Raw genomic sequence first — 72089 nt, forward strand, 5'->3', positions numbered from 1 at the left:
CTTGTTTCAAATGTGATTTTATTAATATAAAGTGCAAGTTGTTTTATTGTAAGATTAAATTATTTTATATGGATTGAAATTGGATGCGGACTTATAGATGTCCTATGTGCAAATCGAAGCAATGATAAAAAAAAATTGGTATGGTAATGTAAAGTGTTTATAAACCTAGATTATTTTTAGTGATTAAGTGATTTGTTGTCGTTTGATTTATTTTTATATGTTCTTAATATTTTTACTTTTTGACAAATTGTAAATTGAAATACGCCTATAATCTAAAAAGTAATTTCAGCAAGTAATATTTGATAAGAATATTCTTGTTAATTATCATTTAGGCTAATGGATAATCCCATAAGACTGTGTTGTTCTTGTTAATGGAATGCTTAGTTTTATTTGTAACTCACTAATAGTCGTTAGAAATTAATTTAAGACTAAAGGTTTATTCACTAAGAAATTATGGATAAATATTTTAGGGAATCAGGTAATCATTATAAGTAATAATTAATTATAATAGGTCAATTTAGGATGAACTAAAGATCAAACTCTCATATCTGACATTTTATCATCTATTTATTTTCTACTGTATTAAGTTTATTCCTATTTTACTCTTTTGCAACAATCAACCAAAACCCCACCAATACCCTTTTTTCGACTGAATTGAATTCAAATCCTATAATAATACGTAGTCTTTGAGATTGACATTTAGAACTTCTTGATATCACTATATTAAACAATTTATTATACTTGCTAAATTACTATTCAAAGATAATGGAAAATGCAAAGTGATGGAAGAGTGGAGAAATTTTGGTTTTCAGGATTGTGGGATAAGGTTTGAGTGATGGAGATAGATGTGGAGTCCACCACTCAAAGAGAGGTAAAAATTGAAGTTTGTGGTCGTTAAATGCATTACAACCATAATGACCATTATTGCTAGGCCTTAATGCACATTGAAATGTTTTTTTAGGGGAATAAACTGGGCACATTACATCAGTAAATTCATCAATTTTTACTCTTTATATGTTATACTAGATGCTAGTTAGCATTTTCTATTCTATTTGTGTTTCCATCTTATTGTAATTAAAATTTGTGAGTTAAGTTTTGTATTTGAAGACCTATGATAAGGGTTATTGATTCTATTGGAGTGAGCATGAAGGAGACACCGGAAAATTTTCAAACGCGTCCAAAGTGGTGGAAGACTTATATGAGTTAGGCACAACGCCATTAAAGATATAAACTTTTCTTTTATAGCCTATTTGATTTCGGCTTGTATATCTTTTTGTTGTAATATTATTTACTTAGTTGCATTGTATTTTTTTTCTTGGATTGTATAATTCCAACTTGAGATAGAATGTTAGAGTTAGTTGTTATTTTTAGTTATATATAGTTATTAGTTTAGTTGTTATTTTTAGTTATATATAGTTATTAGTTGGTTAATTTTGTTACAAGTTAGATAATATTTGTTAGTTGGTCATGAATATTATATAAAGGGTGTCATATATTCATTATAATGTACATCTCATCATTGAATCAATTCTAAGGAATTCAATAATCTCTTAATTTATTTCTCTCTTTCTTAGACTCAACTATGCTTCTCAATATTAGCCTTTATTTTTACAAGGACCCAAATCACAACGAAAAACATTGAAAATAGTACACACCCATAACCTTCCAAGCCCCCAATTTTATTAATGCAACAATGCATAAAAATTAATTTTCTGTTATACTAGTTCCAATAGCTTGAAATAAAACTCCTGAAAGTCCTTAAAAGACCACGAAAATCTAACAAACCAACAAAATACTCCAACCAATGTTTTTAAAAGACCATGATAATCATAATGAGTGACTATTTCTAATACATCAATTTGGAGCCTAACCCTAGCCACTTGGTGTAACTATAGGTGTAGAAATTTGGTGTAAGCATAACATTCCTCTTATTAATAAAAATGTTTGAGTTGATTTATCTTGTTTCAAATGTGATTTTATTAATATAAAGTGCAAGTTGTTTTATTGTAAGATTAAATTATTTTATATGGATTGAAATTGGATGCGGACTTATAGATGTCCTATGTGCAAATCGAAGCAATGATAAAAAAAAATTGGTATGGTAATGTAAAGTGTTTATAAACCTAGATTATTTTTAGTGATTAAGTGATTTGTTGTCGTTTGATTTATTTTTATATGTTCTTAATATTTTTACTTTTTGACAAATTGTAAATTGAAATACGCCTATAATCTAAAAAGTAATTTCAGCAAGTAATATTTGATAAGAATATTCTTGTTAATTATCATTTAGGCTAATGGATAATCCCATAAGACTGTGTTGTTCTTGTTAATGGAATGCTTAGTTTTATTTGTAACTCACTAATAGTCGTTAGAAATTAATTTAAGACTAAAGGTTTATTCACTAAGAAATTATGGATAAATATTTTAGGGAATCAGGTAATCATTATAAGTAATAATTAATTATAATAGGTCAATTTAGGATGAACTAAAGATCAAACTCTCATATCTGACATTTTATCATCTATTTATTTTCTACTGTATTAAGTTTATTCCTATTTTACTCTTTTGCAACAATCAACCAAAACCCCACCAATACCCTTTTTTCGACTGAATTGAATTCAAATCCTATAATAATACGTAGTCTTTGAGATTGACATTTAGAACTTCTTGATATCACTATATTAAACAATTTATTATACTTGCTAAATTACTATTCAAAGATAATGGAAAATGCAAAGTGATGGAAGAGTGGAGAAATTTTGGTTTTCAGGATTGTGGGATAAGGTTTGAGTGATGGAGATAGATGTGGAGTCCACCACTCAAAGAGAGGTAAAAATTGAAGTTTGTGGTCGTTAAATGCATTACAACCATAATGACCATTATTGCTAGGCCTTAATGCACATTGAAATGTTTTTTTAGGGGAATAAACTGGGCACATTACATCAGTAAATTCATCAATTTTTACTCTTTATATGTTATACTAGATGCTAGTTAGCATTTTCTATTCTATTTGTGTTTCCATCTTATTGTAATTAAAATTTGTGAGTTAAGTTTTGTATTTGAAGACCTATGATAAGGGTTATTGATTCTATTGGAGTGAGCATGAAGGAGACACCGGAAAATTTTCAAACGCGTCCAAAGTGGTGGAAGACTTATATGAGTTAGGCACAACGCCATTAAAGATATAAACTTTTCTTTTATAGCCTATTTGATTTCGGCTTGTATATCTTTTTGTTGTAATATTATTTACTTAGTTGCATTGTATTTTTTTTCTTGGATTGTATAATTCCAACTTGAGATAGAATGTTAGAGTTAGTTGTTATTTTTAGTTATATATAGTTATTAGTTTAGTTGTTATTTTTAGTTATATATAGTTATTAGTTGGTTAATTTTGTTACAAGTTAGATAATATTTGTTAGTTGGTCATGAATATTATATAAAGGGTGTCATATATTCATTATAATGTACATCTCATCATTGAATCAATTCTAAGGAATTCAATAATCTCTTAATTTATTTCTCTCTTTCTTAGACTCAACTATGCTTCTCAATATTAGCCTTTATTTTTACAAGGACCCAAATCACAACGAAAAACATTGAAAATAGTACACACCCATAACCTTCCAAGCCCCCAATTTTATTAATGCAACAATGCATAAAAATTAATTTTCTGTTATACTAGTTCCAATAGCTTGAAATAAAACTCCTGAAAGTCCTTAAAAGACCACGAAAATCTAACAAACCAACAAAATACTCCAACCAATGTTTTTAAAAGACCATGATAATCATAATGAGTGACTATTTCTAATACATCAATTTGGAGCCTAACCCTAGCCACTTGGTGTAACTATAGGTGTAGAAATTTGGTGTAAGCATAACATTCCTCTTATTAATAAAAATGTTTGAGTTGATTTATCTTGTTTCAAATGTGATTTTATTAATATAAAGTGCAAGTTGTTTTATTGTAAGATTAAATTATTTTATATGGATTGAAATTGGATGCGGACTTATAGATGTCCTATGTGCAAATCGAAGCAATGATAAAAAAAAATTGGTATGGTAATGTAAAGTGTTTATAAACCTAGATTATTTTTAGTGATTAAGTGATTTGTTGTCGTTTGATTTATTTTTATATGTTCTTAATATTTTTACTTTTTGACAAATTGTAAATTGAAATACGCCTATAATCTAAAAAGTAATTTCAGCAAGTAATATTTGATAAGAATATTCTTGTTAATTATCATTTAGGCTAATGGATAATCCCATAAGACTGTGTTGTTCTTGTTAATGGAATGCTTAGTTTTATTTGTAACTCACTAATAGTCGTTAGAAATTAATTTAAGACTAAAGGTTTATTCACTAAGAAATTATGGATAAATATTTTAGGGAATCAGGTAATCATTATAAGTAATAATTAATTATAATAGGTCAATTTAGGATGAACTAAAGATCAAACTCTCATATCTGACATTTTATCATCTATTTATTTTCTACTGTATTAAGTTTATTCCTATTTTACTCTTTTGCAACAATCAACCAAAACCCCACCAATACCCTTTTTTCGACTGAATTGAATTCAAATCCTATAATAATACGTAGTCTTTGAGATTGACATTTAGAACTTCTTGATATCACTATATTAAACAATTTATTATACTTGCTAAATTACTATTCAAAGATAATGGAAAATGCAAAGTGATGGAAGAGTGGAGAAATTTTGGTTTTCAGGATTGTGGGATAAGGTTTGAGTGATGGAGATAGATGTGGAGTCCACCACTCAAAGAGAGGTAAAAATTGAAGTTTGTGGTCGTTAAATGCATTACAACCATAATGACCATTATTGCTAGGCCTTAATGCACATTGAAATGTTTTTTTAGGGGAATAAACTGGGCACATTACATCAGTAAATTCATCAATTTTTACTCTTTATATGTTATACTAGATGCTAGTTAGCATTTTCTATTCTATTTGTGTTTCCATCTTATTGTAATTAAAATTTGTGAGTTAAGTTTTGTATTTGAAGACCTATGATAAGGGTTATTGATTCTATTGGAGTGAGCATGAAGGAGACACCGGAAAATTTTCAAACGCGTCCAAAGTGGTGGAAGACTTATATGAGTTAGGCACAACGCCATTAAAGATATAAACTTTTCTTTTATAGCCTATTTGATTTCGGCTTGTATATCTTTTTGTTGTAATATTATTTACTTAGTTGCATTGTATTTTTTTTCTTGGATTGTATAATTCCAACTTGAGATAGAATGTTAGAGTTAGTTGTTATTTTTAGTTATATATAGTTATTAGTTTAGTTGTTATTTTTAGTTATATATAGTTATTAGTTGGTTAATTTTGTTACAAGTTAGATAATATTTGTTAGTTGGTCATGAATATTATATAAAGGGTGTCATATATTCATTATAATGTACATCTCATCATTGAATCAATTCTAAGGAATTCAATAATCTCTTAATTTATTTCTCTCTTTCTTAGACTCAACTATGCTTCTCAATATTAGCCTTTATTTTTACAAGGACCCAAATCACAACGAAAAACATTGAAAATAGTACACACCCATAACCTTCCAAGCCCCCAATTTTATTAATGCAACAATGCATAAAAATTAATTTTCTGTTATACTAGTTCCAATAGCTTGAAATAAAACTCCTGAAAGTCCTTAAAAGACCACGAAAATCTAACAAACCAACAAAATACTCCAACCAATGTTTTTAAAAGACCATGATAATCATAATGAGTGACTATTTCTAATACATCAATTTGGAGCCTAACCCTAGCCACTTGGTGTAACTATAGGTGTAGAAATTTGGTGTAAGCATAACATTCCTCTTATTAATAAAAATGTTTGAGTTGATTTATCTTGTTTCAAATGTGATTTTATTAATATAAAGTGCAAGTTGTTTTATTGTAAGATTAAATTATTTTATATGGATTGAAATTGGATGCGGACTTATAGATGTCCTATGTGCAAATCGAAGCAATGATAAAAAAAAATTGGTATGGTAATGTAAAGTGTTTATAAACCTAGATTATTTTTAGTGATTAAGTGATTTGTTGTCGTTTGATTTATTTTTATATGTTCTTAATATTTTTACTTTTTGACAAATTGTAAATTGAAATACGCCTATAATCTAAAAAGTAATTTCAGCAAGTAATATTTGATAAGAATATTCTTGTTAATTATCATTTAGGCTAATGGATAATCCCATAAGACTGTGTTGTTCTTGTTAATGGAATGCTTAGTTTTATTTGTAACTCACTAATAGTCGTTAGAAATTAATTTAAGACTAAAGGTTTATTCACTAAGAAATTATGGATAAATATTTTAGGGAATCAGGTAATCATTATAAGTAATAATTAATTATAATAGGTCAATTTAGGATGAACTAAAGATCAAACTCTCATATCTGACATTTTATCATCTATTTATTTTCTACTGTATTAAGTTTATTCCTATTTTACTCTTTTGCAACAATCAACCAAAACCCCACCAATACCCTTTTTTCGACTGAATTGAATTCAAATCCTATAATAATACGTAGTCTTTGAGATTGACATTTAGAACTTCTTGATATCACTATATTAAACAATTTATTATACTTGCTAAATTACTATTCAAAGATAATGGAAAATGCAAAGTGATGGAAGAGTGGAGAAATTTTGGTTTTCAGGATTGTGGGATAAGGTTTGAGTGATGGAGATAGATGTGGAGTCCACCACTCAAAGAGAGGTAAAAATTGAAGTTTGTGGTCGTTAAATGCATTACAACCATAATGACCATTATTGCTAGGCCTTAATGCACATTGAAATGTTTTTTTAGGGGAATAAACTGGGCACATTACATCAGTAAATTCATCAATTTTTACTCTTTATATGTTATACTAGATGCTAGTTAGCATTTTCTATTCTATTTGTGTTTCCATCTTATTGTAATTAAAATTTGTGAGTTAAGTTTTGTATTTGAAGACCTATGATAAGGGTTATTGATTCTATTGGAGTGAGCATGAAGGAGACACCGGAAAATTTTCAAACGCGTCCAAAGTGGTGGAAGACTTATATGAGTTAGGCACAACGCCATTAAAGATATAAACTTTTCTTTTATAGCCTATTTGATTTCGGCTTGTATATCTTTTTGTTGTAATATTATTTACTTAGTTGCATTGTATTTTTTTTCTTGGATTGTATATTCCAACTTGAGATAGAATGTTAGAGTTAGTTGTTATTTTTAGTTATATATAGTTATTAGTTTAGTTGTTATTTTTAGTTATATATAGTTATTAGTTGGTTAATTTTGTTACAAGTTAGATAATATTTGTTAGTTGGTCATGAATATTATATAAAGGGTGTCATATATTCATTATAATGTACATCTCATCATTGAATCAATTCTAAGGAATTCAATAATCTCTTAATTTATTTCTCTCTTTCTTAGACTCAACTATGCTTCTCAATATTAGCCTTTATTTTTACAAGGACCCAAATCACAACGAAAAACATTGAAAATAGTACACACCCATAACCTTCCAAGCCCCCAATTTTATTAATGCAACAATGCATAAAAATTAATTTTCTGTTATACTAGTTCCAATAGCTTGAAATAAAACTCCTGAAAGTCCTTAAAAGACCACGAAAATCTAACAAACCAACAAAATACTCCAACCAATGTTTTTAAAAGACCATGATAATCATAATGAGTGACTATTTCTAATACATCAATTTGGAGCCTAACCCTAGCCACTTGGTGTAACTATAGGTGTAGAAATTTGGTGTAAGCATAACATTCCTCTTATTAATAAAAATGTTTGAGTTGATTTATCTTGTTTCAAATGTGATTTTATTAATATAAAGTGCAAGTTGTTTTATTGTAAGATTAAATTATTTTATATGGATTGAAATTGGATGCGGACTTATAGATGTCCTATGTGCAAATCGAAGCAATGATAAAAAAAAATTGGTATGGTAATGTAAAGTGTTTATAAACCTAGATTATTTTTAGTGATTAAGTGATTTGTTGTCGTTTGATTTATTTTTATATGTTCTTAATATTTTTACTTTTTGACAAATTGTAAATTGAAATACGCCTATAATCTAAAAAGTAATTTCAGCAAGTAATATTTGATAAGAATATTCTTGTTAATTATCATTTAGGCTAATGGATAATCCCATAAGACTGTGTTGTTCTTGTTAATGGAATGCTTAGTTTTATTTGTAACTCACTAATAGTCGTTAGAAATTAATTTAAGACTAAAGGTTTATTCACTAAGAAATTATGGATAAATATTTTAGGGAATCAGGTAATCATTATAAGTAATAATTAATTATAATAGGTCAATTTAGGATGAACTAAAGATCAAACTCTCATATCTGACATTTTATCATCTATTTATTTTCTACTGTATTAAGTTTATTCCTATTTTACTCTTTTGCAACAATCAACCAAAACCCCACCAATACCCTTTTTTCGACTGAATTGAATTCAAATCCTATAATAATACGTAGTCTTTGAGATTGACATTTAGAACTTCTTGATATCACTATATTAAACAATTTATTATACTTGCTAAATTACTATTCAAAGATAATGGAAAATGCAAAGTGATGGAAGAGTGGAGAAATTTTGGTTTTCAGGATTGTGGGATAAGGTTTGAGTGATGGAGATAGATGTGGAGTCCACCACTCAAAGAGAGGTAAAAATTGAAGTTTGTGGTCGTTAAATGCATTACAACCATAATGACCATTATTGCTAGGCCTTAATGCACATTGAAATGTTTTTTTAGGGGAATAAACTGGGCACATTACATCAGTAAATTCATCAATTTTTACTCTTTATATGTTATACTAGATGCTAGTTAGCATTTTCTATTCTATTTGTGTTTCCATCTTATTGTAATTAAAATTTGTGAGTTAAGTTTTGTATTTGAAGACCTATGATAAGGGTTATTGATTCTATTGGAGTGAGCATGAAGGAGACACCGGAAAATTTTCAAACGCGTCCAAAGTGGTGGAAGACTTATATGAGTTAGGCACAACGCCATTAAAGATATAAACTTTTCTTTTATAGCCTATTTGATTTCGGCTTGTATATCTTTTTGTTGTAATATTATTTACTTAGTTGCATTGTATTTTTTTTCTTGGATTGTATATTCCAACTTGAGATAGAATGTTAGAGTTAGTTGTTATTTTTAGTTATATATAGTTATTAGTTTAGTTGTTATTTTTAGTTATATATAGTTATTAGTTGGTTAATTTTGTTACAAGTTAGATAATATTTGTTAGTTGGTCATGAATATTATATAAAGGGTGTCATATATTCATTATAATGTACATCTCATCATTGAATCAATTCTAAGGAATTCAATAATCTCTTAATTTATTTCTCTCTTTCTTAGACTCAACTATGCTTCTCAATATTAGCCTTTATTTTTACAAGGACCCAAATCACAACGAAAAACATTGAAAATAGTACACACCCATAACCTTCCAAGCCCCCAATTTTATTAATGCAACAATGCATAAAAATTAATTTTCTGTTATACTAGTTCCAATAGCTTGAAATAAAACTCCTGAAAGTCCTTAAAAGACCACGAAAATCTAACAAACCAACAAAATACTCCAACCAATGTTTTTAAAAGACCATGATAATCATAATGAGTGACTATTTCTAATACATCAATTTGGAGCCTAACCCTAGCCACTTGGTGTAACTATAGGTGTAGAAATTTGGTGTAAGCATAACATTCCTCTTATTAATAAAAATGTTTGAGTTGATTTATCTTGTTTCAAATGTGATTTTATTAATATAAAGTGCAAGTTGTTTTATTGTAAGATTAAATTATTTTATATGGATTGAAATTGGATGCGGACTTATAGATGTCCTATGTGCAAATCGAAGCAATGATAAAAAAAAATTGGTATGGTAATGTAAAGTGTTTATAAACCTAGATTATTTTTAGTGATTAAGTGATTTGTTGTCGTTTGATTTATTTTTATATGTTCTTAATATTTTTACTTTTTGACAAATTGTAAATTGAAATACGCCTATAATCTAAAAAGTAATTTCAGCAAGTAATATTTGATAAGAATATTCTTGTTAATTATCATTTAGGCTAATGGATAATCCCATAAGACTGTGTTGTTCTTGTTAATGGAATGCTTAGTTTTATTTGTAACTCACTAATAGTCGTTAGAAATTAATTTAAGACTAAAGGTTTATTCACTAAGAAATTATGGATAAATATTTTAGGGAATCAGGTAATCATTATAAGTAATAATTAATTATAATAGGTCAATTTAGGATGAACTAAAGATCAAACTCTCATATCTGACATTTTATCATCTATTTATTTTCTACTGTATTAAGTTTATTCCTATTTTACTCTTTTGCAACAATCAACCAAAACCCCACCAATACCCTTTTTTCGACTGAATTGAATTCAAATCCTATAATAATACGTAGTCTTTGAGATTGACATTTAGAACTTCTTGATATCACTATATTAAACAATTTATTATACTTGCTAAATTACTATTCAAAGATAATGGAAAATGCAAAGTGATGGAAGAGTGGAGAAATTTTGGTTTTCAGGATTGTGGGATAAGGTTTGAGTGATGGAGATAGATGTGGAGTCCACCACTCAAAGAGAGGTAAAAATTGAAGTTTGTGGTCGTTAAATGCATTACAACCATAATGACCATTATTGCTAGGCCTTAATGCACATTGAAATGTTTTTTTAGGGGAATAAACTGGGCACATTACATCAGTAAATTCATCAATTTTTACTCTTTATATGTTATACTAGATGCTAGTTAGCATTTTCTATTCTATTTGTGTTTCCATCTTATTGTAATTAAAATTTGTGAGTTAAGTTTTGTATTTGAAGACCTATGATAAGGGTTATTGATTCTATTGGAGTGAGCATGAAGGAGACACCGGAAAATTTTCAAACGCGTCCAAAGTGGTGGAAGACTTATATGAGTTAGGCACAACGCCATTAAAGATATAAACTTTTCTTTTATAGCCTATTTGATTTCGGCTTGTATATCTTTTTGTTGTAATATTATTTACTTAGTTGCATTGTATTTTTTTTCTTGGATTGTATAATTCCAACTTGAGATAGAATGTTAGAGTTAGTTGTTATTTTTAGTTATATATAGTTATTAGTTTAGTTGTTATTTTTAGTTATATATAGTTATTAGTTGGTTAATTTTGTTACAAGTTAGATAATATTTGTTAGTTGGTCATGAATATTATATAAAGGGTGTCATATATTCATTATAATGTACATCTCATCATTGAATCAATTCTAAGGAATTCAATAATCTCTTAATTTATTTCTCTCTTTCTTAGACTCAACTATGCTTCTCAATATTAGCCTTTATTTTTACAAGGACCCAAATCACAACGAAAAACATTGAAAATAGTACACACCCATAACCTTCCAAGCCCCCAATTTTATTAATGCAACAATGCATAAAAATTAATTTTCTGTTATACTAGTTCCAATAGCTTGAAATAAAACTCCTGAAAGTCCTTAAAAGACCACGAAAATCTAACAAACCAACAAAATACTCCAACCAATGTTTTTAAAAGACCATGATAATCATAATGAGTGACTATTTCTAATACATCAATTTGGAGCCTAACCCTAGCCACTTGGTGTAACTATAGGTGTAGAAATTTGGTGTAAGCATAACATTCCTCTTATTAATAAAAATGTTTGAGTTGATTTATCTTGTTTCAAATGTGATTTTATTAATATAAAGTGCAAGTTGTTTTATTGTAAGATTAAATTATTTTATATGGATTGAAATTGGATGCGGACTTATAGATGTCCTATGTGCAAATCGAAGCAATGATAAAAAAAAATTGGTATGGTAATGTAAAGTGTTTATAAACCTAGATTATTTTTAGTGATTAAGTGATTTGTTGTCGTTTGATTTATTTTTATATGTTCTTAATATTTTTACTTTTTGACAAATTGTAAATTGAAATACACCTATAATCTAAAAAGTAATTTCAGCAAGTAATATTTGATAAGAATATTCTTGTTAATTATCATTTAGGCTAATGGATAATCCCATAAGACTGTGTTGTTCTTGTTAATGGAATGCTTAGTTTTATTTGTAACTCACTAATAGTCGTTAGAAATTAATTTAAGACTAAAGGTTTATTCACTAAGAAATTATGGATAAATATTTTAGGGAATCAGGTAATCATTATAAGTAATAATTAATTATAATAGGTCAATTTAGGATGAACTAAAGATCAAACTCTCATATCTGACATTTTATCATCTATTTATTTTCTACTGTATTAAGTTTATTCCTATTTTACTCTTTTGCAACAATCAACCAAAACCCCACCAATACCCTTTTTTCGACTGAATTGAATTCAAATCCTATAATAATACGTAGTCTTTGAGATTGACATTTAGAACTTCTTGATATCACTATATTAAACAATTTATTATACTTGCTAAATTACTATTCAAAGATAATGGAAAATGCAAAGTGATGGAAGAGTGGAGAAATTTTGGTTTTCAGGATTGTGGGATAAGGTTTGAGTGATGGAGATAGATGTGGAGTCCACCACTCAAAGAGAGGTAAAAATTGAAGTTTGTGGTCGTTAAATGCATTACAACCATAATGACCATTATTGCTAGGCCTTAATGCACATTGAAATGTTTTTTTAGGGGAATAAACTGGGCACATTACATCAGTAAATTCATCAATTTTTACTCTTTATATGTTATACTAGATGCTAGTTAGCATTTTCTATTCTATTTGTGTTTCCATCTTATTGTAATTAAAATTTGTGAGTTAAGTTTTGTATTTGAAGACCTATGATAAGGGTTATTGATTCTATTGGAGTGAGCATGAAGGAGACACCGGAAAATTTTCAAACGCGTCCAAAGTGGTGGAAGACTTATATGAGTTAGGCACAACGCCATTAAAGATATAAACTTTTCTTTTATAGCCTATTTGATTTCGGCTTGTATATCTTTTTGTTGTAATATTATTTACTTAGTTGCATTGTATTTTTTTTCTTGGATTGTATATTCCAACTTGAGATAGAATGTTAGAGTTAGTTGTTATTTTTAGTTATATATAGTTATTAGTTTAGTTGTTATTTTTAGTTATATATAGTTATTAGTTGGTTAATTTTGTTACAAGTTAGATAATATTTGTTAGTTGGTCATGAATATTATATAAAGGGTGTCATATATTCATTATAATGTACATCTCATCATTGAATCAATTCTAAGGAATTCAATAATCTCTTAATTTATTTCTCTCTTTCTTAGACTCAACTATGCTTCTCAATATTAGCCTTTATTTTTACAAGGACCCAAATCACAACGAAAAACATTGAAAATAGTACACACCCATAACCTTCCAAGCCCCCAATTTTATTAATGCAACAATGCATAAAAATTAATTTTCTGTTATACTAGTTCCAATAGCTTGAAATAAAACTCCTGAAAGTCCTTAAAAGACCACGAAAATCTAACAAACCAACAAAATACTCCAACCAATGTTTTTAAAAGACCATGATAATCATAATGAGTGACTATTTCTAATACATCAATTTGGAGCCTAACCCTAGCCACTTGGTGTAACTATAGGTGTAGAAATTTGGTGTAAGCATAACATTCCTCTTATTAATAAAAATGTTTGAGTTGATTTATCTTGTTTCAAATGTGATTTTATTAATATAAAGTGCAAGTTGTTTTATTGTAAGATTAAATTATTTTATATGGATTGAAATTGGATGCGGACTTATAGATGTCCTATGTGCAAATCGAAGCAATGATAAAAAAAAAAATTGGTATGGTAATGTAAAGTGTTTATAAACCTAGATTATTTTTAGTGATTAAGTGATTTGTTGTCGTTTGATTTATTTTTATATGTTCTTAATATTTTTACTTTTTGACAAATTGTAAATTGAAATACGCCTATAATCTAAAAAGTAATTTCAGCAAGTAATATTTGATAAGAATATTCTTGTTAATTATCATTTAGGCTAATGGATAATCCCATAAGACTGTGTTGTTCTTGTTAATGGAATGCTTAGTTTTATTTGTAACTCACTAATAGTCGTTAGAAATTAATTTAAGACTAAAGGTTTATTCACTAAGAAATTATGGATAAATATTTTAGGGAATCAGGTAATCATTATAAGTAATAATTAATTATAATAGGTCAATTTAGGATGAAATAAAGATCAAACTCTCATCTCTGACATTTTATCATCTATTTATTTTCTACTGTATTAAGTTTATTCCTATTTTACTCTTTTGCAACAACCAACCAAAACCCCACTAATACCCTTTTTTCGACTGAATTGAATTCAAATCCTATAATAATACGTAGTCTTTGAGATTGACATTTAGAACTTCTTGATATCACTATATTAAACGATGTATTACACTTGCTAAATTACTATTCAAAGATAATGGAAAGTGCAAAGTGATGGAAGAGTGGAGAAATTTTGGTTTTCAGGATTGTGGGATAAGGTTTGAGTGATGGAGATGGATGTGGAGTCCACCACTCAAAGAGAGGTAAAAATTGAAGTTTGAGGTCGTTAAATGCATTACAACCATAATGACCATTATTGCTAGGCCTTAATGCACATTGAAATGTTATTTTAGGGGAATGAACTAGGCACATTACATCAGTAATTTCATCAATTTTTACTCTTTATATGTTATACTAGATGCTAGTTAGCATTTTCTATTCTATTTGTGTTTCCATCTTATTGTAATTAAAATTTGTTAGTCAAGTTTTGTATTTTAAGACCTATGATAAGGGTTATTGATTTCTATTGGAGTGAGCATGAAGGAGACACCGAAAAAATTTCAAACGCGTCCAAAGTGGTGGAAGACTTATATGAGTTAGGCACAACGCCATTAACGATATAAACTTTTCTTTTATAGCCTATTTGATTTTGGCTCGTAAAAATCTTTTTGTTGTAATTTTATTTACTTAGTTGCATTGTATTTTTTTTTCTTGGATTGTATATTCCAACTTGAGGTAGAATGTTAGAGTTAGTTGTTATTTTTAGTTATATATAGTTATTAGTTGGTTAATTTTGTTACAAGTTAGATAAGATTTGTTAGTTGGTCATGAATATTATATAAAGGGTATCATATATTCATTATAATGTACATCTCATCATTGAATCAATTCTAAACAATTCAATAATCTCTTAATTTATTTCTCTCTTTCTTAGACTCAACTATGCTTCTCAATATTAGCCTTTATTTTTACAAGGACCCAAATCACAACGAAAAACATTGAAAATAGTACACACCCATAACCTTCCAAGCCCCCAATTTTATTAATGCAACAATGCATAAAAATTAATTTTCTACTATACTAGTTCCAATAGCTTGAAATAAAACTCCTGAAAGTCCTTAAAAGACCACGAAAATCTAACAAACCAACAAAATACTCCAACCAATGTTTTTAAAAGACCATGATAATCATAATGAGTGATTATTTCTAATACATCAATTTGGAGCCTAGCCCTAGCCACTTACAGTTACAATTGCGAAGGCATCATTAAAAAAGACAAAAACCTAATAGAAAAAATAAAAAATTAGAAAAGAAAAAAAAGCATACATTTGCAAATTGCAAATCTTTATGTGCTGATAGTTAAAACGGTGAATTTTTTTTTCTTTATGCGCTCTGGTGTGACAACCGGATCGAAATCAATGAAAATCAATGAAGTCGCCATCGATTGTTTATTTATCCCAAGAGATGGGAAAGGAAAACATCGACTAATCGACTAAAACCTAATGGAAAAAAACAAACAAACAAAGGTTTTACGACCCAGAGAAAGGGTAAGGGTGTCGATTACGCAAGGAGAAGGGGTTAGCACTCCTCACGTCCGTCGTACTCGATGGGGTCCGCTCTTATTAGTCTAAATCTAAGGGTGTTATCTAAAAGTCTAAAGTCTAAAGCTAAAGGGAAACGCACGAAAAAAGAAAGAGAAAAGAAACACGGGAAAAAGAAAGAAAATATATACAAGATTGTGCTCGTTCAGGTCATGCGACCTAATTCCAACATATCCCGATTAAGGAATCAGAGCAGCCGTAGTTCGGCTCAAAAGATTTTGTGTGTGTGTGTGATATTAAACGTCGCATTCCACTGCTGCTCGACCTTTGGAGACTTACACAATTGTCGTGGAATCGAATTAACATGTGCTTAAAGGAAAAAGAAAAGAAAATCGAACAAAGCATTTTGAAAGGAAAAGAAAATATAAAAGATTGAATATATACAAACATAAATAGCTAAAAAGGAAAATAAACAAGTTAACCATTTAATCAATTAATTAAAAATTGATTAAATTAATTAATCAAAATTAAGAAAAATCAATTAGTAAACTAATCGATTTTACGTAATAAGGAATAACTAATTAAATTAATATTTAACTAATTGATTAAAAGATTAAAGTGTGTAAAATAAAATCAAATAGGAGAATAGAAACTAATTAAAATGTTTTTTTAAGTTTTTCTTAATAAGAGAAGAATAAAATCTAAATTAAAATAAAGCATGTTTTTGGTATTTTTAATATGTAATAGAGAATAAAAAGCAATTAGTAAAAAACATAGAAACAAGCAAAATGGAGGTGTAATTAAAAGTTGGGCTCAAAGAGATGGCCCAAAAGCTGTTCAAAAGGGGGGTCCGCATGGAAAAGGGGTGTTAATATGGATAACGGGATCGGGCTGTAACAAGATGGGCCGAAATACTACAAGCCTAGTCTGAAACTAAAGTTTCCAACAAAAACCATTCTCCTCTTTGCTCATGCTGAGAATCGTGAATTGGCTTGTGTGGGCCCTCTTGCAATTTCCTTCCACCTTTTATTTGACTTTAATAAAAAAGATAAAAACAATAATGCTAATAATAATAAAAAAAGAAAAAGAATTGTTTAGTAAAAATAAACTAAAATATGAAAGAACAAGAAAGGATAATTTTGTATTAAAAACTAATTTAATTCTAAACATAATTCAAATTAAAATGATTATTTCAAATTTGAATTAAAATCAAGATTAAACTAATGATTAATACAAAATCAAGATATATTTCAGACTTTTTTTAATAAGAACTAAACATATGAAATTAGAATGAGGATAAAGAAACTTTAAAGCTCAAAATGGAATGGACGCGAAATATCAACTTTTATATTGACTGCTTCACATCATCTCGCGAATCACGCTTTTCTCGATTCAGTCTCTGTCTAACAATAACAAAAGAAAAAGACATATTTTTTGCAATTTTGATCAATGATTAGCAAACATAAAGAATAATTGAATAAAATGAGATGATGCGAATGAGATGGAATCGTAGGGTAAAAATCAGGGTGCAACATTTAGTTCTTAGGGGAATGGGGTCCTAGTATTCCAGAGTTCGTGCTCGAGAAGTTATGATTTTGGCCAAGTATTGTTCCTACCAAGAATCAAACTCGATATTCCCCGAACCTTCGTCTTTAGCAGGAGCTCGTTTACCACTCGAGCCCAATTGTCTGGTTCAAAACGGTGAATTTAGAATCACAAAAATTGGCAAGTCTTTAAATCAATGTGATGACAACAAGAATGAAGAAAATTAACAAATCTGCATGCAAAGAGAGAGGATTCTAATGTTGGACAACTTATATGAATTAGAATCGGGAAGAAAATTAACTTCGCCTCCGCTACGAGAATCATTGGAGAGAGAGAGAGAGAGAGAGAGAGAGAGAGAGAGAGAGAATATTAATGAAAATAACATGGTTACTATACATTGAGTGATTCACTCAAGAAAACATTAATGAAAATTTAAATCAACACATTTCCATTCATTTGATTCAATGGTTACAACTGAAATAACATGTAACCACATATATGGTTACTATACATGTAATACCTCTTTATTTAAAAAGAAAAAAGAAAAATATAGAAACAACATTTTTGCCATACAAACACCTCTTTATTAAAAAAAAGGAACCATCGGTCATTTGTTAGAAGTATGAAGGGGCCACTCTAATTTGATTTTCGATCCACCTAACTTTTCTTCCACGACTTTAGATAGTTTTTCTTCCATCAAAGAGGAAAAATAATTTCTCCAATCTCCTACTTGAGCCTTTCGAAAGAAGAATTTATTGTCAATGTTTTGCATAAGAGTTTCAGATTTATTTACCTCTAATTCCTTCATCTTTTGAAAGTCACATAAATCAATTATATTTTCGATCACTTTATTATTTTTCTCTTCTCGAGTGAAAGGAAAGCCCAAAAAATCTGCGATTTTGTTGACATATAAAATGGGTTCTTCTCTTAGGTTTTCATATTTTAAGAATAGAACTTTTTCTGATCTGATGATGCTTTCATTCAAATAACCCAAATTATGATCCCAAAATGAACCAAATGGAGTTATACCCTTGCAGTAATTTTCAAAAGCCTCTTCTAAGCTTAAATTTTGTAAAGATTGATGATTTGACCTTGCTTTATTAGCAAAAAACCAAGCAGACACAAAATTATCAAATGGATTTCTACTTATATAAATTATCTTACAATTGGACTTCTTAATTGACTTGGCAAGTGAATGGAATGGAATGTGAGTTCCAAAAATCCTTGGTTCAATCATTTTTGACGAGTCAACTTGAGGAAATCGATCACAGATATCTCCAGTACCATAAACATTAAATTCAAAGTAAGGTACTAAATCATGAGAGATTGACTTAAGTAATGGATGATCATCGAAGGATGGAAAATTATTGCGATTAACAATTGCGAATGTAAGTGCTTTCATCCAAGTGGTGCCAGCTTTTGGTAAGCTCGAAACAATAACATCATTGTCTTTAGCTTGAAAGTATTTTTGGAAAGAGTTTACCGATTGGATAAGATCTGATGGACACCAAAAACCTTGAAAGTAATAATAATATTCGAATGGCATCCACCCATTTTCTTTAGGAAGTGAGAGGATTAATTGTTGATCGTCTTTTTGTCTTGCTTGATCTTGTTCATCTCTTGATTGGTCTCCAATTAATTTTGTGGAAGCCATTACAAGAGAACACAAATGCTAACCTTCAATAATAGTCACTAATTAGATGAATATTTTCCTCTCTTTCAAGGTATTATTTATAGCAACAATACATAAGTGGTTTGCAAAAGAAAGAAATTTAAAATTTGACAAAAAGAAATTTGATATAAATTTATTTATTTATTGTTTAAAACCTAGGTAATTTCCATTATCCACCGTTTTTTTAAATTATAGAGGACTTTTGATTTGGGTATTGACAAATTTTCTTATAATAAGTATTTTAATAACTAGAAAGTCAAATGTCGAGAACTCATCCGCATTGTGATAATTAAATATTTCTATTGTTAACCTAGTTTATCGAGAAAATTTATAATAATTTTTATTAGAGGTATTATTTTTGTTTCGTAATTAGTTGAGTATAGTAATTTAATATTAAATATTAATTAAATTCATATGATAATTTATTTTATTGATTTGTTTCTTACTTTTAAAATGAAGTATAGTTAAACTTTAAAATTCAAAAAGAAAAATCCACCATCAAACTTTAAACTTTTTTTAGTGTATCATGTTGAATAATAGTTGGAATTTTTTTGTGTGTTATATTTTTTTCATTTCAAGTTTTATTTGTCAATAAAATAATTTAAAATTATGAAAAATAAAATAGTGGGGATTTAATACACATGCATTATCAAATACAAAAAAAAAAAAGTAAATCTCAAACTTAATAGTGTGAACTTTCATTTAAATTTAAAAGTTCATTGGACTTTATATTTGAACATAGAAATTGGAAGATAAAAAATATAAATCAATAAAGGACTAAAAATTTAAACCTTCATATACAATTTTTTATCCTTATGACCTTTTTATGTTTATTAATCCTTATTTTAAAAAATAAGAACAATTAATCTTAATTTTTAAATTTGTGTTCATTGATATTAATGGAATAAGTTGATTTTTTTTCTATAGCTATATTTATTTGTAATTTATATAATTTTCAACAAAATTAATTCATATTATATTTTAAAAACAAAATATTTAATTTGTTGTATTTTGAAAATAATGAAATCGGTTCAAAATATTTTTATAGATGATATTAACTTTAATAATTAGTCTATAAGTAATAATTATCATCATACGATCCAGAATTTAAAAATAATAATTTATTAATCCAAAAATATTTATTTATATTAATAAATATATAAGTTTGTTGTATTTTAAAAATGACAATTAATATAATAATGTATTATTAAATATATTGATATAATTATATATTAATCCACATAGTATTGATATTACTATATATTTATATATTTATATAATCGCTAATATAACTATATGTTAACTATTAAATAAAAATATTATTATACAAAATTTTCTTTTGATTATCACTATTTTCAAAAGGCAGAAACTAATATGATTATATATATATTAATATTCATGATAAATATATAATTATATGAATTCTTTTTATTACAAAAGCTAAATATTTTTAAACGATTATCATTGTGTTTGAAAGACAACAAATCTATTATTTTGTTTCTTACAATATGTCATAAATATAGTATTTTTTGTATAAAAATTAATTATATAATTACATGATAATTAAAACCCGTATATATTTAACTTTTGTATCAAAATTATTACTATAGTTATTATATATCAATCATTAAATTTAATATTTAATTTTATTAATTGTTTCATTTTGAAAATAATAATAACAGAAAGAAAAACATTTTATAAATATTGATTTTTATTTAGAAGTTAAAATATAACAATATTAATATCCATGATTAATATATTATAATATTAATAATAATTGGATTAATATATGATGGCATTAATATTTTTGTTCATACATAATAATATTAATTGTTGCAAACAAAAAAAAAAGCAAACAAAAAAAAATTAATTGTTATTTTAAAAATATAATTAAAGTATGCATTTATAATTATATTAATAGTGTATAATTTTTAGATTAATACATAATTAATTTTAATTTCTGGATAATATAAAATACATGTCTACATATTAATTATTAAATAAAATGTATTATCTATCATATTATTTCAACTAATTATCATAATTTTAAAATGTCAAAAAATTAAATATTCCGTTTCTTGAAATATATGTAAATTAATTTTGTTAAGTATTATAAAGGGAAATGTAGTGTCTCTGGGGCGTTGGTTCAGAAATTAAAAAGATAAGTTGAGTATTATTTAATAGATTAAAAGGATAATTTTTTAATTAAAATATGTGTATTCGATGAATAGAAAATATGAATAATTATTATTTTTAAAGAATATTGTATGCATTTAATGCATTGAATTTATAATATTTTCTTTATTTAAAATGTTTAACTTCTACCCTGAGGCACTTGTTAGCATGACCCTTATATAAATTATCAATAAATATGACTACGGAAATAGAAATCAATCTAGTCTATTCATTTTAATGAATTAAAATTTAGTGATTAAAATTAATTATTCTCATTTCTCATAATAACCAAGTGTTGTCACTCTCACCTAGTCAAAAGCTTTACAGTTGGATCCTTATTCCCAACGGAAACGTGGGTCAATAACGACTATGACTTTTTGTTTGTCCAAGACACGTCGTATCCCACATTTCTTTTTTTCAGAGGCAAGAAAAACATAGAGGCGTGGCGATACCTTCTTTCACGCGGCCTTGCATCGTCGCCCTTTCCTATAACGCTCCCAAGTCATCGCTCTAACAAAGTTCAAAAGTATTATTGTAGCCTTGGTTCTAAATTTCTTGTCTGATAAAATTGAATATCATGTATACACAACTGCAAAGATTATACATATTCAAGGATGAATTCGAATTCAAAAGAGAAAAAAATATCATTTCATAGTAATTTTCTCTAATCTTTGCTCTTAAAATTAGTACTTTGTGAATGTCAAACTAAAAATTGTATTTAGTTTAGGAGTTCATTTAGGTTATGGTGCGTATTTAATTTTATATTTATTACTTTGTAAATGTCAAACTAAAATTTGTATTTAGTTTTGGAGTTCCTTTAGATTATGGTGCGGATTTAATTTTATATTTAAATAAATATTTAATATAGATTTATCTAGAAAAAATCAATTAATATGAATAGTTAAATAAAGTTAACTTGGAGATCCCTTTATTTAATTATTTGTAGTATAAGAATTTTTAAGAGGTATAGATGATTTTTTTTTTCTTTATTAGGATTGTGGTCTCTTTGCAAAGTGTTTATTTCATTAGGTGGGGTGTCTAAGATTAGAGATGGGTTACCTATTGTTTGACATTCAGTTCCATGAACAATTTGGAAATTTTAGAATAATGTTGTTTTTATAAGTATATATGTCTACAAACGTGACACGTAGAATAAATAGTATCAATTATCACATAGAGAGGGGCTAACACAATAAAGGTCCATCTCCCTACATATATATACTTCTTTTATAAACGTTCTGACTTTAAATATAAATCTTGCTATTATTATTTTATAATATATTGATTTACTCTATTCTAATAATAACATCTTATTTTTAATATATATATATATATATATATATATATATATATATATATATATATATATATATATATATATATATATATATATATATATATATATATATATATATATATATATATATATATATATATATATATATATATATATATATATATATACTAGAAAATTTACATTGTGGAGGCTAAATAAATTCTCATTCAAAAGTAATTTTGTGTATTATTCTAAAGTAAATATTTTATGTTTTGAATTTATATAAAATTGAATAAATTAATATTAAAGAAGATTAACTTACTCATATTTCTAATTTTTTTCTTTCATTCATAACTTTTTTAAATAATTTGTAAAAATAAAAAAATATGCTCACTGAATTATAACAAATGAGCATTAAGAGATAAAATATTAAACATATAAAGATAAAATAATAAGAGAGATATATGCAGTATATTTATAGTTTTTTTTATCAAATTAAAATATATGCATAGTTTAAAAGATTTTGAAATTTAAGTGGCGGTCTTTGACTACACACCAATTGGTGTAGTGTAGGTCCGTGTCTCTCTCTCTCTCTCTCTCTCTATATATATATATATATATATATATATATATATATATATATATATATATATATATATATATATATATATATATATATATATATATATATATATATATATATATATATATATCCTACAAACATGTCATTTAGATATCAACTCTAGACAGTGGAGTGGCGGATTTATTTGAGGACTGTTAGGTGCAACAGCATCCCTCAATTTTCAAGATATATTTTTTAAATATATATGGTTCTAAAGAAACTATTTAAAAAATGTAATAAAAAAAACATAGTAAAGAAATAAAAACTCGGTATGTTCTTTAACTTTTAAATTCTCAATTTAATAATAATTTCTAATAAAATTTAATGAGAAATAATAATTAATAATTTATTAATAAAATGATGTGGATAATAATAAAAATTAAGTTTTATGCCACATCATGAAAAAATTCCATGTATTAATAATTTTTTTCACATGTCAATATTTTTTGGACTAAAATTGTGTATGATGGACCAAAACTTTTTAAAAAATAAATAGGGAGACTGATTTCGTGAACAGAGCATAATAAGAGGACCAAAACTATAATTTAGCTTAAATTTTAATATATTGAAAAAAGGTACTTACCTTATAATTTCTTAAGAATTTTTTTAGAAAAATATGCACTTTTATATTTTTAAATCTATATAAATTTCATATTAATTTGATGAAATCCACCTAAAATTTTAAGGATAAATTTTTTTGTAAAGGTGTATGTTCTTAGCACTCCTTCTATTTAATATTTATTAATGAATCTTATATCAATTAGATAATATACTTTATTTCTTTATAAATATGTATATTTCTATTGAAAAAAATATTGAGGACTTACTTTGGTTCAGCAGCAAAATTTTTGATTTTGCAAGTAAATATGAGGTTGGAATCCTAGCTACATAGCAATGTTATTTTATTATAAAAAGATCAACTATTATAGTTTAAAATTGCACTTTGTGTCGGTTCTTTCTATTTACCCTGAACAATCATAATGATAAAATGGTGAAAAACAAACTGTTAATTTAATAGTTAGTGTGTTGTGTATTTAATTATTCAACAAGAATTAGTGCAATATGGTGCAATTGTCTAAAATTGAGGGGTGAAGATTGAAAAGACATATAATTAGTATACATTTAAAAAGTTGAGGGGGTCCAACCTTACTGCACACCCTGATGACCATGTGGCTCCGCCCTTGATCTTATTACTCTAGTTCTCATCTACAATATAAGAAAATAAGTTGGTCTGGAAAGTTCCTAATTGCCCCTGCTGCTATTTTGTGCTGCCACATGGGATATTCTGCTACTAGCTTCAGCTCTAAACAACTCTTCCAACTTTTGCTATATCCTGAAAAATATTATTAAACTTTTCACTCTATGTTCTCTCTCATATCTTTCTCTGCTTCAAAACTCAACCCTAATCTATCTTCAACCCTAAACCATCTTCCATCTTCAAAGCTTAACCATCTTCATCGCCTTCCTCTGAGCTTTCTACATGTCCAGATCGATTCAAAAACAGTTTGGTATATCACTGAAACAATAATGGTGTGCAAAACGGTTTACGGTGTTCGAATAAATTGGATTGTGATTTTAGGGTTCATCTTTTTTTCTTCTGATTTTTCCTGATTTAGTGTTTGTTGTTTCAGGTTTGGTATTGTTGTTTCATCTACCATTGCTTCATCATTAAAGATGTTAAATACAACAGTATAGCATATTCCTCTTCCTCTTAATGCTCTTTCTTCTTCCTCTTAATGACAGTATAAGTTTTTACGGATACTCATTAAAATTTGGGGAAAATCGGCAGCGACGGTGGTGCAAAAAGGGGAGCGGAGGACAAAAGGCTACTCCGGCGGTGGTGACGAATTCGTGAGGAACGAGTGGAGGTCGGGATTCGCAAATTTCCGGTAATAAGTGATGAAATTTTTTATGCTTTTATTTCTATAGTATTGTTAGTTTACTTGGAAACAAACTTGTTAAAAGTAGCAATAGGTAAAGTCTTAGTTAAAAAATCAACAAGTTGTTCATGTGTGGAAATAGGAAGTAGCTGAAGTAATCCTTGTTGAAGCTTTTCGTGGACCAAGTGACAATCTATCTCCAAGAGCTTGGTGCGCTTATGAAAAACAGGATTTGCGGAAATATGTAAGGCGCTTTGACTGTCACAATACAAGACTGGTAGTTTGGAACACGAAACTTGAAGCTCCTTCAATAAGAAAGTTCACCAAAGCAGTTCACAAGTGGCAAATGAGAGTGCTCTATATTCAGCTTCAGAGGAGGATCGTGATATTGTTTGTTGCTTCTTTGCTCGCCATGAGATAAAAACCTAAAAAGAAACAATAACCATAAATGAATTTTCGTGAATCAAGTCAACTTACCCAATTAACATCTTAAAAGCCAATGATCTACAGTTTAGAGTTTCTAGAAAATAAGAGTCATCTCCCAAGACTACCTTTTAAGTAATGCAAAACACGACATACAGCTTGATAACGGACCAAGGTTGGATTATGTAGGAACTCAGTGAGTTGTTGAATTGCATAAGTAATGTCATATCTTGTAGTATTCAAGTAAAGGAAACGACCAATCAACCTTCGGTAGGCACCAATCCCATCAAAAGACTTACCACCATCAGCATGTAACTCGATTGAAGAATCAAGAGGTGTAACTGCATGCTTAGAACCAAGGAAACCTGATTCCTGTAGAAGATCAAGACAATAGTTCCTTTCAAACAAAGAAATTGTTAGAACATGAAATGTTCTGATCAATATTTCTAGTTTTGATGATAACATTATATATGAATTTTGTATAAGACAATGTGGTACTCTAATTATTCACGTTTTCCATTTCAGGAAAAGTCTAAAAGAGTATGCACAAAATCAACATTCAGAAGCTCTGACCCAGAAGATCTGGATGGCTTTATTAGAACATGGTCTGGAAGACATCAGAAGATGGTCTTGAGAAAATCAGAACATGATCTGGAAGGCATCACAAGCAAGGCTCTGAAGATCTGATGGTATCACACTACAAAGCACTTCCAAAGTCTGATGACTAAAGTTGCATCTGCACCAACGCTGAAGACTCTGATATTCAAACATTATTCTAATAGTCTGAGTCCAGAAGCAAGTACAAGATGAAAAGGCTACAACGTCAAATCTGTCTGACTGACAAAAGGAACGCTAGAAGCTACAAAAGGAAAAGTCAGTAAAAGCAGTTGAAGCATGGCTCGAGGTAGTTGACAAAAGAGTGAAACATTAAATGTAGCAGTGTACTATTCATGCAAAGCATTAAATGTTACTCAACGGTCACATTTTCTCACTGCCTATATAAAGAAGTTCTGATGCTGAAGCAAAAAAACAACGCTCACTCCAAGTAACCTTACGCTGCCAAATTAAATCCAAACATTGTCACACAAAAACAGCAAGAAACTCCATCTTCAACCTCACAAACATTGTAATATCTTAGTGAGTGTTAGAAATTAATCTTAAGAGAAAAATCACTTGGTGATTATAGCTTATTAAGAAGCACATTAAACTCTTGTAATATTATTTACATCTTTTGTAAAAGGAATTTCCTAGAGTGATCAAGTTGTGATCTATATACTCTAGAAGACTTAGAAGTTGTCTAAGTGGAGAACCATTGTAATCGAGGTTGATTAGTGGATTAAATCCTCAGTTGAGGTAAATCACTCTGTCAGGGGTGGACTGGAGTAGTTTGATTAACAACGAACCAGGATAAAAATAACTGTGTGACTATTTTTTATCTACCATTTTTAGAAACAACCCTTATTCAATCCCCCCTTTCTAACTGTTTTTCACTCCTTCAGAAATTCCTTCCTTTAAATGAGCAACCTCTAATCCTAGGAAATATTTTAGTAATCCCAAATCCTTAATGCTAAAATTACTATCCAGACAGGCTTTGATTTTGGTAAACTCTTCCATAGAATTACCAGCTAGAATCATGTCATCAACATAAACTAAAATAGCTGTAAAACAATTGGAAGTTTTGAGAGTGAACAGATAATAATCAGAGGTTGATTGTTTGTAACCTTGTTGGATAAGTAAAGTAGTCAGTTTCTCATACCACTTGCGATTGGCCTACTTCAAAACATACAAGCTTTTCATCAATTCACAAACTTGATTAGGCTTGTCACAAGGAACACCTTCTGGTATGGTCATGGACACATCTTCTTGCAAATCATCATGCAAGAATACGTTGTTCACATCAAGTTGATGCAAGGACCAAACATGAATAACAGCATCATCAAGAAGAGTTCTCACTGTACGTAGTCAGTTTAGCTACAGGAGAGAAGGTGTCAAAAAATCCAATCCCTCAATTTGATTGTAACCTTTAGCCACCATCTTGGCTTTATATCTTCCTATTGTTTCACATGCCTTGTGTTTAACCTTAAACACCCATCTGATTCCAATTGGCTTAACATGAGGTGGTAGATGAACTACGTTCCAAGTCCTATTCTTTTTTAATGCCTCTAATTCAAATTCCATGGCCTTAATCCAATGTTCAGATAAGCAAGTTATTTTATAATTCTTTGGCTCAATGTTAAGTGAAATAGAAGTGGTGAAAACACGATGAGACTCGGACAAATGAGACAAAGAATCAAAAGAAAAAATGGGATAAAGTATGTTTGTGTCACCTGAAGATGTTTTGTTAGCAGAATTGAGGGAAGAATTATAAACAAAATCAGAAAGATAAGCAGGTGTGTATTTGGTTCTAACAGGTCTGGTATGTATGAGAGGTCCACTAACAGACTCACCTACAGGTTTTATATTGTTAATAATGTCTAAATCTCATTCAGTTTGTTTTGTTTCAGTGGGATATGTGTGAATAGGATTGGTCATGAGTTGACTGTGTGCTAATTCTTGAGGTAAAATATCATAACCATGAAAAATGTCTTGTGGTGAAGGGTCATGTACAATATCATTTTGGTTTAAGCCATTTAAGTTAGAATTGTTATGTGAAAATGTAGAATCAATATGAGTATTAGGTTTAGGATTGTTAGGTGGAAATGTGAATATGATACTCCTAAGAAGGATGATGTTCTCCTAGGTAAGGGAATCTATTTTCATAATGTGTGACATTTCTAGAAATGAAAACTTCATGATTGTTCACATCTAATAAAACAACACCCTTCATACCATTTTTGTATCCAAGAAAGACACATTTTCTACTTCGGGGTTCAAGTTTAGTTATGTGAATTTGAAGTGTAGATGCATAAGCTAATGAACCAAAAAATTTAAGAGAATCTAAATCAGAAATTTCATGATGCAAAACAAAGCGAGGAGAATGATTATCAAGAATAGGAGTACGTATTTTATTTATGATGAAAGTAGTATGTAAAATGGCATATAACCAAAATTTCTTTGGAGGTTTAGACTGAAAAAGCAAAGCTCTGCCAACCATTAGAAGATGTTGGTGTTTCCTCTCCACTTTGCATGTTCTAATAGTCTTTACTTTAGCTCCATATTATTTTTCATTAAGTTTAACAATATTCATGACACGTCGTCTTGCTTCAGATTTAGCTTTCATGAGAGTTATCCTAGTATATCTACTGTAGTCATCTATAACAATGAAAAAATAGGAATGAACATGCAAAGATTTCACAGCTAGATGTCTCCAAATATCAAAATGGATCATATCACAATGGTGTAAAGCTCTATTTGTGCTAACAATATAAGAAAAGTTTCTCTGTCTAGCATAATGGCACACATCACAAACATCTTTATTATTAGCAGCAATGAAGGGATACGAAATGTAAAGATGTCAATTTTAAAAATTGATTTTCAACATGACTAAAAAAAATTAATTTCTAACTAAAAACATGAATAGGAAATTTTCATCTAAAAACAATAAAAAATATTATTTTCTTTTCTTTTCACTTTTTATTCACCTTTCTTAATATTCTTTTTATTAGTTTTCTTCAAGATGTATCTATGAGACGGAAGAAGTTAAAGTAAAAAAAAAAAATTATATTAACTTTTTTTAAATAAAATAGAAAATAAATTAATTTTAACTAAAAATAACTTTAATCAATTAAAACTACAACAAAATTTAGAAAATAAACTCTTTCTCATAATACCCCATCTCCGGCGAGAAAACCCCATCACCGGCGATCGTACCGTCTCCGTTGCTTCCGTTGCCGTTCTTCTGACCAACCACCACCGCTCATCGCCGTAAGTCTCTGTAACCCTGTCTCTATTATGTGTTATTTTTCCTCTCCGTGGTTGTCACTAAACCCTAAATCTATTTTCTCTCAAATCCCTAATTTGTGATTATTGGTTTTGAATTGACGGAGAATGATAACCACTGTAAACTATAATTTCCAAATCATGTAATTTTTTCATTAGAGTACTGAAGTTTTCATTTTTATTGAATTTGGATTGAAAAAACTTGATTTTGATGTGCCTTTTGTTATTGCAGAAAATGTTCAAGAACACGTTCCAGTCTGGATTTCTTTCTATATTATACAGTCTTGGGTATGTTTTGTTTTGGCTTGTTTGTTTCATATTTCAGTTTCGCGTGTTTGTTGTGATTAAGGTACTGAATTTTGGCACTGTGGTTTCAATTTTTTTTTTGTAGGAGCAAACCTTTGCAGATATGGGACAAAGAAGGTAAATGTTTTTTTTTTTGCAGTGGCATTAGGTGTAATTTTTAGTTTGCTAGAAATTTGATACGTTGAATTGAGTTGATCGGAAATCATTAGCTTTAATTGATTATTTATTCTCATTGTTGAAGTTTTGTTTTGTCGTACTTGTTGTGAAACAGTAAGGTTGTTGCCTTATGCGATGCACAGCACTGTCCTTTTGGTCATGGTGTGTAAGTCTTGTGAGGGATGAAATTTGGTATTTTGACCCTCATTTGTATTGTGAAAGGGAATTGGTGCATTATGATATTTAACAATATATTAAGTTACCCTTTATCTATTGATTTAGTTACACTTTCTCTCAGTTAAGAAATGTTGTGTTTTGTAAAACAAGTATATTGCTTCAATGTGTAATTAAAAATATCTTTTGAATGACTCTTCATGATCATGCTCTTGTTGTAGTTCATGCTGAGTGGAAATTTAGGTAGATGAATGGAAAAGAAAAACTTACATTAGGAATGTATTCATTTAGGAGAAAGTTGGAATAGATGAGATATGAGAGGAGATGGCAGAAACTTGCTCTAGCTTATTTAGCCGTGACTCTAGTGAGAAAAAAATGGATTAATGGAACCTAATTTGGTTTAAATGGGTAGAGAAAGACTGAAGAAAACTTATGTAAAACCGCTAATATGAATACGTTGAAAATCTAGTTATTGATGGAGCCTTATTGCATCAATTGATCCATGTAATTGACTTTCTAGTAGGATAAGGCTAGGTGGTGGTTTTATAAAGGAGCTTGATAAAAAGTAAAAAGATGGATAAAAGTAAAGGAGCTTGATCGAAATGGAGAATTACTGATAGTGAAACAATCCCTAGCCCGACCAGAGCTGTGCTCCTATAGGAAGCTTGTTTCCTACTCATAACTAATTTCACAATTCACCAAAGTACTGCTCTCGACCCACACTCCTACTTCTTGTAACACGGAAATAGTTTCCGGTCTCTCTTTTTACCCCAACGTCACTAACAAACTAAATTTACCCATATATTCCCTTTTTGCTCCCCCAAGAGTAAACCTTCCAATCTCTGGGTCCACTTGGCTCAATATGGACTAATTGTTCTCTTGTATCATTAGGGGGCTCAATATGGAATAATTGTTCTCTTGGATCATTCTCTATGACTCCGTTCCTAACACTATGATATTTTTTCTATTTCACATTCAGCATTGTTTGTGTGATATGCTTTGTACTTGGCCTTGAAGTGTTCAGAGAAATGAGAGTTAGATAATTTTTCTTATAATCTGTTTTGATTCCGTTCACTGGTCAATCCTTTTGTGTTGTTTCTTGGTGATATTTAGTACTTTAGCAATGAAATTTTCTCTATTAGTTTACTGTTTATCTTAACATATCTGTGGTTTGCTTGATGATAGTAACAACTTTCTTATACTTATGATTTTGTCTTGTGGTATTTTTTTGTAGTTGTGAATGGCCATATTAAGCGACCACAAGATGAAGACATACAATCCAATGTGCTCGAAATAATTGGGTCGAATATTCAGTCCACATTCATTACGTGCCCGGCAGATCCTGCTGCCACACTTGGTATAAAACTTCCATTCCTGGTTATGATTGTCAAGAATCTAAAGAAGTACTTCACATTTGAGATTCAAGTTTTGGATGATAAGAATGTTAGACGAAGATTTCGAGCTTCTAATTTCCAAGTGTGTAAGTCCGCCCATGATTGCGCGTGTCTTGTAGGATTGCCAACATCTTGCCGTTGTTTAACTTCTCCCAATTAGATTTTCTTACTAGTAACATGTTTTCATGATTTCTTTTGCTGAAATAATAAACTCTTGATATTAGTATCACAAATACAGTTATGCTGTTTCTACCCAAATTGCAATCAATGTGCATTACAAGTGATTTTTTTCATTTGATAGGGTGTCACTCGAGTAAAGCCCTACATTTGCACTATGCCACTGAGAATGGATGAGGGTTGGAATCAAATCCAGTTTAACCTAGCTGATTTTACCAAGAGGGCATATGGTACTAATTATGTGGAGACACTACGAGTTCAGGTCCATGCAAACTGTCGCTTGAGAAGAATATACTTCTCTGATCGTCTCTACTCTGAAGAGGAACTCCCACCTGAGTTCAAATTGTACCTTCCAATGCAGGTAAGAGATGTCTGTAATGAACATCTAATCTTTTGGTTTATCTTTTCATCTCAATTGCATGCCGATTTTCACCTTGTATTGTTCATAATGCAGAAATCATGAGAGTATTATGGGAGGATGGAATTGAAGCCACAAGATGTTTGGATGTTATGTGTAGTTCTGCATTGGCTTCCTTGCACTAAAAATTGTATTCTCTGTACTGGTAGAACAAGAACTTGTTACAACTGCTCTACTTCCTTTCAGTGTCAGATTAAGTTGTGATGTTTTTCTGTAATATTGAACTCAACTTTATTGATAAACCTGTTCTTTTATTGTGTTACCAAAGAAAAAGGGTAGATATATTTTGAATGCAAGAGAAGATGTGTGCCTGATTCTTGGAAGGGGTGTGTGTGGGTTGGTTAAATTGCAATGTGCCATTTACTATAAATGTAATGAAATCCTTCACTACAAACAGAAATTTTCATATTGGTGTCACCATTTGTTGCAACTTTCTGATAAGAAATAGTTCTAGTTTTTATAGAAGGAATGATAATATCAAATTTGCATTTAACCACAAATTAGAGTGTAGATGCAATTTTTATGCCAATCTAATAAAGTTTTTATTACTTAGGAAATTATAGGTGAACTGATACCCTGAATGTTTATATGTTTGATATAAAAATTCAAATTCAACGTCTCATTTTAAAGCATAAATCATATAATTATGTCTGCCAAATGATATTGTTTTTTTTATGACAAATATGATATTAATGAAAGACCATAATACCAATTCTAGCTCCCAACATTGGATTACTAACATGTGCTAACTGATTGTGATCTCTTGCTTTTGACAATGTTAATCCAAACATAAATTTACCCTATCAAATGTACATACGTTTGCTTGCTCCCTGATCATTATCAAGCATTGATTTGCAATTGTGAAATAGGATTTGATATGGCTTTGTATATGTATTAAATGATAGATCAATGGAATGTTCACTACAAATCTATAAATAGGATATCCATTTATTGTAATAATTAGTTGAATTCATTCAATCAAAAGTAGAAACTCAGTTCGAAGTTTCCTTTCCTTTGCATTTATGAATTACTTAAAATTACATTCGTAGAAATTCTAATATAGTATCATAAGTTCGAACTGATCTTATGGCCTCTTTGAACGGAGCTCCGTTGAATGCAACAAAGGATCCGCTCTTGCTGCTTAGCCTTATGTTGTCTCCTTGGCAATCTCAAATTTAATTATATCGTTGACGCCAGCCCAAATTGTATCTCCGGTGTGTGTGATACTTGGGAACAACATGACCAAATTCTTTTAGTGTGACTTTAGCTACTGTGGCGTGTGACATGCTCACTCATGGATGCTTCGGGATAAAGTTCTTGCATATATCCAGTAGCCGGCTCATGCCATGCCAATTTCTCGTTCAAACATGCGCAATACACATCTTAACAGTTGCAAGAAATATGTCTGAGTTCCTTCTAAAGATTCAATCGCTTATTGGCTCCATTAATGCTATTAGAGAAACAGTTTCTATCAGTGGAAAATTTGGTTCAATCACCATTGAAGTAGATATTTTGCTTCTTTTCCATGACGTATGCCTAGATCGTTGTAGGAAAACCAATGTTGGCCACAACAATGAATGCTGTTGCATTTACACGTGCAATTGTAACCTCGAGCTCATTCGTTGTACCTCAAGCTAATCTCAGTCAAACACATGAGCAAAATCTTGAGCTTAATGAGCAACCTTATGATGGTTATTGAGCGCATGGTTGTGGTGGCCGTGGTCGTGGGAATTGTGGCTCTATTCCGTGTCAAGTATGTCACAAATATGGACATGATGCCTCCATTTTCTATCACTGGTTCAAGAGAGATTTTATTCCTCAACTACCAACACCTCTTCCATCTCACAGCCTTACTCTCCATGATTCGATCCTTACACTGCACCTCACAGTCCTACACCTTGGCCTTTCACTCCCTACATCTTCCATAACACCAGTACTTCAACATGTTCCTCACCCTACATCACTAGACCAACCTATATTGTCCCTGTCATTGCAACTATTAATGACCTAATGGCCATACCATGCAAATCAGATCCAAAGATGGATTATTTTGTCTTATAGTTAATCTCACACTCTTACTTGCTCATGTTGAATCTAAAACCTCAAAGCAAGCCTTGTCCAACCCTAATTTGATAGATGATATGAACACTGAATATAATTCTCCCATTAGCAATGGCATTTGGTTTCTTGTTCCTTTCCCACATGGTGGAGTCCCTATTGGTTACAAGTGAGTGTTGAGAGAAGGTCTACTTCATGAGCTTGCGTGTTTCTAAGGCCTAACTCGGTAAATTAGTGGCTAAGAAACAACCGGTTATTTCTAAATACAGTACAAAAGTAGAGTACTGCGTCCTAGCCTTAGACACCTCAGAACTTCTTTGGGTGCAACATCTTCTTTGAGTTAAAAATCAAGTTCAAAACACCCTGAATCTACTGGGACAATATGAGCACCATTGCTCTATCCCACAACCATATTCTTCATGCTCACACAAAGCACATGGAATTGGACTTATTTTTTTGTGAAAAAGAAAGTACTTCAAAAATAACTTCAGATGGTACATACCTCTGGTCTTCAACACTGTGTTGATGTTATGACCAAGGTATTACCTCCTACCAAGTTTGAAAAATTCAAATCCAAACATAGTGTGTGTGCGACCATTCCTAATTGAGCTTGTGGTGTCATATTAAAGGATAGATTGGTGGAATATTCTGCAACATGCCTACACCCTCACACACAAGATTTCTCCTCTAAACAAATTATGTTGCACACTATAATTAAGTCTGGTGTGTGTGATGTAGTTAACTATATTCAGTTGTAACAGTAAAGTGGCTATAACCAATAACTTCATATTCTCTAGTTTATTTATAATGGTTAATTTAGAGCAGATCTAACAATGTGTGTATGTATATTATGTATAGGTAATTTTTCACTGCTACATTGTCTTATTGAGTATCATTATAGACATTTGCAGGTGCCTAGAAAGTGATGAGTTTATACTAGAAGCATGTTATGGCTTAAAGAATTTGGAGAATGTTTTATACTGGCTTGTGTAAAATCAAGCATAATAGGCATCTTGCTCTCAGGCTTTATTAATTGAATTTCATAATTTACTCTAGCTATACAGAGAACCGCAATTGCAATGATGATCTATCATGCACTTAAACCTAAGTGATTCGTATGAACTAGCTGATACATTTTTGGCTACGAATTTGGGGTTTCGTTATACAGATTGTGTAAAATATTCTGTCAGAAGTAGATATTAATGTTTTACAGTTTGTTACTCATCTTTTATTTTAGATCTTACTGCAACCTTTTCCCTCTCATCTGCTTGGTGATGGAAAAGTTGCAAGGAGCAATTTAGCATTTTCAGTTTTTCAAATCCAGTTGTCAAGAACACTGATTCGCAAGAAAGTTTCATGGTGATGATAAACCATTGATAATGTGTATGTAGCTAGTTCAGCAGCTTTTTGATTAAGTTTATTATCTGTTAGCGGCACAAACCAGTTAATGAGCATTGTTATACCTGTCATACCATTTTGACAGATTTGATATTTGTTCATGTACACATTAACTGCTGCATTAGCTATTTGAATTAGTGACCGATTTTCACTATTAGCAATTGAATTTTTCGAATTTATATTAATAAATAATAATATTAATGGAGAAGGTTAAAAAAATTAGCACGTGACATGTCATGTTAGCATCTTTGACACAATCATTGTCACATGTGTGTCCAATCACAAGAAATTTGTCACGTGGCGTGTCACGTCCTCCCAATTAACAAAGTTAATTAAAGAAACCAAATGCATGGATGAAAAACTTTAAATGGGTTAGACCATGAAAGTACTCTTAACAAACCACATTATCAAGCATGTATTTATTAATAAATAGTGTTACAGTGTTACAATTCTACAAGTGCAGATAATTAACAGAAAGCTATGAAAGCAATAAAAATAAATTCATTGCTTAAAGATTTTGCACTGCAAAAAAAAAAAGTTATCCAGTGTTACAAAATAAGAATATATTGATTCATCTATTGTTCACTTTCAAAAAACAGCACATGTTTCAACATAATCATCTGTTGCTGTAGTAGTGACCTTGCATAATTAACCTTCCAAAACTGAAGCGCGTCAAGGGCGATGTGTAACAATGGCGAGGGTGAAAATAGAAACTTGTTTGCGATAGCCACGGTCACTCACTCGAGCTTAGCTGTATGTTTGGAGTGGGTATACTCTAAAGCTTTGAAAACAGAAGAATATTTATGTTGACGGATAATCATGACCAGAATGAATATGTTGGCTGCAAGAAACATTAAGCCTGCTACCCAAAGCTGTAAGAAGACATTTTTACCCTTGAACTCAAGAAGGTAGCCCCACATTAACCAATGGGTCTGAGCTCCGATCCATAGAAGAATGCAAGACAATCCACCCCATTTTAGCTTCATTTTACTCCATGGGAGTATTAGAGGTAACAAGCTAAAGAACCAAACAAAGTACTGTGCGGTAATCACCTGCAAGAAACGTAGAAATCAGATGCATAGTACAAGGGATTTCTGCTAAAATATGGGGAAATGTGTAGATTAATTTGATGTATTTGCAAGAAAATGCTCCAATAGAGACACAGTGATGCAGCAATATTGTAAATTTCAGCATATGTTATTCAGTATTACTTAACAAACCTTATTGAAGGCAACAAATGATACAGTCTGCACAAATAGGCAAAACGGCAAATCTTGTGCAAAGCTGAAAATAAGAACCAGCTGAACCAAAAACTGTGGCAAAAAGGAGACAAGCTTTTCCACCACTGAGATATTGTGCCCATAATGAAGATATATGTGATAGAAATAGATTGAGAAGTTATGCCTTGGATCAGTACGAGTAAGATGGTACAATAGTGCCTCATGTAGAAATTCCCAACCATATAAGCAGAAGAACAGACCGGTACAAAAGAGGAAAACCGATCCTGAAACCAGTCCAAATATCACCCTGTTCCATGTGAATATGCTTTTCAATAAGTTAAGTGGGGTAAACCAGCCATTCGGGTCTTTGGGTCTCTCTTTCTGAACAGCACTCCAATTCCTTAGGATGGGTTTCTGACCAGATGGGAAGAAGTTCGGATCAAGAACCAGGATTATAGGAATAGAATAAATTATAGGATAAATCCTGAAATGGACAACAAGTCCATACCAAATTGCTGACTGTAACACATTACCTGCAAACCAGGGGGGACAAGAAGGAAAATGGGACAGAAAAAAAGAGAATACCATCAAAGCAACAAGATATACGCAAATATCTAATATTTTACATCTTTTAAGAAAAAAAACTTCCTTTGGCATGTCAATCAACAGCAAGACTAAGAATCAAATGAAAGACCCAAACTTAATCTTCTTCTCAAATTGATACTCCCTCCGTCTCATAATAAGTGTCTCATTTGCACTTTTTCTTTGTCTCAAAATAAATGTCCTTTTAGAATACCAATACAACATTTATTATTTTTTTCCACTACTATACCCCTATATATTAACTTTTACGTTTTTCAATAACTCCACTACCTATAATAAATAAGGGTACTTTAGTAAATGATATTAACTTTTTCATTAAAATCAATACATCTAATCATTTTCTTAAAAACCGCGCAAAGTTCAAATAAGACACTTATTATGAGACGGAGGGAGTATTAATATTAGAAAAAGGATTTGAAAGAAACACAGCTGAATATTGTCCGCTTATAGTTAAGGGCAATAGCACCCTCATGAAACAAATGCTATCAAATGAGTCTCTTATGCTATATTATGTTTTTAGAGTTTTGAAATGCTTGGTTGGGCAAAAAATGGGTAACAAATAGTTCTGTTTTCAGTGGTGAATGCTTGGTGAAAATTACTGAAAAACTATTTTGGATCTTTCACAGAATAAAAAATCTATTTTTGGATAGTGTTCATTTGGGAATGTTGGACTGTTTTGCAGAAAAGATTACCACCAACTTTTCATAAGTACTAGTATATTTTAAGGTCATAGAAAAGACAAGATTACAAAATGACAATTTCAACATTACAGTTACAAGTTAACAACACCATCAATCTATTCTAATACAGATGGCAGAACCATACCTTTCATAAGACAGACAATAATCCACAATATCATGGCAGAAACAATGGGTTCACAGTTCCCGCGTGTCCCAATGGTGAATGTAAATGGATTAAAAAGCCATGCCATGACAGAGTAGTTGCAGAGATTTTCAGGAACCTTCTGCAGCTTTAGAATGTAATAGATAAAATATCCCACTAGTATATCTGCATTTAAGAATCGACAAACATTTGCTTAGGTGTAATGAATGGAATGCCTTTAAGCATAGACATATTATCTTCATTGTCTAACAACACGTTAATTTAAATGTATTACAACCAAGCGCTTTGGGTCAAGAGTTTTGGCCAATGATTGTAAGGCCTGCCCTAGGACACTCTGAGGACAACATGGTGCTCTAAGGTTTTGACATGCAATGGCATCAAAAAATGTTTGGTCATCAACAGTGACATGCGGAGACAAGTGATTAGTCCTTGTTTGAAAGCAATACGATACATTAGATCTTAGATAAAAAAGAAAGAAAAAACTCATATTGCAAAGGGAAAAAATGGACCCTAAAATCACCCAAGAACGGAAATTTCTTAATATTCATACTCTCACCTACAACATTCTCGAATTTGGTAACTTTTACTAAAAAATGGAGCAATTTTTTTCTCCTTTTTCTTTATTTTGATTTTGATAGAAAGAACATTCTAATACCAAAAAGAACTATATAAGACCAAATTGATCGGAACCAAAAATATACAAGGATTTGCCTCAACTAAAATGCAGAGTACACTTTCCCTCAACTAAAATGCGGAGTACACTTTCGTAAAGTATAGTTATGACTAGACAGCATCTAACAAAGTCCCGGTAAAATAAAGAACATCAACAATGCCAAATAATTAAACTATTAAACTGGACTCAAATCCAAATCCTTTCCAACCGATCTTTGGCATTTCTACCTCTCCAAAAAAAGAAGCATTTAACCTCTCTCTTTCTCTTATAATCTTCTATACATAATTTAAGTAAAGTTTCATCAAAGTTTGTTCGAAATCGAGTAAAGGTTTGAACTTGGGCAACCAAACAATCACTAAACTTCCATGATGGATGCATGTTATAAACATAATTGAATTTATTTATGCAGGTGTTTCCTGGATGCGACATGGATGGCGTGGTGATAGGAAAAGGTATTAATGTCAACAAATTTGATATAGGTGATGAAGTCTATGGAAACATACAAGATTTCAACAATACAATTGAAAAACCAAAGCAACTCGGAACATTGGCACAGTTCATTGTTGTGGAAGAGAACTTAGTTGCAAGAAAACCTAAATGTCTTTCATTTGAGGAAGCTGCAAGTTTGCCTTTGGCAGTTCAAGCAGCAATAGAAGGCTTCAAAACAAGAGATTTTAAGAAGGATGAGACAATGTTTGTGGTCGGCGGAGCAGGTGGTGTTGGGACTTTGGTTCCTCAACTGACCAAACTTTTGTTTGGAGCTTTTTTATAATACATATTGTGAGGATATTTAAGTGTTTAATTAAACTCTTCACTCAAATATCCTCACATTAACTTGTATTTTCTTCTATACCTTTGTTGCAAGGTTTATTTCCCATACTTAAGTCATGAATATGGCCTATGTAAGTTGCATATTGATTCTATGAGATCTACGCACATTGATTTTGAAATCTCTATGTTTCCTTAAGATGAAATTAAGCATGATTTATATATTATTTCAGATACAAGTATTGTTCCACCTCTTATATATGCTTTGTTGGCAAGTTCGAGGAAGATAGTAATAGGACCTGTAAACTGTCGCTACTTTCTTCCATGATTCAAACATTGAAAGATCCTGTAGGTGATTCCATTGCTTATACTCACCTTGTTTTGACTGCAACTTTTTTACTGGTGTCTTCCAAGTTGTTTTTTTTCGAATTCCTCAAGTATGAGCTATCTTCTATAATCCGTCTATTTAGATAAACAATTTAATTTAGTGTTTATGAAATAAATGAATAAGTTGACTTATTTCTATATACAGATTTGGATTTCTGGTAGACTATCTTTCTCAATTCTCATGCCACAATCATCAGGTTCTTGGAAGCAGTTGCCATAGGCATTGTATTACAACAACTGAAAGCACTAAACGGAATCACCAATTTTACCAACAAAGCTGATTTGAACTCTGATTAAATCTCTTTGGACATGTTACAAAAACCAAGTATGGAAGTTATCTTTGAATTTGATCTCAAAGTTATAATTGCTTTCGTATTTTCTAATTAGCTTAATCATTTACTTTTTCCAGTCAGAATGGCATCCTTAAAATTTTATTATTGGATTCTCATTTTTGTCTTTCATCATATTTACTAGATTCTTGGTGAGTAAATTTTCTAGAAACTTAATTATTTGATTCTCATTTTTCTATCAGAATTTTGTCTATACAAAAATTAAACTCTTCTTGAATATATCTAACTAGGGAAAAAGGAAAAAGAAATTCTTGTGGTTATCACACATGGCTCCTCTTCTATCATTCATTATATCAACTGTTATAGCATATAGAGTAAATAAATGTTCATCAACTCAAACTTGAAGACTAAAAAATTGAAGTTTTAGGAGCAATCAAAGGAGGTAGCTTGAATCCAAGTCCACTCACCAATTACACCTTGACGGTAATGGTGAATATTTGGGTCCTATGATCAAAATAGCATTGACAGTTGCAATAATTTCAACCACTGTAAGGAGGATCCTTATTCAAATAAACTGTTTATCCAAACAGACCCTTAATTTATAATTATAATAGCTTTGTTTTCCTTCTGGTGTTGAACTATATAATAGGAATAATCTGTAGCTGTTGGAAGAATATATGCATCCCTAAGAAGTTACAATATTGATCCAAACCGAGAAGCTCTATCCTTAGGGATAATGAACATTTTTGGATAATTCACTTCTTGCTACGTTGCATCAGGAAAATTCTTATCGTTATTTTCTAAAATCACTTTTAATAAAAAGTGATTGATGTAGATTATGTCTAGCTTATATTGCTGGCTCTATTGCTCGTACGGCTGTAAATTATAATACTGGCACACAAACAACGGTGTCGAGCATAGTAATGGCGCTCACGGTGTTGACATCGCCTAAAATTTTGACAAAACTGTTGTATTTCACTCCGAAAGTAATGCTAGCAGCAATATTCTTTCAGCTATACCAGGACTTATTGATTACAAAAAACATATGAAATTTGGAAAGTTGATAAATTAGTATTTCTTACTTGTGCTGGAGCTTTCTTTGGAGTGTTGTAAACGAAAATTTCTTAATATTCTGACTCTCGCCTACAACAATACTAAATTTTGTAACTTTTACTAGAAGATGGAGCAATATTTTGTTTATCCTTTTTCTTTATTTTGGTTTTGATAGAACGAACTATATAAGACCAAATTGATCGGAACCAAAAATATACAAGGATTTGCCTCAACTAAGTACACTTTCGCAAAGTATAGTCGTGAGTCGTGACTAGATAGCATCTAACAAGGTCCCCGTAAAATAGATGACATCAATATTCCTCAAACAAATAAACCATTAAACTAATCTGAATCCTCTCCAACCGATCTTCGGCATTTCTCTCTCTCTTCAAATTCCTCTCTTTCTTTCTAACATGTAGCTTCTCTATCTCTCTCCTAACTAACTCCCAATCCCTGGTTATAGCTCCACACGTTTTTCTCTCTAAACTACATCCCTCACCCAGGAGAAGCAAAATTCTATCATAACCACTTCCACGAAAAAAAAACAACATTTAACCTACCTCCACAGATGCTCTTCCAAACTAACACTTGGAAGTTGGAATGCCTTTGTACAAACCGTCAGCAGATACTGAATAATTCATTCAGTTATCACAAAAGTACTTATGTATAAGCACTTATGTAGTTAAACTATGAAGCACATACACCCCAAAAAAGAGCCCAACACTGACACGGCGGCACCGGTGATAATTTGAAAAAATGAATAAATTAATTCTAATCACAAGTGCAGGTGCAGGTGTCCGACACGGACACGCATTTTATCAGAGGTGTAAGTGCTACATAGAGTTAAACTATTCTTATACAAGATATAAACTATTCTTATACAAGATATAAACAATGATAAACTTGACGGAACTTATCTAAACAAGCTGAAAACATTGCATAGACATGTCATAAGCTATTCTCACACATAAGCTTCCAAACACTCTAACTAGTGATTATGTAGGTAAATAAGCTCAAATTCATTAATCAATTCAAACCCTAAAATCAAATATCTTCAAATCGGTATAAACTATAAACAAATCAAAATATGCATAGAAACGAGATCCGAAAAGATTATAGATACCTGCAGAAGAGAAGAGAAACTTTCCCCAGGAGCGATGAAGTAGCGAATTAGGAACGAGAAGAAACGCTAGAAGAGGAGAATAACGGTAGGTGGTTCTGTTGTAAGGAGAAGAACCAGAAGCGACTAGAGAAGCGGCATCTGAGAAAACGATGTAATCGACATCGGTGTATCGAACTTCCATGTGAGAATCTTGCCATTCTCCGTATAGGATTAAGATTACGCGGAAAATTGCAGAGAATGCGAGAAGGGAACGAATGTTTAACCGTGACATTGATTGGATTCAAGGTGGTGATTGTTTAAATTTGGCTTAAACCCAAGGTATGTTTAGTTTAGGTGTGATATGAAAGTAGAAAGAAAGTGTACGAGAAGTGTGAGATAAATCTAGTTGTGTCAACTATCTAACAACATTTAAAGATCAGTCCTTAATGATAATTAACTAAAGGCTTAAATACTTTTGTGGTCTCTCTAAGTTAGCGAATTTTTACGCTTAGTTCATAAATTTCCTTTTTTAAGTCGGAGTCCTTATATGTCAGGTTTGTGTTGCATTTAGTCCCTGACATTAGTTTTTTGTTAAAAAAAGGCTGAGTTGACAAACGGCGCTGATGTGAAATGTCATTTATTTTTTATTTTGTTTAATATTGTGCAGACGTGGATTCAATACGTGGGAGGATGATTTAAAGGAGGACTAAATGAATAAAAAGACACCATTTGTTTCATCTTCTTCAAAAAAAATTGTGTAGGTTGTTGCGTTTTCCTTCTATGTATCATGGCAACGTCATATGTAGGCAATTGCTCGGAGCCTCATATCCCAGTTTGTGGTTGCAATAGGAAAATGCGGATGTTCACCTCAATTCAAGGGAAAACCCTAAACGAAGATTTTGGAAATGTGCAAATTCGGGTAAAATGTCAAGTTGCAACCTATTCTTGTGGGATGATGAACTTCAACGCAGCATATAGTGAAACAAAAAATCCAATTGGTTGCAACTGCTCAGAAGTTGTAATGGAATTAAGTTTCATTATCAAAGAGGTTGAAGCTAGGAAAAAACAAAAGGCGAAATTGAAGTTGGAAAACGAAAGGAAGAAGGCCAATTTGTTTAGGATGTTGTTGATTTTGTCATGGGTTTTGTTCTTTGCTTACCATAAATGGTAGTGAGTTCCATGTTCATGGTGAATGTATTTTGTATATTTTAGTCCCTATAACATGTTTAGTTGTTAGATTCCATCCATGTATTAGTCAATTAGTTAAGAATTTCGTCTCTGAAGTGTTTTGGCATTTTCTATTTGGTCCTTATTTTATAACGGGTTGTTTGTATGTAATCTCTTAAGCTTAATGAAATGTTTCTATTTAATTCTAGTTTCTTATGTTTGCAAGTTAGTTATAGTTGTAATTTGCTTAATTTAGTACTTAAAGGATAAAACTACTTCATATTGATAAAAGGCATAAGGTTGCAAATTACACACATTGTCTTGTAAAGTTGCCATGACTTGTTTTAGAATTACATAACTTGTCTTGTCTTAAAATACATAACTTGACAAAAGGCATAAACATAAATTGTCTCGAAATACACAAACTTGTCATAACTTGTCTTATAATACATAAGATATATAATGTCATAAGGCCAAAATGCACAAATGCCAGAATCGCATTGTCTTCTGGTTCCTTGTTCTAGGACTTCTTCTCATTTCCAAGTTCCTTGAAACTTTAACTTTGGTACTCTTCTTCTTCTTTTGTAACAAGTAGAACATTTAGAGGGTTAGTATTCAACTTAGAATAACATAAATCATAAGAATAAAATCTTTCAAACTTTAGGTTTAGCACTCTATTGGTTTTAGACACGTAGGAGTAGAAAAGCTAGGTTCAGGTTGAACATCATCTGGTATTGGGACAGGAGCAGATAAAATATAGTCAAGTTCGGCCTAAGTGGTTATAGTAGGGACATTCTGATTTGATGCATCAAGGACAGTCTGAGTTGCTGCAGTAGGGCCAATCTGAGTTGTTGTAGTAGGGCCAGTCTGAGTTGTTGTAGCAAGGATTGGTTGAGTCTGAGTAGCCTCATATGCTGCTGCAAGAGATGCAACTAGAATTTCAAACTCAATGTCAACATCTGTTTGAGATACATTTTCTTCAGGATGCTCAATTGCTTCACTTTGTTCTTGAGTTGGTTGGGTTTAAGGATAAGTTGCTTGAGTTTGTTCTTGAGTTGGTTGGATTTGAGGATGACTTGTTTGACTTGTATTTGTAGATGGTTGTCGAGCAGCAACTTTCTTTGGCTTTCTCTTAATATTTTTTGAAAATCAAAACATTAAAAGGATTACCTGATATATATATATATATATATATATATATATATATATATATATATATATATAACAGATTATGGACATGATACATACCTTCCTTTTTGAGCTTAAGGGTCAACCACTTGACTCTTACAACTTCTTGCATTATGCCCATGTACACCACATGTTATGCAACAATAACTTGTTTGTGTCCTCCCCTTATTGGGGTCTTCATCTGATTCCCTCCTCCTTGATAAAAAATAGTTGTTATAACTATTATTATTATGTTGTTGATTTTGTTATTATAACTGTACAATTTTAAATTGTTGTTATAGCTGTCGTCTGAAAGTTGTAAAGTGATAATTTTGTACGATTTAATTCTAACATATTAATTATCATACTTTTGTTTATATTTTTCGATATCTCACCCCTTCTGAATGATGTTTCCCTTACTGTGGAAAACGGACAAGTACTCAACATAGCGGTGGAAGTTTTGAAGTGATTTTATGAAGTCTTTAGTTGTTGTTAGTCGAGTTGGTGTCTTGCTCTGATACGTAGCACTCGAGGGGATAAAAAGATTGTTTTAATTATTAATTCTTTTGCTGAATTTTTATATGGTTTTGGTTTAAATTGTAACTTAAAGTTACCATGCAATGATGCTACGACTTGATTTGAATAGTTATGAAGTTTGTTGATTCTGCTGCGAATTAATTATTGAATTTAAACAAAGTAATTTTTAGTAATGATTTGATTATCGTTTTAAATTCTTGTGCTATGTATCTATATGAAGGCAAGTAAGCCGTAAATGTTTTTGAGATGACGAATATGTGATACCTCAAATGAACTTGTTTGAAATTTATACTCAGATTTTATGTATAATTTATCGGGTAGATTTGGGGTGTTACAATCCTATGTTGCCATTTCTCAACCATTTCTCTTAAGTTGGCATTCCTATTCATTAGGTAGTTTCTTATCCATTCACACATAGTTAGGATAGGTTTATCCCTAGCAACTAATATAGTGCTATTAAAAGCCTCATAAACATTATTCATAAGTACATCACACTTGGGATAGAAGGAAAAGGCATGCTTACACCATGTTTTTGTAGGTATTTTTTACAGCCACTCCCATGCTTTCACATTAAGCTCCTTCAATTCTTTCATGTTAGTATCCCAAACTTGAATATATGTGGTCTTTGTTGCTGCCGTCATTAAGTCTCTAATTTGTGTTCCTCCACCAAACTTCTTTTTGAAATTGGCATACAAATGCCTAAGACAAAGTCTATTCTCTAGTCTCTCAAACAATTCTTCAAACACAAGTATCAAACCCTGTATACCAAATTCAAACAAATTTCCAAAAATTAAGGATGAAAACCAAATAACCATAAAGCACATAGGGATGGAAACCAAATAATCGGAAAACACATAGGGATTAAATCCAACTAACCAGAAAACACATGGGGATCAAGTCCAAATAACCAGAAAACACATAGGGATTAAATCCAAATAACCAGAAAAAGACATAGAGATGCACTATACCTTTTGTTAGTTAGAGATAAAACCCCGTCTTCTTTCTTGACCTATGTCCTCTAAAAGCAAGGTAAGAAACCACCTCCACGATTCCTTTGTTTCATTTTCACATACACCAAAAGCTAAAGGGTAGTATTGATCATTTAGATCTCTACCAACTGAAATGTGAAGAGTACCTCCATACTTAGTCTTGAGACGACATCCATCAACCCCAATGAAAGGCCTGCAAGATGTTGTGAAGCCCTTCTTAAGCCCATCAAAGCAATAGTAGAAAGATGCAAACCTTTGTTGAATTGTTGGTGCAATCCTTGTCATGTTAATATTACAAGTGTTTCCTGGATTAACTCTCCTCAACTCTGTAGAATATCTCCACAGAAGGTTGTATTGCTTCACTGCATCACCCATAATAAGTGCCTTTGCTATTTGTTTGGCTTTCCATGCCCTATTCATAGTAATCCCAACAGAAAAGTTACTTCAGATCTTAGACATAATATCTCTAATCTTAACACCATCTGAGGATGCCATCCTAGCCGCCACCGTTTTAGCAACCCACTTGGATGTGACTGAAGTGTTAATCAAAACCCTACCACACGTGTGAGTTTCAATCCACCTCTTCGTTCTATATGTGTGTTTATTGCCAACTTTACTTACAAGGACAAAAAAACCACAATTACCCTTGCAAACTACCCTTACCCTCACTTTGTCATTTTTCATGTACTTTATCTCTCTCCCATTCAATATGGATCATTCTATAATTGCCTCTTTGAACTCATCAAATGATCCAAACTCTAACCCCACTTTGAACCTGTAACTCTTGCTCAGCTCCTCCATCTTAAACCTTTGATACCTTGGTTCCTTTTCATCCCCAGATACATCAGGGTCACTACTGCCAAGATGATCACTAACATAATCAACATCCATCTCATTGTCCACAACACTTGGTGATGCTATATTTCCAACATCAACTGGATTTTTCTTTGGAGTATCTCTATGTTTCCTTGTTGTAACTTTGACCTTTTATTTGGAGTAGCTTGTTTTTCAGTATTATCAAAGCAATCATCCAACCCAAGTGCCCTCTCATCTTCACTATATGATAAACCATCCACTTGAAAGTCACTGTCTTCATTATCCTCATTTTCATCTATATGGACATCATCAGCATCATTACCTTCAACAACTTCACTATTAACTTGAACATCATCAACATTATCCCCAATATCATTTCCTTCATCAGCTTCATTTATTTGAACATCGTCAACATTATCTCGAACATCATTACCTTCAACAACTTCATTAACTTGGACATCATCAACACGATTACCTTCACCGGCTTCTTTAACTTTGGCATCAACAACACGTTTACCTTCAACATCTTTAGGATCAATATATATGTGCATTGCAGTTTTCATTCTCATGGCATATTTACATACTTCATCAGCATCAATGTTAGTAAGCATTGTAATATACTTATCTCTCTCATTGTTGTACCACCATAACAAATATTGTGAATGCTCAAGCTGAGTAATGTCTTTCACTATACCAGTTGCCTCGAATAAGCTCCATCTATTGGGATCAATCTCTACTAATTCCTCACAACCCCCTGTGTAGTATAATACGTAGTACCTTAAAAAAACACCCCCGCAGTGAAATACCAAAGTGAAACTCATGACCTGCGATTTGAATAAATGAAAGAACATAACTAACTGCACAGAAGATGAAAATGCTACACATGAATGAAAGATAAATGCTACACAAATGTTAAACATGAATGAAAGATAAATGAACATAACTAACTGTCGTCGTATCGTGGTTATCGTCTCAAATTCCCCTCTGCCATTCTCCAATGGTGAAACACTTCTCCTACCAAATTTGGAAAACCTAATTTGTAGGGACGAAATGCCAAAATGCCCTAATTTGGTTTTAAATTAAGTCTCAATCCATGTCTGCACGATATTAAACAAAATAAAAAATAAATGACATTCCACATCAGGGTTGTTTGCCAACTCAACCTTTTTTTAATAGAAGACTAACGTCATGGACTAAATGCAACATAAACTGGACATATAAGGACTCAGACCTGGAAAAAAAGATTTAGGGACTAATCGCAAAAACTCGCTAACTTGCAGGTTTGTATTTTTACTGGGTCAGTTCAATTTCCATAAATTCATTTCCTCTGTACACAATAGCGAGGAAAAACCAGAGCGGGTTTCCTCTTAGTTGAAAACCTTTGGGAGACACCTAAAGAAGAAGTCTTTGTATGCGTTGGGATTATATTCAGAGTTCCACTTAACATCAAATGATACTTTACTTTTTGGCTTAGATTCATATGACTATACCGATAAACCTCGTAGCAAAGTTGTCCTTCATCATAAGGTATGCTACCGCATGTATGTGGAGGCTAATCCAAATTTATAATAAATATATACTTTTATTTGCTTTTCTATTGTTACATTTTGACATGAACTAAACTAGAATTTAGGTTTAAAATACTTGTATTGATCAAGATAGAATATTATAAAATGAATGAAAAGTGTCCTTCTAATGAGGAGATTACAAGTATATATACTACAACATTATTTTGACTAATATGTAATAACCTATATTTCTAATAGTCCCCCGCAAGTTGGAAGGTGTTCACAACACTTCCAACTTGAAATAAGCAATTCAAAAATACACCAAATCAAAAGAAAATAGAAGAGAAGCCGAAAATACATCGACCAACATCAAAGCCATAAAAGGCAAAGCTGAATCATTAAGTAGAAGCCACAACTTAAGGCTTAGCTACTTTTAAGAAAAATCAAAGCTTAACTATCATAAGATAGAAGCACATCAAGAAAGCCAACAAAGGGCACAAAGCTTAACTATCATAAGATAGAAGCACATCAAGAAAGCCAACAAAGGGCACAAAGCTTAACTATCATAAGATAGAAGCACAACAATAAAGCCAATATAGGCAAATCACCTGCATAAAACAGGGCAAAAGAACAACATTAAATCCAATAAGACCCTTTCAATGCAGTAACAAAGAATTGTATAACCATCAAAGAATTCAACCCAAAAAAAAACTTCAATCTTCATTATCAGAGAGAAAGCAGCAGCGACCACAAAGTCTTTAAAACAAGACTAAATCCCAATACTTGTAGGAAGAAAATTGCACTATCACTAACAAAATTGGTGCAAGGCTTCAATCCATAGGCACCAGACAGTAGCAACAAGGTTTTGACACATCTCAATAACCATCATTATTAAGTACCACAAAAAAATGCAAAGGATACTTCATGTCAGATTGTACACAAACAACTGGCACACTAGTTGAGGAAGTGGAGCCAAATTCTTCACATACATCGTCAACAGTATTGGTGTAAGATGATAAAGTCGCTGCACCAAGTCATTAAGCACTATATCTCAAATAGCAACAAAATCAGGGAACCAAATATTCTCATCAATCTTCATACAAGAAACATTCAAGAGTAGTAATTTCCAACCAAATTTACTCCACAATTGGTGCTGCCACTTGTATAGTGCAACCAAAAATATAAATTACCATGATACAGAAGAAAAGTTCTTCACTAACAAATAATTATGTGTGTGGAGACATTGTGAAGAAACCAAAAAAAAAAGCTTTCAATGACAGTTACAACAAATACCCAAATGCAATATGAGGTAAGTGGAGCACATAGCTTAAGCATCGCTAGGAAGATGTGAAAATGTGCTTCATTATTCCAAAGTGCCATAAGCCAACAATATCATCAAACAAATGCAAAACTTTCACCACCACAACAGGATCAAAATCAAATAGATTCTTCAAATTCCAATTAAGAGATCACATAAATTCTAACAGATATATAAATTGAAAATACCAGGGATTTTCAACAAGTTCCAAAAGGGATCAAAATCCAAAATGAATCTATGACCTTTACCACATACCACAACCAGTGACAACGCGAAATTTGTCTTTAGTCGTAGCAGAATCTTTATCTTCTTTCGACATACATTGACGGAAATGGAGACCAGAAGTATATCATAATGATAGCCACTGCCTAGGCCGTTGAACTTTAATCCGGAAGAAAACTTCAAATCGCAACACCGAAAAATCGACGTCGTCGCCATCAAATTGCAACATCAACAGATTAGCTATCGCAAACGGAATCGATACTGATGCCATAAAACCGCTACAGACAAGAAGCAAAATACAGATCGGAAACTTCTAGTCATAATCTTGAGTCTCAAACTCAATAATCATAAACACATAGGAATTTATGACCAAAGAACCATCATATCTGATTCACAGTAAGACGTGAATCCAAGAATGAACCGAAATTTGATTTCTAACTATTAGATGAATCTAATATAGATGAAGATATGAAACAACCAAATGAAGGAAGCGGAGAAAAATTCTTCAACAAATTCAAAGTAGAAAATATGAACTCGATCGAACAAGAAGTCGGATCTTGGATACGAAATGGAATCACAAGAATCACAACGCTGTTGCACCCCAAAATTTGCCCTCTTTCTCTGTGCTATAAGTTATTAACGACGTTCATTTCATCGTTCAAAAATCAAGAAAAATTAAAGAGTTCCCATTTGTTTCGAGATCATCAGGTCAGTGGCTTGTGGAGTGAATTGCAAGATAATGAGTCATGGTACAAGGTTATGAGCTTAAGGAGAGCGTTATGTTCAAGGCGCCATTATACTTCTGATTTACTAAGTGGCTCAACGAACAAATTAGGTTTGAATTAAGGAATTGAGATTGAATTACGGTCCTAATGATTTGAGAATGAATTTGATTTGATGATCTAATTGATTCTATTATTCAAATTTTGTTCAAGACATTTTGTTCATCAAGAATTTAAGTCAAGCTAAGGTCCATGAGTGGTCATTCAACATACATCCGAAGTTGTCATCATTTTTAGAGTACTACACCACTTACATCTAAACCAAAGCGTTTCACTAACTCAACTACAAGAGTTTCATCTTCAATCCCTTAAAGCCTACCTTAATCACCATGAACCAAGTTTTTTTAAGATGCAAGTTGATTGAAGTTTATTCATTGAGATCCAAGGTGATTTAAGTTCAAAAACGATCAAAGTTTCATTCCGAGTTCTTTACAAGAGAGAAAATCGAATTCATTCAAGGTTCTTTCATTCCGTCCCATTGGTTTGCAAAGGAAGTCGTGGTTCTCTAAAGGAAGATTCATTCAAAATATCCATTGATCATTTAAAATATCTCAAAGTTTGTTACACAAATTCAGTCCATATTACATCACAAGATAAAATTCTGTACAAATATTACACAAAAAGAATAAATCAATTCAAGGCTACTGCTAAGCTTGCAAGAAATCACGCCCAGGACCTATTCCAAAATATAAAAACCGCCCCTGCATTCAAGATAAGGCAAGCGGCACAAGTGTGAACCAAACCGCATCGTGCCGCCACAAAACCTGCATCACAACATAAACCGATTCAAGCCAACACAGTAAAGAGAGGCCGGTTCAACACAATAGAGAAGAAAATGACACAGAAAAATCAGGAGAAAAATTCCATAACAGAAATTGATAACAAAAAACGCAACAGAATTCTGAGAACTCACCGCATAACCACCGATTCATCTCACCACTCTTCTCTTCATCATCCTCAACATATCTTCAATATCTTCATCCACTCTTCTTCAATTCTCACCTTCAATCATCATCAATCACAAAACTCAGAAAATCATCATCGAACCTTCATCTCACATCTCCAATTTTCTCTCTGAAAATCACGCTACAATCTTCACAACAGAACAATCTTCGTTCTTGGATCCCCTTCTTCCTCTACATTCAATTCATCACAAAAATCTTCAATCCTCTGGAGGAACCATCAACACGCAGATCCTCATCAATTTTCTTCCACTCAGTTTCTCTGTGCAATAACTGAATCACACTTTAATTCGCCTCTTCCTTCAAAATCATCAAATCTCCCTCCGATTTCTCTTCCTTCAATCACCAAATCACCATCACTGAATCTCCAATCTTCTTCATCATCGATTCAATCTTCACCAGAAAACTCAGAAGGATCTCTCTCTGTTCCCTCCCTGAATTGCTTTACATAACTGCATCAACAACAATATTCGACGCGCATTGTTAACAATCACCGTGATCACGCAAAACAACAACAAAATGCGGTGGAAATTCAAGAAGAAGAAGAAGAGGAAGAAGAAGAAGAAGAGTGGAGGTCTAAGATGCTACCTGAAGTAGAAGTCTCCGTCGCTTCCTCGTGTTTACGTGGTCGCACCGCCGTGTTTATCAATCGGAGAAGATGAGAGTGAGGTCGCGAGCCGAGAGTGAGACGAGTTGAGGAGGATGTGTTCGGTGGTTCAAGGTGACCGGCGAGCGGTGGAGGACTCACAGGCGTCGTTCTTCGATCGAGATAAGGGGAAGAAGCTGAAACGTGAAATCTCAAGAGCGTAAACCTAATTCCCTTTCCAAATATCTTCTCTTGTGTTAATTAATTGAATTAGGAGATTTAATGGAGTTTAATATGAATTAGCATAAGGTTTAATTTGAGTTGAATAATCTGAAAATTGATTAACAAAAATCTGAAAATTGAACCCAAAATAATCATTGTGGACTCAATCCCTTGGGCCAAGACCGAATCTGCTTCCTACACCCCATGAGAGCCCAATTTTGTGCAAGAAAATCTATAACAAAAACTCTGTTTGGGCTTCCCCTATGGGCCCCTGCGCCTGTTTACTACTTACACCACCAGTTGCACTCATAAACCCCCTGGATCCATTTATTTTTATGTTAGAACTAGGTTTTCAATTAGATTTTTTCTATTTCTTTTTAGGTGATAAATGCATGTAATAAAAATCATTTGTGTGTTAGTTTATAGATAATAAAAATGTATGAAAACAATGATATTTTTGTTAGTTTCTTAACATGATAAAAAAATAACCAAAAACATGTAATATTTTGCTTGTTAGAATTTAGATGTTTTGTAGATAGTTTTGTTCTATTATTTTTTAGATGAAAATGTCATAAAAAAACAATTTGCTCTTGTTAGATTTTGTTTTAAAATTTACTTAGAATTTAGTTTCTATTATTTTCTATGGCGGGTGCGCGCCTCCTTGTTTCTGATTTGTTTGTTGAGATGTGCGAGGTGCTTCGAGAGAGCCTTTGATTGCGATTCGACTTGCTTTGTGTTCCACTTTATTTGTGGGACACAAATTCGCTTCCAGTGCGATTGATTTGAGTCGTATTCCACTTTATTTGTGGGATACGAACTTCTTCCCGACGAGATTCATCTGATCTCTCATTCATTGAGATGTATATTCCTGCATTGTCTGGCTTGTGTTCTCTTGCAGGTTGCTCATGTGGTTATGCTCGACGCGTGCCACATGTCGCATGTGATCTATTTTCACGACGACGCTTTCTGACTTGCTTTGCTTGATGCTAGCTTACGCGAAGTATTTTGGACTTCTCTGCTTACGCTTGCTAGCTCATTGCGGATTTGCTATCCGTTCGGTATTGTCTCCTGTTTCATTTTATTTCTCTTGCACTTTATCGCTTTCTCGCATCATCCTTTAACATGAGAAGTAGGACCTAGACATGCATCTGGCCAAGTCCTCGAAAGAGGCTCTGTTTTTGTTGGTGTGTTTACATTTGTGCTTTGCGGCAGGGAGTCACGGTGTAATAAGTCCTATATGGCACTCCGTTAAGTCCTCATGGAAGGCACGCGGAAAGGGTTAGCAATCAACCCCCGCCTAGTCTCATCGAGTCTGTTCATTATGCGCACGCTTCGCGTCGCTTGCTTCTGAACCAACACAAGATCCTGTTATCGAGTATGTCAGGAAAAGGGTTCATGTAGCCGGACCCCCGCCTTTCCTATAGCTCGCGTCGCTCGACGTTGATGCTCGGTGTACGCACGCACCGTTTTCATTTACGATCCGTGACGGCTTGGTTGCTGAGAGGGGTCCGCCCTCTTGTCTATGGCCTGATCATTTTCGCGAGGTCTAATGCTTGGTTGACTTGGGTTGAGTTGCTCCCCTTGGCTATGGCGGGACCGCCTTTCTACCATTCGGTCAGTACCGTTGGTTTGTTTGCTTTACGAGCGGAGCTCGTTTGTGTGATATACTTGTGTGCTTTTCGCTTCTCCCCGTAGGTTGTTAGTTTAGTTTAGACTTGTACCCTTTGTATGATAACATTAGGTAGCAAGCTTTCCCCCTTAGCTTAGGTTTTCCTCATGCATTTTTTAAAACACAAACCACACTCTTTGATTTTCTTTTCTTAAGAGCTTGTTATTTCCGCTCCATTCCCAAGCATAAGTCTCCAAAGGTTGAGCAGCGGAGTGTGAATGTAACTTGTTCACCTAAAAAACACTAAACAAACAGAAACTAGTTAGCCGAGCTACGGTAGCTCTGATTCTGCAAAACAGATACGTAGGCAGCGGGGTAGGGCCCGTGCGAGCACAATCCTTTATTTTCCCTACATTTTGCATTCATTTTAGTCCAGATTAGCGTAGATTTGTTACACACCCATAGATTTAGACATAAGCGTGGATACCATCGAGTACGATGGGCGCGTGGGGTGCTAACACCTTCCCCTCGCGTAACCGACTCCCTTACCCTTTTTCTCTGGTCGTGAGACCGTTGTTTTGTTTTGTGGTTTGCTGGCATTCCCTTCCTTTTCAGGATAAATATGTTAGTGGCGACTCTGTTAATTTTCGCGGTAGCGACAGCTGGCGACTCTGCTGGGGACGTCTCGACCTGTTGCTGGTCCGGACTCAGCGAGTCGATCCTAGCGCTTGTGTGTTTATCTTTGGGTGTTTTTACTGCTTTGCATATTTAACTGTTTGCATTGCATTCTATGTGCGCTTTAACTTTTCTGCATCATATTCTGGACTGTCTGGATTTCTATCTGTGGGTGGGTGTTTCAAGAGGTAAAAGGCCCAATACCCAGGCTATGAGTGATACCATAGGAACTAGGAATAGAGTGGCCGTGACGGACAGAAGGCGTATGCCTGATTGATCTGATCACGTATCCACGGGCAGAGCTTGGTGGAATGAGGCAATATCGTATGATAGCGCCTACATTCGATCCTCTGTTGGCTTTTTGACCTACCTTGGCCTAGATTTACCCGTGAGTAGGGCGGGAATCAATCATTGCTTAACAGGTACATTGATGGTGACTTTGGTTCTTGTTCGAGGGTTACCATGGTTCTTGTTCGAGGGTTACTGTGGTTCTTGTTCGAGTGGTTTTGTTCCTGTTATGATGACTATGGTTCTGTTTCTATTGATTATGGCCCGTGATCTACGAGGAGTTCTGAATTGGTGCCGAACCTTTGAACCTGGGTCGTGTAACTTTGAAGAAATCCAGACATGTTCGGTGGGAGACATCCAAAGTCCCACCACTTTGCATCATTGCATATTTACTTTCCAAAAAATGATGTACAAAAAAAATAACTAGCATACATGTTCCTTTCATTTCCAAGGAATCATATCTTTAAGCCTCGTGTTGAGCTTTTCCATCTCTTGCTTGCAAAAATCAAAAAAAACAAGGATTCCTTGGAAATCGAATGAACATGGCATTGCATTCATATCATGCATCCCATACATTCCATGCATAACAGGTGTTCAGGATCGAGGATTTCTTATTCAGACTTGGTACAGACTCAGAGACTTGATTTGTCCTTATTGTGTGTTCAAAGATCAGTCATGAAACAACTTTGTGGGGTGACCAAGAGGAAAGCTCAGTTGAGGTTCTTCTTGAAGACTTGTCTTATGCTCACTTGCTTCCATGCTTGCTTTATTTGCAACTGGTTAAGCTCCATACTATGTGGATGTCTACAAATCCACTGCTTGATGACGATGACACTAGGTGTGAATTCTATTCTGGGGCACCTGGTCATGATGTTAGTATCTACAAGTCTTTGAAATTGCTTGGGGCTCCCGCACGAGGGATAAGCAAGACACTGTCTATCTTGAGCATTGCACCATTTGCATTGCTCGAATCCCTAAAGCACTTACAAATTCCGTGTGACTTCGCCAGAATCTTCTGCTCAGAAGTAATCAAAAGTGGCTCATATAGACACCTCTTATTCTCAAGGTTCTGCTTCACATCCTGAGTCACCTGCTCATCTTGGAGTTTCCTTGTCGGTAGCCTTCGCTTGTCAACCGAGACGGAAAGAATATGAGGAACAAGCTGATGTAATCCTAATGCCTGGTGTTCAGTTGCTTCCCTGCTTGATGGAATTTTAGTTGGTTAAGATTCGTGCTTTGGATCTTTCTCACCACAGATAGCTCTCCTAATTTCGATGACAATACTCGGTGTTTTCCATTCCGAGGCACCTGATCAAAATGTCAAGCCTTACAAGGTGTTGAGGTACAAAGAGTCAAAGACTTGCTCGATGCAGAGATGTTTGATTTTATTCATAATGGTTTCTACTGGTCAATCGCACTTCATCTGCTGCAAGTAGACTGTTTGTTCTTCCTCGAAGAATAACTCATGAGAATCACTTGCAACTTGTACTTCCAGGGGCTTCCTTTCCAACAGTCATTGTGTGTTCCAAGTAATGACTTTGATAGCCAAGCGTCAGAGGTTAATGCTGTTCACTGATAGTAATACAAGTTTCCTCTATTCACGATGGTGTTTTCTGTTTCAGCAGCTATATTTAGGGCTCCCGACCGAGGGATAAGCAAGACTCCGTGTTCTTGAGTTCGCATCGCTGGCAGCTCAAATCCCTAAAGCATTCAAAAACTCCAATCGCTGTTTATTTGGGGCTCCCGACCGAGGGATAAGCAAGACGCCTTGTATCTTGAGTTTGTGCACCACTTGCATGGCTCAAATCCCTAAAAGATGGACACTTGCAACTTTTCTATGGCCTCGCCGAGATCTTCTTCCAGGAAGTAATCTGAAATATTCTATAAGAACATACGCTAGTGCTTGGTGTGTTTTCCACTCTGGGGCACTTGGTTATCTGGTTGAAGGCTGTCAGTCATTCAGAGACAAGGTTCAAGACCTGATTGATACAAAGGCTATCACATTCGCACTTGAGGTCCAGAATTGAAGTTCTCCTCTATCTCACTGGATCTTCTGAAGCAATAAGTCAATACGGAGAAGATCTCTTCAACATTGGCAATTCCTAATTCATCGTGCATGTTCATGTTTAAGTTTTCTTGTTTTGTTCAATACTGTTTGTATGTAAAACTTGTTTATTTTTGAACTATAATCATAATGCATTGGATATGTTTGTCTTGAAAAAATCCATTCGCTTTTGCTCTTATATGTTTCTTTGCTTTTTGTGATACTCAACTCTTGTTAATAAAGCATGATAACTCCGTAAGGAGAATGATGAACATAATACCAATAACCTCAAATGGTATGTTTTTGAGTAGAACCCTGTTGATGATGTACAGGCATTGTTTCAAAATCCCAAACACTGGAGATATAAGGGAGTGAAACCTTCGTTAACCCCTCTGAGCCTTCGAAGTAGGAGTTTCTTTTCTCTATAAAAAACCCTTATTTTTAACCCAGGGGTGGGTAGTATTCAGTTAACCTGATTGAGCATTCAAAATTCATCAGGAGCATGCATCTAAGGATACAACAATGGCTATCTTTCAAAAGATTGAGGAAAGTCAAATCCACAACGGTTATCCCTCACCTCAGGAGGTCGAGACATCAAATTTATCCCTCACCTCAGGAGGTCGAGACATCAAATATATCTCTCACATCAGGAGGTCGAGACCAACGTCCAAACCGCTGTGCTTTATCCCTCACATCAGGAGGTCGAGATCAACATCAAAGCCATTATGGTTTATCCCTCACATCAGGAGGTCAAAATATGATGATACCACAATGATAATTCTTCATCAATCAAAGACTCAGGCAGTCACAATCACTTCAAACAAAGCAGAGGTAGTGCGGGATCACACGACTTGTCAAAAGAAAAAGAAAGAAAAAAAAGAAAAAAAGAGAAAGGAAAAAAAAAGAGAAAGAAAAAAAGAAAGAAAGGAAAAAAAAGAAAGAAAAAAGAAAAAAAAGAAAAAAAAGGAAATAATAATGAAATTGTTAATCAAGGACAAAGTCGTGTGATGTTAAATCAGGGGATCAAGAAAGGTGAAGTGATTGCCGTGTCCAGAATACCTCATTGACTCCTCAATCATTTCCAGACTCCTCTTGAAAGATGAATCCTCGTGTCAAGTTAACTGAACTTAGGACTGGAGAACATCACGAAGGGGGTGGGCACCAAATAATTTGAGCCTAAAAATCCTTTTTTCTAAAAAAAAACCGTGAACCTGACCACGTTACAACCCTGAAAAGTCCTAACTGAAGCATGGGTTAATTCGAAAGCAAACTATACATGAGAATACGGTAAGCTGACTCCTAGGAGATCCGCTAAACGCTTGAGTTGGTATCACACCATCTTTTCTTTCTTTCATAAAAACTCGATGTTACGACATCCTTTCAAAAAGTTTCTTTAAACTTCAAGATAAACATACTATTTGCATTAGAATTATATTTCTCATAATAAACATTCTTTGCATATGAACAAGTGCTTGACATCAAGAAAGTTTCCATCATGAACTTTAGATGAAAAGTCCTATCCTCTCGAAGGACAAGTTGTCTTCCGAACTCCGTTAAGTTGAAGCAAGAATATCTCAAAGTCCGATCACCCTCAGGGGCACAAAAGCGTTTTGAATACTTTGTCATGCAAGTTTTCAGACAATCTGAGGCAATCAGGTCAAGATTCAAAAAAATCTCTCAAAGTGCTAAGCAATCAAGGGCATTCACCCAAGCACAGTCGAAGCTACCTCCAACACATGTCAATCAGGGACATGGTTCCAAAAGTTCATGATACTGGGGCAAGTTGGTTTGATAGGCACAAATATCAGAAGGTCCTTACGAGACTAATTTCTTCTAAGTCCCTACAGGATGGGGCAAGGCACTATGCGGTGGCATTTTATCCTCATCAGGAGATGTTCAGTTTAAATTTCAGGTGTGAGCTAAACAACTTATGAACTTAAGAGCCGTCAGGGTCGTCATCCTTAGCATTGATCAGAGACTGAAAGTCTAATACGTGTTGGCATCCTCAAACTCGGTGCATGTCTGAAAACACCTTTGAATCCATTACATGGTTGGAAATCCATAAGTCCATCACCTGTTTGGCGACATTAAAACCAATGCTTGTTTGGTCCTTTTGAAGTCAACACTTGCTTGACCCATTAAGCCCACTTCCTGGTGGCATTCTCTCGGAATCAATGCATGTTTGATACTCCGGCCGATACTTATTTGGTGTTCCAATCACTGCTTGCTTGTCAACTCGTGAATCCATTGCTTGTTTGGAAAGTTTCAAAGCCAAGATGTCTGACAATCTGCTTGCTCTTGCATTTGCCCATTGTGGGTGAGCATCACTATCCTCTGCCAGGTGAGGAATCCCGAAGATGTTATGCTATATCCTGGGGCATTTTCATCTTTATATCTCTAAGGTACATTCTCTCGAGTACACCCTGTCAGCGCGTTGGCGAATCTAGTCAAGTGAGAGATCCTCATTCCCCAGCTGAGTGCATTCAGACGAAGTTTTCTTTGTTCCAAGAATCTCATCTCCTCAGCAAAGTACATTTCAACGAAATCTCCGTGCTTCGGAAGTCTTATTCCCCGGTGGAATGCCTTCTCCCCAGTAGAATTATGATTGAATGGTATTTGATTCCCCAGCAAGCTCTTAATGAGGTTCTTTGCCCGAATGCCTCCCTTTCCCCAGTAGAGCGCTTCTCTCTCCATCAGATGGAATTGTTTTCCCCAAGAGAGTCATCTTATTCCCCAGTAGAGTGATCTTAACAAAAGATTCTTATGCTAAGTTCCTTATCCCCAGAGGATCTCTCATCTCCCCAGTGGACCATTATGCAGAAGTATCCATCTTCCCCACCGAGTCTTTCCTCAGCAGAGATTCGCATGCATCCTCAGCAGGATCTATTCCCTTCAAGGACTTCCCCAGCGGAATGCATTCTACACAAGCAAGTTGGTCACTCCCCATCAGAGTTATCTCCATGACTTGCCTTTATCTCCACATCCCTAGAGTGTCGAGAAGTTGCTTCTCCTATGAAGTTGCAAGGGTATTCCCTAAGCAAGTAATTGGGATGTCCATATCCCTAAGCAGGATTTATTCCCCAGCCAGAGCTCGCATCCAAATTTGATCGTCTCCAGCAGATTTCTGATTCATCTCTGTCAGCTCGTAGTTTGTGACTTCTAGTCACTCATCTTGTCCTCCCCGCAGAGTTCTATATTCTCTCCAGGACTTCTTCAGCAAATCAGTGCTCCTTCGTTGTATCCCTAAGCAACGTTCGAATCATGCATCATTTGCATAGCATTCTCAAAAGCGTATAGCGTCTGCCTTCTTAGGAATGTTATTCCATAAACATTCATACATGCATCATGCATAAATCATATCATATCTGTTTCTTTCTGCAGGAAAGTTCATCCAGGTTCAAATGCTCCCCCAGAGAGCAATATTCGCCTAATCATTACGGGCGTTATCCTGATATTGAGATCAGAAGAGGATTGTCAATTCATCCATTGAAGACATTCCATTCCCGGCGCACACAGTTCGGAAGAGATATTTGTTCCTATCCTAATATTCAAATTCAAATTAGTTGAAGGAACCGCCTCCGGATCTCTGTCGATCTTTCGAAGGAGCAAGCCACTGATATCATCAAATCAGATGGAGATGTCTACCTGATTGACTTTGTCTTTCAGATGAAGATTGTCCTACTTATTTTCTGGCATCATGTCCAGATCAGTTTAAAGGCATTCTTTCCCCGGCGTACACAGTTCGGAAGAGATATTTGTTCCTATCCTAATATCCAGATTAGTTGAAGGAATCGCCTCCGGATCTCCCAAGATCTTCCTAAGGAGCTAGCCCACTGATGCCTCAGATCAGTTGGAGATATCTCCTGATGATTTAATTCATCAGAAGAGGATTGTCTATTATTCCTGATATCGCCAGGTCAGTTGAAGACACTCCTATTCCCGATGTCCCCAGATCGGTTGAGGATATTTGTTCTTATCCTGAAATTCAGTTCAGTTGAAAGAACCGCCTCCGGATCTCTAAGATCTTCCGAAGGAGCAAGCCCTCTGATGCCCCAGATCAGTCGGAAATATCCATTCCCTGACGATTTAGTTCGTTCAGAAGAAGATATGTCTGCTCAGTCCTGATGTCCATAGATCAGTTGAAGACAATCTTGATTCCCGATGCCCCCAGATCGGTTGAGGAGGTCCATTTTCTTCCTGATGCCCCCAGATCAGTAGAAGGCACAATCCTGATGTTTCCGATCAGTTGAGGACTTCCACCCACCTGACGATTTATTTTCGTCGGAAGAAGACTTGCTTGCTCAGTCCTGATGTCCCCAGATCAGTTGAAAGCATTCTTTAAGATTCCCGATGCCCCCAGATCGGTTGAGGATATCCATTTCCTTCCTGATGCCCCCAGATCAGTAGAAGGACACATTCCTGATGGTTCCGATCAGTTGAGGATATCCACCCACCTGACGATTTATTTTCGTCAGAAGAAGACATGTCTGCTCAGTCCTGATGTCCCCAGATCAGTTGAAGACATTCTTATTTCCGATATTCAGATCGGCCAAAGACATCTATTTCGTTTTGATACACAGATCAATCGAAGATGTCGACCTTCTCTTGGTGCCCAGACCAATTGAAGTTTTTCCCTCAGCAATGGGGTTGCCTGTTCCTTCTTATCGCAAGTTGGAGCTACCTAATTATCCAGGTCAATTGAAGTTTTTTTCTCCCTGCCTGCGGGGTGGTACATTCCTTCTTATTGCAAGATGGAATCTTCTATTGATCAAGAGTGCAAATTTTCGAGTTCATTCTGGTATTCAATCTCCTTCCACCTCAACGGTTCGAAACTTTCGTTTCTCACTCGTCAAGTTCAAGAAGTTTGAATAGGGGCAGCTGTTGCACCCCAAAATTTGCCCTCTTTCTCTGTGCTATAAGTTATTAACGACGTTCATTTCGTCGTTCAAAAATCAAGAAAAATTAAAGAGTTCCCATTTGTTTCGAGATCATCAGGTCAGTGGCTTGTGGAGTGAATTGAAAGATAATGAGTCATGGTACAAGGTTATGAGCTTAAGGAGAGCGTTATGTTCAAGGCGCCATTATACTTCTGATTTACTAAGTGGCTCAACGAACAAATTAGGTTTGAATTAAGGAATTGAGATTGAATTACGGTCCTAATGATTTGAGAATGAATTTGATTTGATGATCTAATTGATTCTATTATTCAAATTTTGTTCAAGACATTTTGTTCATCAAGAATTTAAGTCAAGCTAAGGTCCATGAGTGGTCATTCAACATACATCCGAAGTTGTCATCATTTTTAGAGTACTACACCACTTACATCTAAACCAAAGCGTTTCACTAACTCAACTACAAGAGTTTCATCTTCAATCCCTTAAAGCCTACCTTAATCACCATGAACCAAGTTTTTTTAAGATGCAAGTTGATTGAAGTTTATTCATTGAGATCCAAGGTGATTTAAGTTCAAAAACGATCAAAGTTTCATTCCGAGTTCTTTACAAGAGAGAAAATCGAATTCATTCAAGGTTCTTTCATTCCGTCCCATTGGTTTGCAAAGGAAGTCGTGGTTCTCTAAAGGAAGATTCATTCAAAATATCCATTGATCATTTAAAATATCTCAAAGTTTGTTACACAAATTCAGTCCATATTACATCACAAGATAAAATTCTGTACAAATATTACACAAAAAGAATAAATCAATTCAAGGCTACTGCTAAGCTTGCAAGAAATCACGCCCAGGACCTATTCCAAAATATAAAAACCGCCCCTGCATTCAAGATAAGGCAAGCGGCACAAGTGTGAACCAAACCGCATCGTGCCGCCACAAAACCTGCATCACAACATAAACCGATTCAAGCCAACACAGTAAAGAGAGGCCGGTTCAACACAATAGAGAAGAAAATGACACAGAAAAATCAGGAGAAAAATTCCATAACAGAAATTGATAACAAAAAACGCAACAGAATTCTGAGAACTCACCGCATAACCACCGATTCATCTCACCACTCTTCTCTTCATCATCCTCAACATATCTTCAATATCTTCATCCACTCTTCTTCAATTCTCACCTTCAATCATCATCAATCACAAAACTCAGAAAATCATCATCGAACCTTCATCTCACATCTCCAATTTTCTCTCTGAAAATCACGCTACAATCTTCACAACAGAACAATCTTCGTTCTTGGATCCCCTTCTTCCTCTACATTCAATTCATCACAAAAATCTTCAATCCTCTGGAGGAACCATCAACACGCAGATCCTCATCAATTTTCTTCCACTCAGTTTCTCTGTGCAATAACTGAATCACACTTTAATTCGCCTCTTCCTTCAAAATCATCAAATCTCCCTCCGATTTCTCTTCCTTCAATCACCAAATCACCATCACTGAATCTCCAATCTTCTTCATCATCGATTCAATCTTCACCAGAAAACTCAGAAGGATCTCTCTCTGTTCCCTCCCTGAATTGCTTTACATAACTGCATCAACAACAATATTCGACGCGCATTGTTAACAATCACCGTGATCACGCAAAACAACAACAAAATGCGGTGGAAATTCAAGAAGAAGAAGAAGAGGAAGAAGAAGAAGAAGAGTGGAGGTCTAAGATGCTACCTGAAGTAGAAGTCTCCGTCGCTTCCTCGTGTTTACGTGGTCGCACCGCCGTGTTTATCAATCGGAGAAGATGAGAGTGAGGTCGCGAGCCGAGAGTGAGACGAGTTGAGGAGGATGTGTTCGGTGGTTCAAGGTGACCGGCGAGCGGTGGAGGACTCACAGGCGTCGTTCTTCGATCGAGATAAGGGGAAGAAGCTGAAACGTGAAATCTCAAGAGCGTAAACCTAATTCCCTTTCCAAATATCTTCTCTTGTGTTAATTAATTGAATTAGGAGATTTAATGGAGTTTAATATGAATTAGCATAAGGTTTAATTTGAGTTGAATAATCTGAAAATTGATTAACAAAAATCTGAAAATTGAACCCAAAATAATCATTGTGGACTCAATCCCTTGGGCCAAGACCGAATCTGCTTCCTACACCCCATGAGAGCCCAATTTTGTGCAAGAAAATCTATAACAAAAACTCTGTTTGGGCTTCCCCTATGGGCCCCTGCGCCTGTTTACTACTTACACCACCAGTTGCACTCATAAACCCCCTGGATCCATTTATTTTTATGTTAGAACTAGGTTTTCAATTAGATTTTTTCTATTTCTTTTTAGGTGATAAATGCATGTAATAAAAATCATTTGTGTGTTAGTTTATAGATAATAAAAATGTATGAAAACAATGATATTTTTGTTAGTTTCTTAACATGATAAAAAAATAACCAAAAACATGTAATATTTTGCTTGTTAGAATTTAGATGTTTTGTAGATAGTTTTGTTCTATTATTTTTTAGATGAAAATGTCATAAAAAAACAATTTGCTCTTGTTAGATTTTGTTTTAAAATTTACTTAGAATTTAGTTTCTATTATTTTCTATGGCGGGTGCGCGCCTCCTTGTTTCTGATTTGTTTGTTGAGATGTGCGAGGTGCTTCGAGAGAGCCTTTGATTGCGATTCGACTTGCTTTGTGTTCCACTTTATTTGTGGGACACAAATTCGCTTCCAGTGCGATTGATTTGAGTCGTATTCCACTTTATTTGTGGGATACGAACTTCTTCCCGACGAGATTCATCTGATCTCTCATTCATTGAGATGTATATTCCTGCATTGTCTGGCTTGTGTTCTCTTGCAGGTTGCTCATGTGGTTATGCTCGACGCGTGCCACATGTCGCATGTGATCTATTTTCACGACGACGCTTTCTGACTTGCTTTGCTTGATGCTAGCTTACGCGAAGTATTTTGGACTTCTCTGCTTACGCTTGCTAGCTCATTGCGGATTTGCTATCCGTTCGGTATTGTCTCCTGTTTCATTTTATTTCTCTTGCACTTTATCGCTTTCTCGCATCATCCTTTAACATGAGAAGTAGGACCTAGACATGCATCTGGCCAAGTCCTCGAAAGAGGCTCTGTTTTTGTTGGTGTGTTTACATTTGTGCTTTGCGGCAGGGAGTCACGGTGTAATAAGTCCTATATGGCACTCCGTTAAGTCCTCATGGAAGGCACGCGGAAAGGGTTAGCAATCAACCCCCGCCTAGTCTCATCGAGTCTGTTCATTATGCGCACGCTTCGCGTCGCTTGCTTCTGAACCAACACAAGATCCTGTTATCGAGTATGTCAGGAAAAGGGTTCATGTAGCCGGACCCCCGCCTTTCCTATAGCTCGCGTCGCTCGACGTTGATGCTCGGTGTACGCACGCACCGTTTTCATTTACGATCCGTGACGGCTTGGTTGCTGAGAGGGGTCCGCCCTCTTGTCTATGGCCTGATCATTTTCGCGAGGTCTAATGCTTGGTTGACTTGGGTTGAGTTGCTCCCCTTGGCTATGGCGGGACCGCCTTTCTACCATTCGGTCAGTACCGTTGGTTTGTTTGCTTTACGAGCGGAGCTCGTTTGTGTGATATACTTGTGTGCTTTTCGCTTCTCCCCGTAGGTTGTTAGTTTAGTTTAGACTTGTACCCTTTGTATGATAACATTAGGTAGCAAGCTTTCCCCCTTAGCTTAGGTTTTCCTCATGCATTTTTTAAAACACAAACCACACTCTTTGATTTTCTTTTCTTAAGAGCTTGTTATTTCCGCTCCATTCCCAAGCATAAGTCTCCAAAGGTTGAGCAGCGGAGTGTGAATGTAACTTGTTCACCTAAAAAACACTAAACAAACAGAAACTAGTTAGCCGAGCTACGGTAGCTCTGATTCTGCAAAACAGATACGTAGGCAGCGGGGTAGGGCCCGTGCGAGCACAATCCTTTATTTTCCCTACATTTTGCATTCATTTTAGTCCAGATTAGCGTAGATTTGTTACACACCCATAGATTTAGACATAAGCGTGGATACCATCGAGTACGATGGGCGCGTGGGGTGCTAACACCTTCCCCTCGCGTAACCGACTCCCTTACCCTTTTTCTCTGGTCGTGAGACCGTTGTTTTGTTTTGTGGTTTGCTGGCATTCCCTTCCTTTTCAGGATAAATATGTTAGTGGCGACTCTGTTAATTTTCGCGGTAGCGACAAACACCAAATCGAAATTGGACGGAAAATATCGAAGATGATGAGTGAATAGATGAAAAAATCACCGAATGTGTAAACTAGAAAATGAATTTTCTCAAGAAAGATAGAGAAGGGAGAAAAAACAGATCGAAAATGAAAATCAGAAAATTGAGAAAGATAAACAATGAGAAAATTGATTTCTCTCAAGAAATATGCAGCGGAAAATTACCTTCAAGGTGGATACCATATATGCTCTGATACCATGTTAGGAACCATGGTATCCATGGAAGGAGAGAGAGAAGAGCTTCAAAATACTTGTATTGATCAAGATAGAATATTATAAAATGAATGAAAAGTGTCCTTCTAATGAGGAGATTACAAGTATATATACTACAACATTAATTTGACTAATATGTAATAACCTATATTTCTAATAATAAGATTGGTAATTACTTAGATGTACCGTTTTCAATGGCTATGATCTTACTCCTTTGACTACCAGTTACTCTTCTACTGGTTATCATTTCTCTGCGCATTACACTTCTGGGTCACCCAAGCAGTTCGAGAGTATTCAAAATAAAAATGATAGAGTACCGCGGACGCTACTTCCGGGTTTTGCCTTCAAAAGTGTCTTTTCTTGTAGGAAAAACATTCGTATCTGGGTTTTGCCTTCAAAAGTGTCTTTTCTCACGTGTATGCATCAGGGATGATTGGTATGTTGTCTATGACTCTGTGTTTATCACTTGGGCATTTTTGCGACATCTAAAAATTACATATCCTTCTAAAAAGTGCTTATTGTTTCCTTGAATTCTTTATGGTATAAGGTGTTGTTGCAACAACATATTTTGGGGAAAATTCTGCAAGATTACAAATAGATGACAATGGAGAACATTCTGCAGGGTTGTTTCTTCATGCTTCTGGAATAAAGTGTTCTTTTCTCGCAGATTTATTTGGATCCATTTCATTTACAGCCCAACATGGAAACTTCCAAAGGCCTTTTCTAGAAGTAGATAAAGAACATTGGTGGCATAGTTGTAGACTTTTCAAGCTCTGTTGAGGTTCTTTTTTGTGGAAAAGTTTTAATGAATTTCATTATTGTTATTGCTATTGCTATGTTTTGGCAGAAAATTGAAGGAAGACCTTGGTAAAGTGGGGGAAGAACTTGATCTGTAGATAACAGGAACTGAAAGACCCTCAATATGGAAACTTATTAGTGATAAAATAATCTATTTGAAAAACGAATTCATATACTTTATAATCTTTATTATTGCTTTATGAGTTACTATTCAAATAATTCATTAATTTTGTCCTCCATTCAGCTGCTGATATGGCCTGGTTGTTGATTTTGGAGATCGTGGCTCACATAATCGTCGGAGATCGCAGGTGTACGTCTGAAAGTGCACTAAAATCCAGTCATCACTACACGTAGCTGCCTAAACCGCAAGTTTCGTTTGATCTGTTTTCTCCTTCAGATAAGCACTGCAGTTGAGTGCTCTTCTCCTAGCATTGTCAAGTGATCTTGTATATAAGAATTTATAGTAAGTCTGCTTGGTGGAAATAACTCAAACAATATATCAATCGTGTATTTATTTAGTTTATTCTTTTGTTTAAATAAAGTAAAAGAGTTACGGGTAGCAATTCCCTATATTAATTCATCCTCCAATCTATTCATCAACTCCTATTCTAATATTCCTCTCTCCATATATATTTGAACTACAACTATAGTAGTTTATATTTTACTCCTGTTATGTTTCTACATACACTATTACTGTTCCAATTTTTATAAATAGTTTGAATGAAACTATCCGTACAACAACCAGTTTTGAAGATGTATGTTCTGCATACACTTTTGATAATAGGTGCCTATAGCAGACCTAAGTTATTTCTTATATGGTTGTCAACACCTAAGTTATTTCCAAATCTTCCCCTTTCCCATGAGTAATAATAAGAATATTTTTCAATGTTCTTAGATTTTGAAGATAATTGATACAATTCACATTTCAATGATACACTTCAAACATGAATTAAGTTTTTTTTTCCTTTATGCTACAATACTATTTCAATTATATGTCAACTCATCTTCTATTTCTAGCAGTGGAGGCCATCATGTTTTCACCTATTCTATAGGAACTCTTCTTCTGCCAGCTTTACAAAACCAGGAGGTCTTAGCATGAAAAAGTTATTCTTTAGTTAAAGCAAAAGTTCTTTATATACATTTGCTAGCATCTACACCTCATTTGATTAAAATATAATTCATTTTTGTCCTTTAGTTATGTTTAAAGTATGATGTTTAGGGTTGCGACTTATTGTACTATTTAAAACCAATATTTGAGATTTATGTAATCACAATATTATGCATAATCGGGAAATGAGAGAATAGTTTGGGATGACCATAGCTGTCCTTTGCTAATATGGGATGGCTCCTGTTTCAATCAATGTCATAAAAATTGCCAAATCTTCACCTTCCCCATAAAATCAATCCCATCTGCAGAGGATTAGATTATCTTTTTCCAATTCATATAAAATAAAATGTATTTAGAAGCTATGTACTTCACATCTAAATATTTCACCAGTGGAATCAAATGTATTTAGGCCTATGTTCTTTTTCATGAAATGCCCTGTGTCATTCAAGATTCATTTATCAATGAGAAAATCTAGATTTTTCAATAATTCACATGAAAGAACAACAAGAATTTGTTAATATATTTTCTTATATTTTAATAATATTAACCATCGTCATTGATAATATAAAATAATTATTTAATTAATTGTCCACACGTTGTAACTCCATCTTGATATATATATATTCTAATTTATATTCAATTTAAAAGATATTCATAAGAAATTTAATTTATCTCCAAATAATATTTTAAAAATATATTCAATTCTAATGTAATTAAAGTGAGGTAGTATTAATAAAGTATAACTTCAATTGTAAATTTTATTTTTTTTTTATTTTGTCACTGAAACTTACTATTTTCACGAGTCACTACCACTACAATATTTTTTTAACCTTTAACTCAATAAAAGATGCTAGAGTTTTAAATTTTAAGTTTTTACCAACTCTCTATTTGAAAACTTATAAGTTTTCTAGCAAATCCTCAGGTATTAGACTTGATGTAACTTTTACTAACATGGATTTTATCACTGAAACTCATTATTTCCATGGGTCACTATCACCACAATACCATTTTTATTTTAATCAACAAAATATTTATATATATTTATAGTTATTAGTCATATTTGTAAATATTTATAGTTATTAGACATATTAAATTTATCATGTTGGTGATTCGATAAATATTTCTTTTTACCTAAGATACGAATGACTATTGCATTTCCATGTTATTTTTTTACATGGCTACTATATATAGATTCATTTCATCTATATTATGTTTTGTTAATCTTAAATTAACATTCCTCATTCGATTTTTTTTTACGTTTGTAATACATTATTTATCTTAAGATTTGATTTATCCGTACGGACGCACGGGTCTTCTACTAGTTAAACAAAATAAAAAATAAATGACATTCCGCATCAGCGTCGTTTGCTAACTCAACCTTTTTTTAATAGAAGACTAACGTCATGGACTAAATGCAACACAAACCTAACATATAAGGACTCGGACCTGGAAAAAAAAGATTTAGGGACTAATTGCAAAAACTCGCTAACTTAAAGGGACGAACACACTATTTAAGCCTTAACTAAATCACTAAATAATGACCAATCAAAACAATTACATTTGTCACGTGGCTGCATTTTTCCAAGCTCTCAGGAAAACCCTTTTCCACTGATTTTGTTTTCCTCTCATTGTTCAATCAAAAAGTTGTAACACTACTAACCATTGCTCTCATTATTCAAAACATCAGCATCCATTCTCTCTCTTCATCTTGTTAGATCTTGGTTTCTTCGTCGTTTTCTACAGTTCTAGATCCAAGATCCATCCTTTAGGTAATCTCATCTTTTCATGGATTTCTATGGTTCAACTTCATGTTTTCTCTACAACAGTTCTTGAAGGAAACAACTCTGGATACGAATCCTTCATCTGACCCTCTAGCTCCCATGTCACGCTTCCACCAGCATGTCCTTCCCACACCACCTTCACCAAGGCAATCTATTAACCTCTCAAACGTTTCACTTCTCGATCCTCTACCCCCAAAAGGGTGACGCCTTAACAATCAAGCTCTCTTTAACTTGCACATCATCCAAAGCTAGGACACATTAAAACATCATGAAGATTCCAAAGAAATGGTGGTAAGGCAACTCGATAGACAACTTTTCAAACTCTCAAGAGAATATGATAAGTACCAATGAAACTAGGAGTAAGCTTTTGCGACTTTAATAATTGACCAACACCGGTCACCAAAATGACTCTAAAAACACATGTTCACATTCTCAAAACTCAAGAGTATTTATCTGCTTATGATGATGACTTTTCTGTCTACTCTGCAATGCTTTCATCTTCTCTTAAATCATCTTAACCTTTTTAGTAGTTTGCTGAACAATCTTTGGTCCAAGTACAACACTCTCACCATACTCATACCAACTCAAAGGCGTCTGTCACCTTCTGCCATACAAGGCTTCAAACAGTGCAATCCCAATAATAGAATGGAAAATATTATTATAAGTAAATTCAATCACCAACAAATAATTGTCCTAACATCCTCCTTGTTCCAGAACACAAGCCCTTAACAAATATTCCAACAACTTAATCTTCTTCTCTGTCCGACCGTCTGTCTGCGGATGGTAGGCAAAACTTAACCTTAAATTGGTTCCCAAGGATTCCTGCAAGCTCTCTTAAAACCTTGACATGAACCTCGAAATTGTGTCAAAAACAATACTCGACGGAGTACCATGCAAACTAACCATCTTCTTGATATAAACTTCAAATAGCTTCTGCAAAAGATAACTAATCTTTATCATAACAAAATGAGCCTACTTAGTCAATCTATCCACAACAACCCAAACCGAATCACATCCTCTAGCGTTCTTCAGCAAATTTATCACGAAATCCATAAATATACTATCCCAATTCCACTCAGGAATACTCAACGGTAGCATCATCCCATACGACTTCTGATGCTCAGTCTTCGACTTCTGACAAGTCAAACAAGAACAAACAAACTTTGAATTCTCTTCCTTCACACCTGATGTAACACCCCATACATAATTGACTAGTATATTATGCATGAAACGTTAAAATCGATATTGAGTACATACAAAAGCCATAGTTATAGAAAGATCCATATAAAATACAACATGAAACTCCAATAAGAATTACAAAACATGTGTCTTCAATGGATCTTGCACAGCGGAAAGTCAAAACCAACGAGGTCTTCGAGCCAACACCACTTCAAGCCATCAATCCGAACCTGCTATCTATCAAAAGCTACTAAACTGCACCTGAAAAAAACAAGTTGATTGGGGTGAGATTACTAAATCTCAGGGAGTCCTCCTATCCTATGGGTCCACTCGGATCTACAGGGTACATGCATCAAAACCGAATCCACCATTGATCCGGGGTTCAACCTCACATCCGGTACAAGTACGGAGAAAACAAGTGACTCGTCCACCATTGGACTTGCCTAAAACAAATACACGTTGTATAGCAAACAAGTATGCAAACCCGCATCCATATACGGGGAATCCAGAAGTGTAACAGCCTCGGCTAGATTATGGAATAAATGCATCCTCGATGAGTAACCTCCTGCCTATTGTCAAGGGACTTGTACAAGCACACTGCAAGACGGTTAAACGGGTTCAC

General features: G+C 33.4%; 3 protein-coding genes across 3 annotated transcripts; 1 reads left to right on the forward strand and 2 right to left on the reverse strand.

Moving 5' to 3' along the window:
* Positions 1-17855: 17855 nt before the first annotated feature.
* On the reverse strand, positions 17856-19077 carry LOC131641995 (cytosolic sulfotransferase 15-like). Its single transcript, XM_058912289.1, has one exon. The coding sequence runs from the start codon at positions 19051-19053 to the stop codon at positions 18007-18009; it is 1047 nt and encodes a 348-aa protein (XP_058768272.1). The 5' UTR covers positions 19054-19077; the 3' UTR covers positions 17856-18006.
* A 10079-nt stretch (positions 19078-29156) lies between these two features.
* Positions 29157-32368, forward strand: LOC131641991 (uncharacterized). Its single transcript, XM_058912285.1, has 6 exons — positions 29157-29311; positions 29559-29614; positions 29718-29749; positions 31197-31438; positions 31658-31894; positions 31988-32368. The coding sequence occupies exons 2-6, from the start codon at positions 29562-29564 to the stop codon at positions 31994-31996; spliced, it is 573 nt and encodes a 190-aa protein (XP_058768268.1). The 5' UTR covers positions 29157-29311; positions 29559-29561; the 3' UTR covers positions 31997-32368.
* Positions 32369-35955: 3587 nt separating this feature from the next.
* LOC131641996 (GPI mannosyltransferase 1-like) lies at positions 35956-42774 on the reverse strand. Its single transcript, XM_058912291.1, has 4 exons — positions 42368-42774; positions 38056-38238; positions 36628-37160; positions 35956-36459 (listed from the first exon to the last, which is right to left on the reverse strand). Exons 1-4 carry the CDS (start codon positions 42636-42638, stop codon positions 36145-36147), a joined length of 1302 nt encoding a protein of 433 aa, XP_058768274.1. The 5' UTR covers positions 42639-42774; the 3' UTR covers positions 35956-36144.
* Between the last annotated feature and the right edge of the window lie 29315 nt (positions 42775-72089).

The sequence above is a fragment of the Vicia villosa genome, unplaced genomic scaffold, assembly GCF_029867415.1.
Source record: "Vicia villosa cultivar HV-30 ecotype Madison, WI unplaced genomic scaffold, Vvil1.0 ctg.004353F_1_1, whole genome shotgun sequence".
NCBI classification, from domain to species: Eukaryota; Viridiplantae; Streptophyta; class Magnoliopsida; order Fabales; family Fabaceae; genus Vicia; species Vicia villosa.

Bases quoted from the DNA above. Each gene is read 5' to 3' on its own strand.
- LOC131641991 (XM_058912285.1), top strand. From the start codon at position 29,562: ATGTTCAAGAACACGTTCCAGTCTGGATTTCTTTCTATATTATACAGT. The intron at 29,615-29,717 runs GTATGTTTTGTT...TTTTTTTTGTAG, and splicing joins TCTATATTATACAGTCTTGG to GAGCAAACCTTTGCAGATAT. The intron at 31,439-31,657 runs GTGTGTAAGTCC...TTCATTTGATAG, and splicing joins TTCGAGCTTCTAATTTCCAA to GGTGTCACTCGAGTAAAGCC.
- LOC131641995 (XM_058912289.1), bottom strand. From the start codon at position 19,053: ATGGCTTCCACAAAATTAATTGGAGACCAATCAAGAGATGAACAAGAT.
- LOC131641996 (XM_058912291.1), bottom strand. From the start codon at position 42,638: ATGTCACGGTTAAACATTCGTTCCCTTCTCGCATTCTCTGCAATTTTC. The intron at 38,239-42,367 runs GTATCTATAATC...TCTTAAATGCAG, and splicing joins GTTTCTCTTCTCTTCTGCAG to ATATACTAGTGGGATATTTT. The intron at 37,161-38,055 runs GTATGGTTCTGC...CCTGGTTTGCAG, and splicing joins TATTGTCTGTCTTATGAAAG to GTAATGTGTTACAGTCAGCA.